Below are 72089 nucleotides of genomic sequence, written 5' to 3'. Positions count from 1 at the left end.
TTGAATTTTATTGAATGCTTTCTCTGCATCAACTGAGAGACTCATGCAATTTTTCTCCTTTAATCTGTTAATATGGTGTTTTACAGAACCAGATATCCTTGCCTTCCTGGGATCACATTGCAGGGTTTTAACTAGGTGATTAACATGATCTGATTTTCATTCTAAAAGTTCACACTGGCTGCTGTGTGGAGAATGCATGGGGGAGCAAGGGTGCAGGAAGGGAGATTAGATTAGCCAGGGGGCTATGACGGTTTAAGGATGACTGATGGGAGAGTGAAAATGGAGATGAGCGGGAGGATTAAGGAGACATATAGAGATAAAACCATCAGAACTCACTGATGGTACAGGGAACCTTTTTTCTCAAGGGCCTTTTGGATATTTTTAACATCATTTGCAGGCCATACAAAATGATCAACTTAAAAATTAGCCTGCTGTAGATTTATTGAATTTTGAGTCCTGCCTGCGTTTGCCTCAGCAGGGCCAAACCAAATGATTTTGTGGGCCTTACACGGCCCACGGGCCAGACATTCCCCAGCGCTGGGCTAGAGAGAAGAGGAAGAACTGAGGGTCACTACTAAGTTTTCAGTGCTAGAAACGAGGGGGTCCCACCTTCCTTGGAGAGCACAGGCAGGATCAGGCCGGGGAGGGCGGGAATGGAGCGTCTGTTTCAGCTGTGTTAGGATTCATACGTCGGTCAGAGAGCCAAGTGGAAAGACTGAATTTGAGGAGCAGCTCCAGGGCGCGTGTGGGTTAATGACACAGGTCGGGGCTGTTGTCAGTGTAGGGGTGGTGTTTAAAGCCACAGCTTTGGATATGGTCGCTAAAGGGGACAGTCAGATAGGGGAGACAATAGGGCCCAGGGCCAAGCTCAGAGCTCCAGCACGGATCAGTGAGCAAAGGGTCAGCGAAGAAGACTGAGAAGAAGGCCACGCAGGGGAGAATGGTGACGGCAGGAATGACCGAAGGCACAGGTGCCCTTGAGAGGAGGGGGGAGAGGCAGTGCCCAGTGGGTGCCAATGGACTTTTTTTTTTTTTTTTTTGACAGGTAGAATTAGACAAAGAGAGAGAGAGACAGAGAGAAAGGTCTTCCTTTTTCCATTGGTTCACCTCTCAAGTGGCCGCTCTGGCCAGTGTGTTGTGGACAGTGCGCTGCGCCAATCTGAAGCCAGGAGCCAGGTGCTTCCTCCTGGTCTCCATGCGGGTGCAGGGCCCAAGGACCTGGGCTGTCCTCCACTGCCCTCCCAGGCCACAGCAGAGAGCTGGCCTGGAAGAGGAGCAACCGGGACAGAATCCGGTGCCCCAAATGGGACTAGAACCTGGGGTGCCGGCGCCACAGGCAGATGATTAGCTTAGTGAGCCACGGCACCAGCGCCAATGGACCTTTAAAAATTTCCAATTCTGGGGACTGGTGCCATGGCTCACTTGGCTAATCCTACGCCTGTGGTGCCAGCATCCCATATGGGTACTGGGTTCTAGTCCTGGTTGCTCCTTGTCCAGTCAGATCAGCGCAGTGCTGGCTGTGGCAGCCATCTGGGGAGTGAACCAATGGAGGGAAGACCTTTTTCTCTGTCTATAACTCTACCTGTAAAAAAAAATCAAATAATTTTCCAATTCTGGTTATTTTGTGTGCTCACTCACGCAAGACCAACCCAAGAGCCACTTGTACATGGTCCCGAATGCGCCAACAACGTCCTCAGCTCTCTGTGCAGTTTTCTGGGGGTAGGAAGAATGATTTTTTTTTTTCCTAAATGCCCTCTTCTTGAAAGAGTATGTCTGGATTTGCCTCTGGTCCCAGGTTCCCCGCGCCTTTGTAGCGGTGACACACCACATTTCGTTTGCTTTTGCTATCTCCTCAGCCTGACTCACGGAGCTATAAATACAGCAGTTTCCACACACAGTGAACTCACGCGGTGGAACGCACCCTACAGGGCTGTGGAGTTCACAGAGGGAAGCGCCGCCTCACCCCTGCCCTGCAGGTCCACTGAGAAAATTAAACCGAATTTCAATTACCTTCACTTAGACAGTTTCGGGCCGCACCCTCCCAGATAACGTTCCTGAGCGCCACCGCCACCGGGAGTCCTGCCTGTGAGGCTCGGAACAATTGCTGGCACGGGTTTAAGGTGTGCTGCAGCTTTCCAGGGGCGGGGAACGCGGCCCTGGGCTCCCTGGGTGGCAGCCAAGCCTGCAGGTTGGTAGAGAAAGTCGTAAGGGCCTCCTCTCAGCCGTGCCCATTGAGTTGTCGCAATTTCAACAAGCTCTCCCTTTCTTAAACAACCAAGATGATGTTCAACAAAGGTAATTTTCTGCTTTTCTGGTCCAATTCTATTTATCTTTTAAAAAGCAATTAGCATCCCTTTAGAGTTCCTTTATGCCCGACTAATTGTGCCTTAGTTCATGAGTTAAGGTTTCTCTCTATGTATTTAAGCAGCTACAAGAATATCTATTTAAAGTCCAAGCCAGACAAAAATGCACATTTTGGGTAATATTGTCTCCTTAGCTTTGTAGGTATTGACATTTCCACCAGTGGGGCAAAGAAAGAGAATCCATTTCTTAGTTTAAGGTATTCTGGAGAAGGGTGTATTTCCAATTAACTGAGAATCAGAGGAATTGGAAACTAGCATGACTAAAGGATTTAAATATTAATTAAGAACAATTCCACTACTCATTTGAAACTAGTTGGAAGGCCCATAAGCAGCAGACACAACCCAGAGCTGGTAGTTTTCCTTTGTAAACCAACCCTCCTTGTTTACTGAAGCCTGGTAAGGGAATCTGGACTCAGCAGCACCCTGACCCGATTAGACAGATCTTTTTACATGGCGGGTAGCTTTAGACAAGAGCCCAGTGCTATGGAAGAACAGCTGGCCCTGGGATGCCCTTTGTTTCCAGACCGGTAGAAAGAGAATCATAGACTTTTAGAGCCCAAATCATCTTCGAAAAGAGCAACCCAGGACTGGTGCTGTGGTGCCATGGCTGAAGCTGCCACTTGCAATGTTGGCACCCCATATGGGAGTGCTGCTTCAAATCCAGGCTGCTCCACTTCCAATCCAGTTTGCTGCTAATGAGCCTGGGAAGGCAGCAGAAGATGGTCCAAATACTTGGGCCCCTGCCACCCATGTGGGAGATCTGGATGGAGTTACTGACTGTTGAGGCCATCTGGGGTATGAACAAGCAGATGGAAGATCTCTTTGTCTCTTCCTCTCTCTGTCACTCTGCCTTTCAAATAAATAAATAAATCCATCCATCCACCCTAAAAGAAAGGAATAGAGTCACCCATGATTTGACAGGCCCACTAACTCTTTAATGGCAAAGGCAGGATTTGAAAAGTTATTTTATTCCCTTCCCTGGTCTTTGCACTAGAGTGTGGATTCTTGACCAGACAGAAGGCCAGAAGGTCAAAGCAAACAAAACCCTCCCCCAGAGACAGAGATCTGACTGGTCTAGTGGGCTGCCTGTGCATTGGGATTTTTAACCTCTATTTTTCCCATTCTGGGTGGTAGAGGGCAAAAGGCAACTGAGCTACAAGACACATAGGACATACAAGGATACTTCCAAAAGTTCATGGAAAATGTAGTTAAAAGATAAGTTTACTTTGGTGCAAAAAAATTGAAATTCATGCATATATGGAATCTTCAAAAAGTTCATGGAAAATGTGCATTATAAGAAAACTATGCATGGGTTTTCAAATTTTTTGGCCCCAAAATAAATACCTTTTGATTTCATTTCCCATGTACTTTATAAAGAGCCTTTGTATTTATGACATTCTTAGCTAATCCATTTGACCTCACCTATCACTGGCATGAATTCCTGAGCCAACAGAGGCTCTTGTTGAGATTCCAACCTTAGGGGCAGACATTGAGCCTAGTGGTTAAGAGTCTTGAAATTAGGATACTTGCTTCCCGGCTCTGGCCCCTGACTCCAGTTTCCTGCTAACGCAGACCCTGGGAAGTATCTGTGGTAGCTCAGATAGTTGGGTTCCTGCCTCCCAGTTGAGAGATGTGGATTTCCAGCTCCTAGCTTTGGCCAAGCCCAGCCCAGCCCTGGAATTTATAGGCATTCGGGAAGTGAATCAGCAGATGGGATCCTTATCTGTCTCTCTCTCCCTCCCTCTCTCCCTCTCAAATAAATTGAAAAAAGTGAAGAAATTCAACTACCTACACTTCCTTTTCGGTTTATAACGTGAAGCATTCTTTCCTTCTTGGGTGAAGAGGGCCTGGAACAGATTTCCTCTTAGCTCCTGGACTGGTGTATTCATTTGGAAAGCAGAGAATTACCTTGCAGACATGGAGAGGCTGTGGGAGCCAGAAGAATCATTTCATTTCCTAGGACCAAATAGAATTTCTGAGTGGCAAAACTCCCATTGCAAAAAATTACAGAGCACTCTGAAGAGCACAGCCTCAGAACTACCGTGGAACTTTCCACTGAGCTGATAAGGGTGGGAGGCTGCGGGACCGCCTGGCAGGAAAGTGGGCAGCCCTTTGACACCTTCAGCAATACAAGCAGACATGACCACCAAAACCCAACACTTGTGAAGCAAACTGCGGCAGGCAGGCAGACGCACAAACAAACGCGATGTATTGATTTTGGCAATGGTTCTGCATTACTTTTTATGTCAGAAGACAGCCGAGTCAAAAAGCCATTGGTGGCTGAAGCCTGGAGTTGAACCGAGACCCGGTTGGCCCAGGGATCCTCTTGCTTAATTCTGCTGCCTTGCATCTGTTTTGGCAGCCTCGCGCCTCGCTGGAAAGACGATAGGACCAGGAAACTAAGTCCCAGCTGGCTAACTTTTCTCCACAATTCCAAGTAAACCGCTTACCTGATGAAGTTGAAAGTTCCCTCTGTTCCACTGAGTGAGGAATGAAACTCCCTCAACCTGTCTGACCAGTTCTGACACTTGAAACTGGCCCAGCACCTTTATATAATATATAACCCAGGACGCAGTCCCAGGCCCTCTCTGTCCACTCCGTTCACAGCAGCATCCCAAAGCCCACAACACACACCGCGCCCCCACCAGCGCTTGCCTCCCTTCCACAAATCCTAAAGATTTTCAGTGTCCTATATTTGCCTTTAGGATGCAGACAAAATCAAATGATTTGAAGAGAAGCGTTTTGTAGTAACAAAGAATAGGCACAAGTGCTTAAGTGAATGACAATCACAGAAACAGCCAATTAACTGGTAAATCCCTGTTGTCTGCGAGCTGAACCAGGAACGAGTGCAGGAGGCAGAAAAGCAGCTGTAGCCCAATTAAGCTCAGTAGCTCAGATACCTCGGGAGGATTCCAGCTCCTGCTCTACCTAAACAGATCTGCTTTCTCAGAGACCTGGGGGACTGCTGTACACAGGCGCAGGTTCTGCTGCTCTTCTTCTTCTTCACTGCTGGCAACTGAGCTAAAATATGCACAGAAGCAAATGGAGAGGATGAAGGGTCACCAGACTCAGAAAACACACTTTTCTGGCATCTGGGTAGAAGAGAGGCGGAGAGTGTTGGCTCCTGCACTTGGCCAGGCAGAAGGAACTGTACACACACCCAGGCCCCTGGAGGAGAGAGGATTCCAGAACTGGCACTCGGTTTGCAAGGCTCTGAGAATCCAATTGATCTTTTAGTTAATGAGCCTGGAGAATGCAGAACACCCTGTTATGAAATGGCTTTGACCGAATGATGACAACAGGCAACCCTAGGCCTTGGGCACGTCATCAGGCCTATGACGTAGCTCTTTGTTTCTGTCATGTTTGTTCTTTCCCATATTTCTTCCATATGGATAGAATTTTCCACCTTCAATTTCTGATCAAAATATGATCATCATCTTCAGTGAAGAAACACCTGTTACGGGCTGGCTTCCTACCTCCATTGGTGCTCAACCAGAGCCAAGTCTCTCATCTGACCTTGAACCAGCTAGGTCAGCATCACCTGGACTGCTTAAGCAAAAACACCCCTCATCCAGAATCAGAATCTCCTGGGCGCCCCAAAACTTACAGCAAGTTTTAAACAGTAAAACATTTTTAAAAATTATAATAAAACATTTGTCATGAACATGTTACACAGTAGAAAGAATCTGATGCTGGATGTCAAGCCCCCATCATTCAGCTTCAATAAAGCTCAATGTTCTACTCAGTCATGCTACTTTTCTGGAAGGGGTCGGACTGAACAGTTTTTAAGTGAATCCCAGCTATTTTACCCATCCAGCCATCAGTTGTTTGGTGTGATTTCCTAGCAGGTAAAAGCTTTTTATTCTTTTAACATGACCACAATGCTGTTATCAAATTCCCAATCCAAGTTCAGTTTTGCAAAATAGTCTCAGAAATGTCTTTTTGCATTTGGTCTGTTCAAATCAAGATCTAAAGAGAGCTACACATTGTGCTTGGTTGGCACAGCTTTTAATTTATAATGGGCCCCCTGTCGTATTTCAGTTCCATTTATTTACATTCCTCCTGTGAGGTTCCCCACTTGCTGGACTTGATTGTCCTGGCAGTGCTGTTTGCTCCCCCAGTTCTCTCATTTGCTGGATGCTGATGGTTAGAAGCTTGATTAGATTCAATATTTTTTGGCAAGAATTTTCCACAGGTGGAAGAGCATTATGTCCAGCTGTTCCACTTTTAGTTAAAATTGGTCAATGGGTTCAAGTGTTACTGCCTGATCCAACCATTATAGTTTTCCATCAACATTGTATTTAATGGTTTTAGCAGACAATTTGATCATTGCCTGGTTGTACTATTTCATAGTGATTTTCTAGTTCAGTTTCTTGTCCTGTGTTTATTAGTTGTGAATCTTCTGTAAGGAAGACATTTCCTTCATAACTCTTTGGTTACCAAGAAACAGTCTGTACAGGAAATACAAGATAGAAATCTTATTCTTTCCTTTTATTTATTTATTATTTTTATATTTATCAGAATGACCACTTCCTTATTATTCCCCAAAAGTGAACAATTAAGTTTTCTTTCTTGTAGGTTAAGAATGTTATGCATACATAGAATTGCATATATTTTTACATATATATTTTATTTATTGCAGTTGGTACTCATGTTTTTAAGAGTTATTTATTTGAAAACCATAGTGACAGAGAGAGAGAGAGAGAGAGAGAGAGAGAGAGAGAGAGAAATCTTGGTTCAGTCCACAAATGCCCACAACAACTGGGGCTGCGACGGCCCCAAGTCAGGCACAAAGAACTCCATCTGGGTCTCCCACGTGGACGGTAGGAACCCGGGTACTTGAATATCTGCTGCCTCTCGAGGTTTGCCTTAGCAGGAAGCTGGATCAGAAATGGAGACGTGACCTGATCCCAGGCACTATGATATGGGATGCGGGCATTGCAAGAGGCAGCTCAACCCACTGTGTCACAATGCCATTTTATTTTAGAGATGCAGAGAGACAAACTGAGGGAGATGTTCCATCTGCTGGTTGACTCCCCAAATTCCTGCAACAGCTGGGGCTGGGCCAGGTTACAGCTGGAAACCAGGAACTCAATCTGGATCTCTGATGTGGGTGGCAGGGACCCAAGTACTTGAGTTATTACTGCTGCTTCCCCAGGTGCACATTAGCAGGAAGCTGGAATTGGATGCTGATCTGAGGCTTGAACCCAAGCACTCTGATATGGGTTGTGGGTGTCCCAAGCAGTATCATACCAGCAGGGTCTTAACCAAGGTAAGTCATTTTATTCCCTGTGGTTTCTTGTGACTTGACCTCTAGCATCAGTAACTTTCCATATCACTCATGTGGGAGTCCCAGATGGAGTTCCTGGCTCTTGGCTTTGACTTTGGCCCAGCCAGGGCTGTTGCAGCCATTTGAGGAGTGAAAACACAGATGGAAGATATCTCTGTCTTTCTCTGTCTATCTCTGTCTGTCGGTCTCTCTCTCTTTCCTCTCTGTGGCCCTCTCAAATAAATATTTGGCCCTCTCAAATAAATAAATAAGCAAATAAATAGAAAGAAATTGTCCTCAGGATACTGTGTTTTATTTTTTATTTTTATTTTATTTTTTAATATTTATTTGAAAGTCAGGGTTACACAGAGAGAGAAGGAGAGGCAGAGAGAGAGAGAGAGAGAGAGAGGTCTTCCATCCACTGGTTCACTCTCCAGCTGGGGGCAACAGCTGGAGCTATACCAACCCAAAGCCAGAAGCCAGAAGCCAGGAGCCAGGAGCTTCTTCTAGGTCTCCCATGCAGGTGCAGGGATCCAAGGACTTGTCTTGGGTCATTTGCCACTGCTTTCCCAGGCCATAGCAAAGAGTTGGATCAGAAGTGGAGCAGCCAACTCTCGAACCGGTGCCCATATGGAATGCTGGCAGTGCAGGCAGTGGCTTTAAATGATACACCACAGTGCCAGCCCCAGGCAACTGTGTTTTAAAGTCACATAAGGGGCAAGTGTTGTGATGCTGTCAGTTAAGCCTCTGCTTTGTATCCTGCATCCCATACTAGAGTGCTGGTTTGAGTCCCAGCTACTCTGCTTCTGATCCAGCTTATTTCTAATATGTCCTGGGAGACAACCAATGATGGCTTAAGTGCTTGGGCCCCAGCCACCCAACTGGGGGATCTGGAAAGAGTTCCAGGCTCCTGGCTTCAGATGGACATTTGGGGAGTAAACCAACAGATGAAAGATTCTCTCTCTTCTCTCTCTCTGCCTTTCAAGTAGAAGAAAATAAATCAATATTTTAAAAAGTTTCTTAAAATAATTGTTTTCATTTATAGAATCAATTCAGTATACAACTAGGCTTGTTGCAGATTTTTGTTTTGTTTTGGATTTTTAAATCAACATTCTATTTTATAACAGTCTAATACAGAAAAATCAGAACACTAGCACAAAGAACATCCATATCTCCTTCAGTCAGCTTACCCTGTTATTAACATCTCACATCGCGGCAGTGCTGTGGTCACAGTTAATGAACCAAGAGTGATACATGACTGAAGTCCGCACTCCACTCAGCTTTCTTTGGTTTTCATCCAATGCTCTTTGCCTGTTCCAGGATCCGGCTGAGGGCAGCACCGCGCACGCGCACATCACGTCCGTGTGTGCTGTGACAGGGCCGCAGACGCCCCTTGTTTACGATGACTCTGGCGGTTCTGAGGGGGCCGCGCGTCGGGTGTTTTGTGGAATGTCCTTCAGCTGGCCTTTCCTTCAGATTTTTTTCATGTCGTGACTGGAATCGCCTGTTTTGGGGAAGGAAGGCCGTGGAAGCAAAGTGCCATTGCCCTTACCCCCTCACCAGAGCTCATCCCACCGTCTGCCTCGCTGCCGCTGAGCAAGCCTTCATCACCTGGCAGAGACGGCGGCGGCTTGGTTGGTTTGTTTTTGCAGATTTCTCCAGTGCAGGGTTATTTTTTCCCCTCCCCGTGGTGTACTTTTTGGAAGGAAGTCACAATGGGAAGCCTACACGTAGGGAATGAAGAGCTATGCTTTATCTTAACCCTTGAGGATGGACAGCTACATAAATTGTTTGAAATTCTTCTACGTGGAGACTTGTCTCTTCCTGTTTACTTATTAGATATTTGTGTGTGTGTGTGTGTGTGTGTGTGTGAACACGGACCCCTAAATATGAGTGGATACTTTGGGTTGGAATCCAGTCCTATGTTACTTATTCTGTTGCTCGCATTGGGCCATGTTTGCATGTTTGGCTGCTGAGAGCTCTTCGGTTGTTTTGAAGTTTTTAAATCAACCTTTCCACTCCTGACATAGCCCCTCCCCCTTTTTTTTTGAGCACTTCCTTACTTACTGGAACTAAGAGATGCTTCAAGATTATCTTGTATGTTTCTTGCCCCAGGCCTAGAGCCAGTCATTTCTGCAAGGAGTCCTGGTGCCTGTTGTTGGGGAAATGGTGTTAGAAACCAGGATCTGGGTGCAAGGGATGTGTCTGTGTTGCTGTTGGGGTGTCATTCCTCTTTGGCCTTCTCAGTGGATAGCCAAGGAAATAGACATGTGACGCTGACCTGTGTCAGTACAGGGATCTATGCTTTACTGTCCGCATCTGTGTTACCCTACACATGAGCTCCTATTAGGATGTCTAACTCCAGCCTGTTACGGCAAGAATCCTTCTGGCCTCCTCCCCATGCTTCTCTGTAACCTTCCACTCCAACAGTGCGAAACCTGGCTCCCATCCATTGACTTACTTGTTCAATTCCATTATGCACATGTAGCTGTTCCTGTTTGTGTTTAAGTTTTCTTCTGGCTTAATTTTGCTTTTGCATTATGTAAAACACTTGGTTCCAAAGTCAGAACCACGACATCCAGGGAGATCTAGATCCTCATCCCAGTTTCCTTCCTGTTGATTTCTTCCATCGGAAATAACAGTTTTTGTTCATTTTCGGGTTGTTCTTCCAATGTTTCCCTTTGAAAATATAAGCAAATATATAGTCACATTCCCTCCTTTCCTGCATAAGTGGCAGCATACCATGCGTATTTTTCTGCACTTTGCTCACTTAATAATAGATCTTGGAGATGATCCAGAATAGTTTGTAGGGATCCTTCCTCATTGCTGCCCAGGATTCTTTCCTATGGAAGTACCGTAATCATCTAACTGGGCCTCTATTGATTGACATGGGATTTTTTCCCCAATCTTTTGCTTTTACAAATAATACTGCAGAGAATAGATTCGAACATACAGCATTTTGGATTTTTGCCAGCGTATCTTCAAGATAGATTCTCAAAAGTGAGATGACTGGGTTAAAAAAATGCATGTAGTATCACACTTGTGGGTTTTTGCTGTCTGACAGGGGATAGATGGTAACTCAGTGAGACATCGCATGTCTCTCATTTTAATGAGGTCCGGCATCTTTTCATACATTCAAACCTCACTTACAGTTCTTATTTTGTGAACTGTCTGCACTAAAGTTTGAGAACCACTGCCCTTGAACACAAGAAGGGCATGGAACACAGGCCACTATCCTTGAAATAGAGGTTCATCCAAGTGATGTGCCCAAAATAACCAGAGAGAACCAGGCAGCACAAGTCCAAGTTTTGAAGTCCTTGACATGGATCCAATGTTTTGGGAGTTCAGAGAAGACAGATGACCATGAAGGAATTAGAAGAGCCTTCACAGAGGAGGAGGAATCTGAACTTGGGTTTTAGATACGCTGAAAGCAGGCAGAGAGCAAGAGTAAATAGAGAGAGAGAGAGAGGAAGTAGGGTGCTTAGCTGGTGAGGGTGTGGACTTGCAAGTCACCCTCCCTCTCCGGGTTCCAATCACAGCCTCTGAACAACAAACACCTGACCAGCCTGTCCTTGCCTTTAAATCCTCCAGGCAGTATATGATGCCCCCGAACTGCTGGTGCCATGCATCCAGCTCCCCAAAGGAGCCCTGCGCCCCCTCTCCTGACCACTGGGAGGACTGGCAGCCACGGCCACATCACACATTGTCCTCCATCTCCATTCCCAACTCCGTCACGTTATAGAAGCAGGGGCTCCTCGGAAGTTTAAGGATCTCTTTGGTCGTTGACTTTGAAATTTTGACATGGTAGTGTTTTAAAGAGGTAGCACCTGTTGTCTTAGCCAAACTGAGATAGAAGAGTCCAATTTTAGTACCGTACTGCATCTATTTTCCTAGCTCATAGCACACTGTCTCCTCTTCAGTGATTAATGACCAGTGGATTAGGAAGATAGATCGAGCTGTTTGTCTGATCAGTTTGAATCTTCCATGGTCTAGAAATAAGGAAAAAAAAAAAAAAAAAAACCTGAGTAACTTCAGGATCTTTTACTCAGAAAAAACTTAAGAGGGCTTATAGTTCTCCGCAACATAGATAAGTAAAAAATACTGTCATGTCAACAAAGAAAGAGAAGACAATTCATCTTGTTGCAAGGGAAGAACTGGGATGAGTTGATAGTGCAGGGACACAGATTTGGACTCAATACCAGCCTTTTTGTAGAATCAGTGGCATTTCAGCCTGTTCTTGTAGTGAGAGGCCCATCACTAGGAGTGTGCAAGAGTAGATCTGGTCCTCTCTACTCACCAACCCATCCTGCCCTAGACTTCCCACCACAGGAAATGACATCACTATCATTTGCCCATTGCTTGAGCTAAAAACTGTGAGTCATTCTTAATTCTTTCTTTTATTCCTTTCTTTTATTTTTTTCTTTCCCTTTATCTCCATATCCAATCCATCAACAAATCCTATCATTTCTACTTCCTAAATGGTTTTTTAATACATTTGTCCACTTGTCTCCATCCATAAGGCCCTTACCCAGTGCAGGCCACCATCGTCTCTCATCTAGACTCCTTACTGGTGTGTCTTATTGGGAGCTGCACAATCCATCCTCCAAGTGTGAAGTAGCTAGAGTGATCTTACACAAACTCAAATCACATCTCATCACTGCCCTGCTTAGAACCCTCTTATGGCTTCTCCTTGACATTGGAATAAAGCTCCAACCCTCCAGCCTGGCCTGAGAAGCCTCAAGTGTCCTGGCCACTGCTGCCTCTTTGAACTCAGTGGTCACAGCTCTCTTAGTTCACCCCACTCAAGCCATATTCACCTACTTTGATTTCCCAGAGTCAGGTTCACGTCACACAAGGGCCTTCACACCAGATGCCTCCTGCCTGGGTTGCCCTGGAGCTCGTAATGATTGTCTGCTATTCACTCGGGCCTGAGCTGAGATGTCACTCTCCTAGAAAGGACCGCTCTGACCACCCGATTCAATGAAGAAGTCCACCCTTCCCCCTCCACTATCACTTTTCACCTCATTACCAAGTGTTGTGCCTACCAGCTAGCACTACCTGAAATGATTTCAGTCAGTCACCTGCGTATTGCTGTCTGTCTGAATAGAATATGCACTTACCGCAAGCTAGGGCTTTGCTGTCTTTGTCCAGCACTGTACAGTGTAGGTTCCTGGTCATTGCTTGTCAGATGAATGAGTGAGTGAATCGTTCTGGCCAAGGCTGTTAGAGAGAGAACTCCAGTCACAGGAGGAAGTGAGGCTAGACGTCCAAGGTCACTTCAAGGTCTGTATCTTGGGTGGAGAATCAGTGGGAATGAAGGACTCCATCTGAGATGTGCTTGGAGGACAAACACTGGGGAAACACGCACAGAGGATGAGAGCGGAGCATGGCCAAGCTCAGCTCCACACAGCTGGGCGTAGGATAGACTCAAGAATGGCTACGCTGGCATAACTGGAACTGAGAGGGGATTTTTCTTGAAAGGGAGAGAGAGAGAGAGACAGAGAGGGATATCTTCCATCCTTTGGTTTACTCCCTAGGTGCCCACAGTAGCTGGGGCTGTGCCAGGCTGAAGCTAGGAGCTGGGAATCCATTCTTGGTCTCCCATGTGGGTGGCAGGGACCCAAGCACTTGAGTCATCATCTCTTGCCTTTCAGGATATGCATTAGCAGGAAGTTGGGATTGGGAAGAGCTGGGCTCTAACCCAAGCACTCCAATGTAGGATATGGGTATCCCCAGTGGCATCTTAACCACTGCCAAATGCCTGTGCAGCCCCTAAGAAAGGATTTTTGCAGGAAAAATATCAAGCTTGTTTTTGGGCATGCTTTGAGTTTGGAAGTAGGATACAGAATCTGGGGAGAGAAGTTTGGGCTAAAAATCTGACTTGGGAATCGTAAGCTGAGAGCTGATTGTTAAGCTGGGAGAGCATATTAATTTGGGAATAGTTGATGGCAAGAAAAGTAGACAAGCTCCTGAAGACTGGGCCAAGTGAGGAGCAGGGGCTAAGTTTCAGTCTGCAGCCATGGTGCAGGAAGAGGAAAGGAGCTGTCTACAGAGTGTGGTGATCAGTGAGGAAATGAACCAGGGAGCTCCGTGTCCAGCAGATTCAGAACAAGTCTCAAAGCAGAGGTGACATTATGGCAAGTATTTTTTTTTTTTTTTTTTTTGGACAGGCAGAATTAGTGAGAGAGAGAGAGAGAGAGAGAAAGGTCTTCCTTTTTCCATTGGTTCACCCCCAATTGGCCACTACGGCCAGTTCACCACGCTGATCCAAAGCCAGGAGCCAGGTGTTTCCTCCTGGTTTCCCATGTGGGTGCAGGGCCCAAGCACTTGGGCCACCCTCCACTGCACTTCCTGGCCACAGCAGAGAGCTGGACTGGAAGAGGAGCAACCAGGACAGAATCCGGTGCCCCAACCAGGACTAGAACCCAGGTGCCAGCGCCGCAGGTGGAGGATTAGCCTAGTGAGCCGTGGCGCTGGCCCATTATGGCAAGTATTAAGGATAAGCACACATACATGCCATGCACACAAGCACACATACACACATACACACAGGAGAGAGAGAGGTGATAAGACTATAGGATAGGACAGAAGTCATGGGTGACCTTTACAGGAAATTTCAATCCATACTGGAACTGAAAGCATATGGCAAGTGATTGCAGAGATAATGGGTGGAAATATGGATGAGCAGATGAAGAAAGTGCCACTCATTTAAAAATATACGGGGGTGGGGCATTTAGCCCAGTGCTGAAGATACCCACACCCCACATCAGCACCTGGGTTTGGTGCCTGGTTCCAGCTCCTGACTCCAGCTTCCTGCTAATGCACACCCTGAGAGGCAGCAATGATGGTTCAAGCAATTGGGTCCTTGTCTCCTATGTGGGAGACATGGATTGAGTACCAGCTCCTAGCTTTGGGGCAGCCCAACCCTGGCTTTTGCAGGCATTTGGGGGAATAAACCAGCAGATGGAATCTCTCTCTCTCTCTCTGTTTCTCAAACAAGTTAATAAAAATTATAAATAAAAGATATATAGGAGAAGAAAAGATAGGCTATGGATGAAACAGCTGCCTCCCAGGACTCCATGGTTTAAAATTGAAGACCTGTGCCCTTTTAGGGACAGCAGAAAGAGGAATGGGGTCCAGAGTGGCAGAACCTTCAGGAAATGGTCAAGAACAGGACCTGCCACTTCCTGAGGAGGCTACTTTGAGACGGTAGAGCAGTCTCCCACCAGCCCGGTCAGCCCTGCGGCCAGCCTCCTTCTCTGTCCCTGTCCCAGGCATGCTCTCTCTCCCCTCCCTCGCAAAGGATGTCCCAAACCTTCTCTCCTCCCCTCGTTCTTAGCCCATGACCTGACTTCTCGCTTTACAGAGGAAATCGAAGGCCGAGGCTCCAGCTCCTTCCTGCTTCCACTCCCGCGACTTCCCCACGGGTCTCGAGGGTAGGGTTCACCAGGCTGTCCAGGCTCGCCCCCTCCTGCCTATTACCTGCTCTTGGCACCAGCATCCATGCCCATCCTGGCCTTCACGCCCAACCCCTTGACAACAGATGAAATATGATTGAGTTAATGCATCCAACAACTAAAAATAAGCCTCACTATCTCAAAAAGATCACCTTTAAACATAGAAATGAGACAGTATAATTTTCCTGCCTGAAACCGTCACACAGCCTCCCTGTAGGCTGGATGGAGCCTCCCTGTCGTGACCTGGAAAGCCCTGCCTGCTCTGGCCCCTGGCCACTCTCCTGGCCCCCTCCCACGCAGCGACAGCCCTCCTGCTGTTCCCACCACCCGCCAAGCGGCAGCAGCCTCAGGGCCTCAGTGCTACGTGTCCCCGTGCTGGCTGTGCCAGCACCCACATCGTCCTTCCACTCAGGTCTCTGCTCAGCGTCCCCTCCCCAGACGGTGCAAGTGCAGGTCAGGTTCCTGGGTTCAAGACGCAGGCACAAGAGCTTTTCCTTTCCCATCTGTCGTGGTCTGTGTGTCCTGACGTGTTTCATTTGCCATTTAATGTCAGGCTCCCTTGGGCACAGGGACTCATGGGCTAAGTGCAGACCCTCAGAGATGCCCCCCCACACCTGCAGGGTGTGTGCACCCCACCCTGAATCTCCCTGTGCCCAAGCCCAGACCCCGCCCCCAGGGTAAGCTGAGCCTCCAAGCCCCGACAGGTGTTCTGTGGTCCCATCGACTTCCTTTACAAATCACAAACTCAATGCTTTCAAGATTTATTTATTTGAAAGTCAAAATTACAGAGAGGCAGAGGTAGAGAAAGAGAGGTCTTCCATGCCCTGGTTCACTCCCTAAATGGTCGCAACGGCTGGAATTGGGCTGATCCGAAGCCAAGAGCCAGGGGCTTCTTCTGGGTCTCCCACGTGGGTGCTGGGCCGTCTTTTACTGCTTTCTCAGGCCACATCAGGGAGCTGGATTGGAAGTGGAGCAGACAGGATTCGAACGACTGCCCATATGGGATGCCGGCACTGCAGGCAGTGGCTTTACCCACTCCGCCACAGCACCGGCCCCAAACTCAGTGTTAAGAAGATGTCTGCAGAGCACTGAAGTGCAAGCCCAGGGCCACACGAAGCTGGCCTTGAAGGGAGTGTCTCTTCACTACTTTGTTGATTTATTATTGTTCATTTGATAGGCAGCAAAAGAGATACAGTGAGAGAGAGAGAGAGAGAGAGAGAGAGAGAGAGAGTACTCTCATCCATTGGTTCACTCCCCACATGGCTGCAACAGCCCGGATTGGGCCAGGCCAAAGCTGGGAGCCACTAATTCCATCTAGGACCCCCATGTGGGTGCAAGAACCCAATTACTTAGATCATCACCGCTGCCTTCCAGAATGTGCATGTGTAAGATGTTGGAGACAGGAGCTTGAGCCCAGTATCAAATCCGGGCACCTGATGTGGGATGCATCTTAACAACCAGGCTTAAACAACCACTCTCCCCACTAGCAGATCTTAGAATGTTCTCAGCCTATCTTTCTCTACTATCTGAATCCACTTTGTTTTCCTATGGCACTTATAACTAAAATCGTAACTGTTTATTATCCATATCTCCTTCTAGAAAGCAAGGTCTCTGAGGACAAGGACCTTGTCTGCCTCGCTTGCGGCTGTGTGCCATGCGTGTAGTGGCTGCTCAGCCAAAGGCTTGATGAACGAACGCAGGAAAGGTTCAGAGAACCAAGGCACACACTTGGCCTATGTTCAGCCACACATTGCATCACTTCGCGAAACTCTTCTGCTCTTTTCATAACATTCACCAGGACATATTTTGCTGCACTTGAGCTAGAGAAGAATTTTCAGTTCTAAAATCTGAAATATGTCTAAGAGCTAAAATATGTTGCTTCTTGGCCAAGTCCTCATTTTCATCTTTCAAAAGAAGAGATTAAAAACCAAAGTCCTCATCCAAGAGAGGAAATAATATCAAAGATGATCATATTATTTTCAGTTTCGTGAGCATCCACAGCCCTTCAGCAGACAGACTAAGAAGAGGAATTCTCTCCCCTGCTCTGGTTCCTGGCATTGCCTTGCTCATTTTTGTTCTCCCTAACTCTGGAGCTAGGGGTTCAAGGTCAAGCTCAGGAGGACGCAACCTGCTGGAACCCTCCCCAAGTCCCACAGCACACTGTACCTACATGCTACGTGGGTTTCTATCTGTAATTCTACCTCTCAAATAAATTTTTTAAAGATTTATTCATTTATTTGAAAGACAGAGTTACACAAAAAGAGGAGAGGCAGAGAAAGAGAGAGAGAGATCGTCCATCCACTGGTTCACTCTCCAATTGGCCGCAATAGCCGGAGCTGCGCTGATCTGAAGCCAGGAGCCAGGAGTTACTTCCAGGTCTCCCACATGGGTGCAGGGGCGCAAGGACTTGGGCCATCTTCTACTGCTTTCCCAGGTCATAGCAGAGAGCTGAATTGGAAGTGGAGCAGCTGGGACTCGAACCAGTGCCCATATCAGATGCTGGTACTGCAGGTGGTGGTTTACTCACTATGCCACAGTGCCGGCCCCAAATAAATTTTTTGGAAAAGTATTCATTCCAGGCCGGTGCCGCGGCTCAATAGGCTAATCCTCAGCCTTGTAGCGCCGGCACACCGGGTTCTAGTCCCGGTTGGGGCGCCGGATTCTGTACCAGTTGCCCCTCTTCCAGGCCAGCTCCCTGCTGTGGCCAGGGAGTGCAGTGGAGGATGGCCCAAGTCCTTGGGCCCTGCACCCCATGGGAGACCAGGAGAACACCTGGCTCCTGCCTTCAGATCAGCGCAAGTGCGCTGACAGCGGCGCGCCGGCTGCGGCGGCCATTGGAGGGTGAACCAACGGCAAAGGAAGACCTTTCTCTCTGTCTTTCTCTCTCTCCCTGTCCACTCTGCCTGTAAAAAAAAAAGAAAAAAAAAGAAAATATTCATTCCCACTTCTGACTCCCAGCTCTATTGGAAGCTTTTGGGGAGTGCCCTCAGCTCCCTCCTCGCCCACACTGCACCCTTCTTCCTCACTAATTCCCAGTTACCTTCCTACCCTCACCTTAAACGTCACTTCCTCAGGGAAGCACTCGTCCAGTGCTCAGACCAGACTCCCCGCATTCACGGACAGCACCTGTCCATCTCCTACAACGTCCACGAGTTACATAGTTGTAGGATTGTTTCATGACTGCCTTGCTTACCAGGTGCGAGGCCTAATTTGAGGGTCTCACCTAGATTCAGGAATATCTAGAAACCTAATTGAAAGTGCCTTCGAGTTCCCAGATGAGCTCAGCCTGTGGGTGGGAAGGGCTGGCTCCATGTGGGCGGCACCCTCGGCAGGCCGGAGTCACTGACTAGGGAGGGTGAACCGGGATGTGGTCCCTGGCCACCCTGGACATCAGTTGCTGGTCTTTGGGCTCCAGGATTTACACCCATGTCCTCCTTGCTGGCACTCGGGCTTTCGGCCTTGATCTGAGAGCTGCGCCCTGAGCTTTGTGGGTCTGAGGCCTGCGACTTGGACCGAGCCACACTGCTGACATCCCAGGGGCTCCAGCCTGCAGACGACCTGTCATAGGACTTCTGAGCTGCCCCAGTGACATGAGCCAATTCTCCTGAGCAATCCCTCTTCGTCTCCGTACTTGCACATCCTACCTCTCTAGCACCCTGAGTTATGGCCGAGGCTGCGGGCTCTGTGGGGGACGGGACTGTCTTGCCCAGCACCCAGCCTGCGAGCTGACAAGGGGCAGGTGCGGGGCAAACATCTGAGACATGAGTGGGTCCCTGGTGCCTGCGGGCGGCGCTCACCAGAAGCTCTACAGGCATTTGTTGAATGATGTGGGAAAAACATTTTTTAGTCTCACCAGTTATGACTTGCTCAGAATGAGTTGTTTTTCCTGGTTATCGAAAGAAAAGGTAGTATCATTATTAGGCCGTTTCCCCAAGAATGGTCTTTCCTAAGTAGAAGGCCAGGCTGTTACACCATGTGGAGGTGATCAATGAGCAACACCTGGGAAATAAAGGTCAAGGCTGACCCAGGTGAGAAGGGTTGGCCTTCTCTCGCTCGTGCCATGGGGGGGCCTCCGTTCTCTGCTTCCTGGCCCGGCTGGTTGGTTGTGTAGTGTGCTCAAGCCCACTGGCCAAGCTTTGCGTCCCTACACATCATTCTCTCCCGGCTTTTGGAGCCACTGGATTCTAAAAGTAAGCATAAGCTGACTTCCAAGACAAAAACCTCCTTCTTTCATGGTTTCTGCTATCAGAATGAAAGACCCTAGAGATGAGGATTGAAATGAGACTGAAGGGCGCAAATTGTATTGTGAGGGAGGCTCCATCAGTCTGTCAAGGCCAGGGACTTCTTCCTCTCGCCCAGGCAGGGGCAGTGATGCCAAATGGCAAGGCTGGGATCCGTGCTCAGCTCTGGTGGCCGGGCGTCCTGGTGAGTCCTGGTGGAAGATTTATCTGGCAGCAGTCACTGCTACTTCTGCAGGTCTTGATGCTTTCATCTATTGGTTCTCTAGGTAGCAGTAATGGGGCGCAGGCCTGATAAATAATGCATGTCAACAACAATATCCAAGACCGAGGTTGACGCTTTTCTCAAGTGTTAGGTGTGTGGGTTTTTTTGAAACAAACAAACAAAAAAATTAGTGAGGCGGGTGTTGTCCACCAGTCCTGATGGCTGAGCATCCTGGCTCCCGGGGGAGCTGCTGCAGAGGTTGCTGTCATTGTCCCTGGGCCATTGGCTGCCGCCCCTCCTTTCCCTGACTCACCTCGGTCCTGCCTCCCTAGTGTGACATTAATCACAGCGCGCCTTGCTTTGTAGAGAAACCACTCTCAATGAAAAGTAATTTATGACCTTAATACTGCTAACTGTGTGGCACCCTTTCTGTTATTACAACTGACTGGGCGGTAGCCATAGCACCGTTTTATACATACCCTGGTGCATAGTGTGAGTGTGTGCGTAATACAACTTATTCTCATGTGAGTTTCCATTTTTTTTTCCAAGGTAAAATGAATCACTGCTCTCATCCAATGCAATTAGGTCCTGCATTATTTTTCCCCCTCTAAGACATATAACCAAGTTCTCTTCCTTCTAAAAGGTTCATTGAACAGTTTTCCTCTGACTCAATACCCAAATAATGGAGGCAGAGCTGAGAGGTTCAAGAGCATGGGGGTGGTGGTTGGTGATGAGAGACCATGAGCTCAGACGATTCTACTACAAGGACTGAGCGTCCTTAGTAAACATCATTCGCCTTGTGTTGGTGGCTTGGTGGAGGTGACGGCAGAGTCTGTTGACATTGAGAATGGAATACAATTTGGGCTGGAAGAGGATCCGAGGTGAGAAGCACTGATGTGAAAGCAGGTGATGTTACATCCTGTTCCAGAATCAAGTTCAGGTCTACAGAACTCTCCTCCCATCTGTAACAGACTTCGGCTTCAGCATGTCCTTGCAGACTTGGCCCAGACACATTTCACTGGTGCACAGAACAATCTGTCCTCCTGCTCTTGTACAATCCTTATTAGCACTTGCAGTCTTCAACTATCCTTACTTATTTGTACAATCTCCCCTGGCTTCTGATTTCTGAAAAGGCACGGTCCTTCTGTGGCTGTAGCTTTAAAGCCCAACATGGGGCCTGGTGCACCAGGCACTCAGGGGGAAGCCGCGTGTACCTCAGCAGGGTTCCCTTGGAGATTCGGCCTTCTTTGTCATTTCTTCCTTATTAAAAAAATTTATTATGGACGTTTTTGAAAATGCACAAAAACAGATTTTATGATGTATGCCAATTTATACATCTACCAATGGTTAACCTAAGCATTACACATCCTACCTTCTTCTACCCCCACTCTGATTGGAACACATACATATACTATATGATTTAATCTCTAAGTATTTTTGTTTGAATCCCTAAAAGACAAGGACACATTTTAAACTTTTAAAAAATTTTTACAAAATTATTTATTATTTAATTTGAAAAGCAGAGCGAGCGAGCAAGCAAGAGAAAAAGAAAGAAAGATCTTTCACTTGCAGGTTCACTCCCAAATGCCTGCAATAACCAGGGCTGAGCCAGGAACTCCATCGAGGTTTCCCTCATGGGAGGCAGGGACCCAAGCACTTAAGACATCATTTGCTGCCTCTCAGGATGTGCCTTAGTGAGAAACCAGAATCTGGGGCAGAGGTGAGACTCGAACCCAGTACTCTAATACGGGACGCAAGCATCTCAAGCAGCAACCTAATTCACTGCAAAATGTCCATTCTAGATCCCATACTTTTTAAAAAAACAACCACAATATCATCATCACATTCTTTTTTTTTTTTTTTTTTTTTTTTAAACTTTTATTTAATGAATATAAATTTCCAAAGTACAGCTTATGGATTACAATGGCTTGCCCCCCATAACGTCCCTCCCACCCGCAACCCTCCCCTTTCCCACTCCCTTTCCCCTTCCATTCACATCAAGATTCATTTTCGATTCTCTTTATATACAGAAGATCAGTTTAGCATCATTAAGTAAAGATTTCAACAGTTTGCTCCCACACAGAAACATAAAGTGAAAAATACTGTTTGAGTACTAGTTATAGCATTAAATCTCAATGTACAGCCCACTAAGGACAAAGATCCTGCATGAGGAGTAAGTACACAGTGACTCCTGTTGTTGACTTAACAAATTGACACTCTTGTTTATGGCATCAGTAATCACCCTAGGCTCTTGTCATGAGTTTCCAAGGCTATGGAAGCCCCCTGAGTTCACTGACTCTGATAATATTTAGACAAGGCCATGGTCAAAGTGGAAGTTCTCTCCTCCCTTCAGAGAAAGGTACCTCCTTCTTTGATGACCCATTCTTTCCACTGGGATCTCACTCGCAGAGATCTTTCATTTAGTTTTTTTTTTCCCCAGAGTGTCTTGGCTTTCCATGCCTGAAATACTCTCATGGGCTTTTCAGCTGGATCCGCATGCCTTAAGGGCTGATTCTGAGGCCAGAGTGCTGTTTAGGACATCTGCCATTCTATGGGTCTGCTGTGTATCTCACTTCCCATGTTGGATCATTCTCTCCCTTTTTGATTCTATCAGCTAGTATTTGCAGACACTATTCTTGTTTATGTGATCCCTTTGGTTCTTAGTCCTATCATTATGATCAATTGTGCACAGAAATTGATCACTGGGACTAGTGAGATGGCATTGGTACATGCCACCTTGATGGGATTGAATTGGAATCCCCTGGTATGTTTCTAACTCTACCGTTTGAGGTAAGTCAGCTTGAGCATGTCCCAAATTGCACATCTCTTCTAATGAAGAACTGGATTAAGGATTCCTCTGGGTTGCCTTTAGAAATCTCTCTTTTTTTTAAATAATAGGTAAAATCCAACAATTTTATGTAGTACAAGCAAGTGGTATTTATCCCACGTAAGCAAGGCTGTCAGCATTTTAAAAAATCAATAAATTGGACATACTACACAAACTGCAAAAATGTTAAATGGTTACATCAACTTTTGTAAAAGATATTTGGCATAAAAAAACTGAGCAAACAAGAAACAGAAGAGAAATTCCTCATCTAGATAAAGAATATCTACCAAAACCAACTTTAATAGTGAAATTGGACAGTTTTCCCTTAAGTTGGGGAAAGGGGGAAGTGTCTTTTTCTCACCACTACTTTTCAATATTATGGTGGAATTACTAGACAGTGCAGTAACACAAAGAAAGGATACAAAATGCATACATATTGGGAAGGAAGACATAAAACTGCTAGCAAATGTCATTATTGCATGTATAGAAAATTCAAAAGTACATCATAAGTACCCCTGGAACAATGTTAGTGTAGCAAAGTGGCGAATTACATGTACAATTTAATTGTTGTTCCATGTATGGGTAAGAGCTAGGATTTGAAATTTAAAAACAAAATTAAGCATCATTTAAAATTGCATCAGGTTAAAAAGCAAATCCCAATCGGTGTCTTTTAACTGGACAGTCCAGGCCATTAACGTTCAATGTGACTAATGAAAAGTGGTAACTTTGCCCTGCCATTTGCCAAAGATAAGTTCTAATATATGCTTTGAATTCCCTGTGATCTTTTGCTGTGAGGTTTCCTTCCTTTATCTTCTTTCATACTGATGACCATGTTTCTGTGTTTCTGTGTGTAACACATCTTTAAGCATCTGTTGCAGGGCTGGACGAGTGGCGACAAATTCTTTCAATTTCTGTTTGTTATGAAACGTCTTTATTTCACCTTCATTCACAAATGATAGCTTTGCAGGATATAATATTCTGGGCTGGCAGTTTTTCTCTCTTAGTACCTGGGCTATATCTCGCCATTCCCTTCTAGCTTGTAGAGTTTCTGATGAGAAGTCAGCAGTGAGTCTGATTGGCGATCCTCTGAAAGTAATCTGACGTTTCTCTCTTGCACATTTTAGGATCTTTTCTTTATGTTTCACTGTGGAGAGTTTAATTACAACGTGTCGTGGTGAGGATCTCTTTTGGTCGTGTTTATTAGGGGTTCTGTGAGCTTCCTGTACTAGGATTTCTCTGTCCTTCTCCAAACCTGGGAAATTTTCTGCTAATATCTCACTAAAAAGGCCTTCTAATCCTTTCTCCCTCTCCATGCCTTCAGGAACTCCTAGAACCCGAATGTTGGTTTTTTTAATAGTATCCTGAAGATTCCTGACAATATGTTTTAGATTTCTAATTTCCTCTTCTTTTCTTTGATCTGACTGTATCCTTTCCTGTTCTCTCTCTTCTAAGTCCGATATTCTCTCTTCTGCTTCACCCATTCTGTTTGTAAGGCTCTCTAATGTGTTTTTCATTTGATCTATTGAATTCTTCACTTCAGTCACTATCACAGTTTCCTGTTGTACTAATTGTTTCGTTTCATTTTGATTCCTCCTTAATATTTCATTTTCACGAGAGAGATTTTCTATCTTGTCCATTAAGGCTTTATGTAGTTCAAGAATTTGTTTTTGAGAACTTCTTAATGTTCTTATCAATTTTTTGAGATCTGCTTCTTGCATTTCTTCTATGTCATCATCTTCATAATCTTGAATTGGGGTGTCTTTTTCATTTGAGGGCGTCATGGTGACTTCCTTGTTTTTATTACCTCGGTTTTTGCATTTGTTATTTGGCATATTGGAGATATTTGGTTTCTTCACTGTGGTGCTTTTTCTTGTTATACTATGACTCTAGATTAAGTGGACTATCTGTTTTTGATGGAGCCTTAGGGTTTGAGATGGGTGTGGCCTGAGAGCTCTGTTTGGTGTCCCAAAGGTGACACTCCCAGGTTAGGAGTGGTAAATCTCTCTTTCTCTCTCTTTCTTTTTTTGATTCAAAAGGGAAGTAATTCCGCACAGCTGAACGAAGTTGGAGGTAGTTAGCAGGCAAATGATATACCCACAGGAGCCAGAGATCGGAAGCTCTTTCCCAAGGACCACACAGGGAATCTGTTTGGCCCTCAGAGTGGGTTCAAATTCTCCTTCAGTCTCCCACTGGGTTGCCAAGGTTACAGAATTGTAGCGTCTCTGGAGAGTACTCAGGTGAATTCCGTGAGTTCTCTCCCCCACCGTCTCTTTTTTCACAGTCTCAGTTCAGTAGCACCACAAATTTACTAGGTCCTAATCTCCTGTTAATTCGCCCCGCCCAGAGTCAGGGTTTTCTGCTAGGCTCAGGGCCGGTGCAGACCTGAGGTCGCTCTGCTTATGACGTATGTCCAAGATGGCGCCTGCTCTTTGTCTTGCTCGCCCTTGAGAGGTGAGCAAAGAGAGAGAAACCCGTGTCCGTACCAGTCACCTTTTTTTTTTTTTTTTCTCTCTCTCTCTCTCTTCCAGTTAGCCTGGTGAACTTTCCCCCCCCCGGGGGTCGTTCCCTCTAGTCTCCTCTCTCTGCTTGCCTGCCGGTGTCTCGGGCTATTGAGGTTCGGCTCACCTTGCGTTCCAGCGCTGGTGTGTTGAGTCTGCCGCTGGTGTCCCGAACTGTGGGCTCCCACGCTCTCCACACAGGTCCGCTGTGAATCACACGTTCTGGAAGAGTTTCTTCTGCTGTTTCCTCCCCTACTCTTCCTTGAACCTGCAGTATCTCCACTTTTATTAAACTATCTCTCCCCGGACTATCAGTGTGCTCCCTTCCTATTCCGCCATCTTGCCTCTCCCATCATCACATTCTTAATGGCATCAACTGTCTAATCAATGTCCAAATTTGCCCTATCACAAATATCATGTGTTTTATAATTTGAATCAGGGTTGAAATAAGAAACCTACATAGTAATTGGTTGACACCTCTCTGAAATCTTGTTTAACTTATAGGTTCTTGCCCATACCCTTTATTTTTAAACTCTATTTTGAGATAATTGTCAATCCCTACACTCTTCAACAGTTTTTCCCAATGTTAATACCATACACAACACAGTAAAACATCATAGCCAGGAGATTAACATTGGGAAAATCTGCAGCCTTTCTCAGATTTCAACAGTGCTACACACACTCATTTGTAGGTATGTATTTTTTTAAAAGATTTTTATTTATTTATTTGAAAGTCAGAGTTACACAAAAAGAGGAGAGGCAGAAAGAGAGAGAGAGAGAGGGGTCTCCCATCTGCTGGTTCACTCCCCAGATGGCTGCACCGGACAGAGCTGTGCTGATCCGAAGCCAGGAGCCAGGAGCTTCTTCCGGGTCTCCCATTGGGTGCAGGGGCCCAAGGACTTGGGTCATCTTCTATTGCTTTCCCAGGCCATAGCAGAGAGCTGGATTGGAAGTGGAGCTGCCAGGTCTTGAACTGGTGCCCATATGGGATGCCGGCACTTCAGGCCAGGTTGTTAACCCACTGAGCCACAGTGCCGGCCCCTGTATATATTTTTTTAAGATCTGTTTATTTGAAAGATAGATTGCCAGAGAGAGGGAGAGACAGAGAGAGCAAGATCTTGCATCCAGTGGTTCACTGCTCAAATGGCCTCAATGGTGGGGGTTGGGTCAGGCCAAAGTCAGGAGCATGGAACTATATCCATGTCTCCCACGTTGGTGGCAGGGACCCAAGCACTTGGGCCATCTTCCTCTGCTTTCCGGGGCCCATTAGTGTGGGTCTGGATTGGAAGCAGAGCAGCTGGGGCTTGAGCTGGTGCTCTGATATGGGATGCTGGTGCTGCAAGTGGTGGCTTAATCTGCTGCATCTCAACGCTGGCCCCACAGATGTGTGTTTAATTTAGTGCATTTTTATCACACATGCAGATTTCTGTGACCACCACTACAGTTAGGTACAGAGCAGTTCTGCCACAAAGACTCCTCCCCTCCATAATCCACTCATCTGTTCCCATCTCGTTAATTTTGTCATTAAATAACACTCAAGAGTGTTACATAAATAAAAGCATTCAGTGGATCATTTTTTGACGTTGACCTTTTTTTAACTCAACAAAATTCCCTTGATCTTTCCAAGTTATTATATGTATTAATAATTTTTCCTCTTTCATTGCTAAGTAGTACTCCATGGAATGGTTGTACCACAGTTTGATTGACTACTCACTCACTGAGGAATATCTGGGTTGTCTCTGGTTTGGTGCTGCTATGAACAGAGCTACTGTGAATATTCATGCATGAGACTTTTTGTGTGTATAAACCGAAGTTATTGTTTCCCCTAGATAAATGCCCAAGAGTACGGTCATAGGGTTGATTGATAAGCACTGGTCTGTTCTTTCCTGAATGGGTGTATCATTTCACATTTCCACAGTTGTGTGTATGAGTGATTCAGTTTCTCTGCATTCTCACCAGCATCTGGTGTGATTGTTTTTATTTTAGCTATTTTGATGGGTATGGAGTGATATCATGGTAATTCTTTCAAAATTTTTAATTTAATATGGAAGTTAATTTTTGTCTTAGTATATAGATGCTTATTATGAAAAACAAGATACACTTATATATGTGGTATATACCCTTACAGTATTTTCCTTCAGCCATATCTGTCTAGCTGTCTCTATTTTACAAAACTGGAAACTTGACATACAATTTTTCATCCTATTCTTCCTTGCAATGTTATATGAGAAATATGCATATATTCTTTATCCTACAAAATATTACTTGAAAACGTATTTGAATGGCTGAATGAGGTCTATCATGGGTTACTTTTTACAGTATTCCTTTATTATTGGACACTTATGTTATTTAAAAATGTTTTGATAAATATAGTTCTTTGTGTACTTATCTACAAATGTTTACTGCATTTCCAGTTGTTGCTTCCTAACAGATTGTCAAGCTAGTATTACTAGGGCAAAGCAAATGGACTCTTTGTGGACATATACACACCCTGAGTGCTTCTGGAAAGATTATGCTTACATGCACCAGAACAGTGATTTCAACAGGACCTCAATAACAGTAAATAGTGTGTCTTTATCTTTGTCAAGTTAATAGAGAAAAATTTTCCATTTTTTTACTATTATTATTTATTCAAAAGAGTTACAGAGAGAGAGATCCTCCATCCTGCTGGTTCACTCCCCAAATGATGGCAACGGCCAGAGCTGAGCTGATCCTAAGTTGGGAGCCAGGATTCTCTTCCAGGTCTCGCATGTGGGTGCAGGGGCCCAAGGATTTGGGGCATCTTCTACTACTTTCTCAGGCCATAGCAGAGAGCTGGATCAGAAGTGGAGCAACCAGGACTAGAACTGGCGCCCATATGGGACGCCGGCACTGCAGGTTGGGGCCCTAACCTGCTACACCACAGCACCAGCCCCTCCCATGGTTTTAATTTGCATTTTTGATAATAAATGAAGTTGAAATATGTTCACACATTTATTAGTTAATTGTATGTCTTCCTTAATTGTCAATATTTTCCTTTTTTCTGTTTTTTGTTGATATGTTAATGATTCACTAATTTGAAAAATATGTTTATATTATGGAGGAAAATCATTCTTTTCTTGTATATATTGAAAACATTTTTATTCATTGGTCAGTTCTCTTTTAATTTTGGCTGTGAATTTTTTATCCACTTCCTCATCCTGTAAACATTTACTGGACATACGTTACATGCCAGAGAGTGTGCTGGTAATGGAATGTCTTTAAAAATTGAATATCAACGTCCATGTCACAAAGGAATGGAGTGTAGTGAGAAACATGCACATGTAAATAAGTGTTTTCACCATGCCAGCTTCACAAAGACTATGCATGAGCTCTGTGGGGCACAGAAAAAGAAAATACAATTGGGAAGTCTTAGAGGAGAAAAGGAGGAGCAGAGAGAGGCTAGGTGCGGAGGTAGAGAAGGGATTCTGGTCAGGAGGTGCGTATGCACAAAGGCACACTGGGGCAGGTGCATGGTGACTGCATAGTAGCATGGGGGCTACAGCGGAGCCGGAGCACAGATGGGATGTGAGACGATGAAAAACCATCTTGTTTCTGAAAACACAAAAACCAAAGAAACTGGGGCAACCCCATAAATGACTCCACATGCAGGATGTAGTCAGGATCCAGTCACCACCTTAGCCCACATGCAGGATGTAGTCAGGATCCAGTGTGACAAGTGCAAGGGAGACTCCTCACCCAAGACAACCCCGCTGCTGCACTCACCCCACAGCCCACCTTAGCCCAGGGGATTACGGGCGGAGGCCCCAAGCAAGCACGGCAAATCACAGCAGTGGGCTCTGCTGCATGGCTTTCTGTTGCCCTTCCTGGTTAAGGGGTACAGGACAGCCTGGAAAATGGATAATGGGAAGGAGAAATGGAATCTGGCCGCGGGTGTCCTCTCCGATGTCTGGGTCTCAGACCCGAGAAGCCCAGAGCTTGCTGGTGTCGGTCCTAGATGCAACGAGTGGCTGGCATGTTCCTCCCCTGGTGACAGATGAGGATGTACGGGGCTATGCTGTCTCCGTCCCTGGCCAAGCATTCTGGGCAAAGGCAGGACATGTGGCGGTGGTGTAGACCCTCCCTGGCTTGCTCATTTTCTCCTTCCCACGTGTGGTCTGTAGTTCAGTTAGTCAGGAATGCTTCCCTAAATCAAGCTGTAGCTGGTTCACAATTGAAAAAAAAAAAAAAAACCCACACTGACCCAAGCTTGTTATTTTTCATGGCCAAATACTAAGGGCATGTTCAAAGTATAAAAATGCAAATAGTGTCTGTCTCTGCTTATTTCATATCTTTGTCTTCTGTACTCAAAGCTGCCAACGCTGACAGCATTTGTGATACTAGTGAGGAGAGCCAGCAGAGAGAAGGGTGACCGACAGTTCTACATTTATTTCTCATGAACAACTCTCAACAATGCAGGTGTTAGAATGCACACACTAAACCCTAATCTGGTGGAAATTGGTTTTTTTTTTAAAGCATGTGGCTAGAAAGGTCCAGCATTGTGACAAATTGGGTAAGGCTACCACCTGCAATGCCGGCATCCCATATGGATGCTGGTTCATGTCCCAGCTGCTCCACCTCCCATCCAGCTCTCTGCTAATGGCCTAGGAAAGCAGCAGAAGATGGATCAAATACTTGGGGTCCAGGCACCCATGTAGGAGACTCGGATGGAGTTCCAGGTTCCTGGCTGTTGCAATCATCTGGGTGGTAAACCAGGGATGGAAGAGAGTCAGTCTCTCTCTCTCTCTCTCTTTCTCTCTCTCTCTCTCTCTCTCTCTCTCTCTCTCTCTCCACCCACCATGTGTGTGTCTGTGTCTGTAACTCTGACTTTCAAATAAATAAATAAATCTTAAAAAAATTTCCACAGTCTTTCCCTGATAACTTTGTCCCAGTTATCCTGTTACAACCTGCAGGATTCACCCAATCTATTGTCTCTGATTTCAAGTTTTCTTCTCTTTTTAAAGTTTCAATGTCTCAACATTCTTTTTCTTGTGCTTTTTAGACATAGAGGAGCCATAAATCCTTAGTGATTTTTTTCCCAGCAGTGGCCCCTCATTGGCAAACTTGTTCATGAATGGGTAGAGAGCTGAGTGCCACCTACCTGCTGGCGAGTGATTCTGATGAGTTTTGTGTGTGCATCTCTTGGGAGCTTGGAACACGGTGTCCCTAGCAGTGAAGTAGGGGGCAGGGGAACAATTTCATAATCTCTAAACTCCCCACCCCAAGCTCTAACCATTCAAGGAATCGGTGAACCTCAGTGAAGACTTCTGGCTGGAGTTTTCTGGAATGTCATGTTATCTCACAGGAGTCTCTAGGCATGCCCATTGAGCTCCTTCCGTCAAAGGGGAGGTCCTTGGTCATTCTGATAACAGACACTCAGAAAAGCACATACCTGTATTCCCACGCCTTTCCACTGTGTAGTGGGCCATATTTTTAGAAGCCACCACTCTCAGGAATTGAAAATCAGGATGTCAGTTGCAAGATGATGGAATAGGAAAGACACATTGAAATCTGGGTCTTAAAAATGGCTCTGGGGGGCCAGCCGCGCAGCTCACTAGGCTAATCCTCTGCCTGCGGCGCCGGCACACTGGGTTCTAGTCCCGTTCGGGGCGCTGGATTCTGTCCCGGTTGCCCCTCTTCCAGGCCAGCTCTCTGCTGTGGCCCGGAAAGGCAGTGGAGGATGGCCCAAGTGCTTGGGCCCTGCACCCGCATGGGAGACCAGGAGGAAGCACCTGGCTCCTGGCTTCGGATCAGCGCAGCGCACCGGCCGTGGCAGCCATTTGGAGGGTGAACCAATGGAAGGAAGACCTTTCTTTCTGTCTCTCTCTCTCTCTCTCTCTCACTGTCTAACTCTGCCTGTCAAAAAAAAAAAAAAAAAAAAAATGGTTCGGGGTTCGTTCTCCTTGTGTTTCCTCCTAAGGCCATCTTGACCAAAAATTGGGCCTCTTTCCTTGGAATGCTGTATTGTGGTAGAAATTAATCCTGTGATTTTCTAGTGAAAAGGTAGAAAATAAACTGGACAGTCCCAACCACTCCAGATAGAAAGTCATAATGCAGTGTATTGGTATTTCAGAGGCTTATAAGAAAGAAAATCTAGGCCAAAGGAAGAAAAGAGATGAAAATCACATTAAGGAGTGGGAGAGAAACTACATGCCAGGCACCAGTTATTTCTATTTGCCCTGTCCATCCTGGGAGGTAGGAGGGTTCACAGCTTACAGAGAAGACCCCAAGGTGACAACAGGAAAAATCACACAGCTAGCAGGTGTAAGGCTCAGGGGAACCAGGTCTCGTTAACAGGGCAGTCTTGTTCACCACACTCCCTTATCTGTTTGACAACACCACACCCAAAACCCTAATCTGATGGGAGTTATATCTGTGCACGTGTGGCTGGAAGGCCCAGGAGCACACTCTGACCTCACTTTCCATCTGTGGCCATATTGTTGTTGGGGGAGAAGGAGATGCTATGAATATTTTAATCTGTTGGTTTTTTAGAACTTTTTCTGGAGATAAACACTTTCCTTCCTGTTCCTCTAAACAACAACAACAACAACAAATCTTAAAAAGACCAACAAGAGGATCCCACCATTTTCCCCACAAGTGAGATGGCTGAGTGATATCCAGCAAAGTCACCTGTCAAAGCTAAGCCACCTTCCTTTGCCCTAAGCTGTTTTGGGGACACTATGATTTGTTAAAATCTCAATCTTAACCTATGTTTCTTAAAAGAGGACCCAACTATAGATCTTTACAATCCACTTTACATCTGAGGAGCACTTTACAGGACTAACTAATTAAGTCTCAGCAACACCTTTGATGAACTCCTTTTTATAGGTGTGGGAAAAGAGGCATGGAAATAGTAGAATATGCCCCTGGCCATGATGGCATCAGCATTCCACAGTAGGGTTAGAACTGGAAACTTCTTGTTTCTGCCTCCCGCAAACCCACAGGCCAGGCTCCTGCCTCCACGCCTGGTGGAAGAACGTCATCTGGCCATCTCATTCTTTACATTCTCTGAATAATACAGCTTTCCCGAAAGTGCCATCTCCTCTTTCCCATTCATTCTACAGGGTGTCATGCCATCCCTTTACCCACTTCTTAAGTGAAAGGAGTTACTGGAAAAAGAGAACAAAAGGCCCTATTCTTATGATTCCGCTGTACTCCTTTGCATCTCCCCTTGGAGGCTGTTGTTAGACAGTCTGTTCAGGAATCCAAGGTAAGCCAGCTTTATCTGGCAACGTCCCCAAAGATTTCTTCCTTCCATATGTCCAGGCAGAAAGCTAAGCAGTAATTCAAAGGCAGAAAAGGGTCAGCAATAGCCATTTTCACACGATTTCCCAATCTTTGTAATGTTGGAGGAATCCCTTCAAATGTGAGATTTATGGGCAGCTGTTCCAGCCGGGTGAGATTCTTGCTGACAGGTATCAGACTGTTATTAGCATCTTGTGTTCTAAATTAAAGGAGAAGATCTGACTCAGTATATGCCAGGGCCTTGCAAGGCTGGCAGGGATGGGTGGGGCAGTGGAGCCCAAGCTGAGCAAGTTACCTTGGCAGAGACTAGGTAACCCTTAAGGACCCCTCCTCTAGCAATTTGCTATTGAGGGCTAAACCTGATAGCCTTGGTATATCCCAGGCAGGATTCTCATTGTGACAACAAAAACACCGCTTCAAAATCTACTCTTGAAATTTGGTGATGCTAGGGGGTAGTATGACTTACACCTTCCTGTCCCAAAATCTAAATCAGATTTACAAGTTCAGCAGGATAGCATGGGTGGTTTGGCACAGAAAAGCTGGATTTCAGTGTTGGTTCTGCCACCCACAAGTTGTGTGATTGATTAACCTGGCTGAGCTATAGTTTCCTCCTCTAAAATGGATGACAGTCCTACGACTTACCTTACGTCATTGTTGGGAAAGTAAAATGGAAAGATTTTCTGTACTCTGAAGAGTTTTCTCAGCCTTCGTTAGTAATGACCATGGCCAGTATTTATTGAGCCCTGGCTGTGGACCGGACTCTGTGTGTGATGGGTGCTTTTTCCTATGTCATCTCGTTTATCCTCCCACCCACCCTGTGAGATGAGCAATAGAATGATGCCTCTCTTAACATTTGCGGAGACTGAGGCCTGGGATCACCTAACAACTGGTGCAACTGCATTCAGACCCAGCCCGGCTAGACCACCATGCAATACTGCCTTCCATCTCCACTTGCCTGTCGGGCATTTCCTTTCAGTGATCCGGCGGTTCTCTCCAAGGTAAATGGTTTCAAACAAAAGTTATCATTTCCCCTCCAGATAGGGTCTTTCCATTAGCTTTTTTATTTGCCGGTTGCCATATTTTGTCTCCCTGGCTTGAAAGCTCTGCATCACCTTTGTCTTTTTCTTTTTAGTCTAGGGAGTCACCTGGGCCATTCAGTTCCATTCCCAAGATAGCTGTCTGCCCTTCCCTTCTAAGTCCTTCTGTCACTACCATGGATGAGAGCTCATCCCTCAAGTGGGGTTGTGCAATAGCTTCCCAACTTGCTTGTCTACCTTTAGTCCATCCTGCCTACCACCTGCTAATTAATCCTAACATATCATTTCAACAGCTACTTCCTTGTTCAAAAGCTTTCAGTTGTACATGGGTCAGAGTCCATGTTCTTGGTCCTCCCCAGCCTGGTCACCCTGCCACCAACCCACCAGCCCTGGGCATGCCGCTTGCTTTCTTGACTTTGCACTTTAGCTCACAATGTTTCTCTTTTCCTTAATGGCCTTCCTCTAGTTCCTCCCTGCCTACTGGGTGACAATTCTCCAAGATCCAAATCAAATCTCTCCTTGACTTCCCTTTCCCAAATCAGTAAGACTACACCATTCACTGGCCTCTGTTTACTACCACATATTGCTAGTTGATTTTTCACAAATAGTGTATGTATCTTCTCTCACCCTTCTGATGGGAGGAGGGTGAATAGGTATGCCAAATGAATGCCTACTGTAATGTCAAGATTCGTGTTGCTTACTGGGAATACTGAGATGAATGAGGTATTAAGCAGTTCATGGGCTAATAGAGTAGATCAACAGTAAGCAAATTATCAAAATTGGATATTAAACAAGTACTAAGGCTGGGTGTTTGGCATAGCAGTTAAGATGCCACTTAGAATGATAGGGGTTGCATCCCATATTGGAGGGTCTGCTTTGAGTCCCAGTTACTCTGCTTCTTACCTAGCTTCCTGCTAATGTGCAGACTCAGAGGCAGCAGATGATGGCTTAGGTAACTGGGTTCCTGGCACTCATGTGGAAGACCCAGATTGAGTTCTGTACTCCTGCCTCCAGCCTGGACCAACTGGCTGTTGTGGGCATCTCAGGAGTGATCCAGCAGATGGAAGATCTCTGTCTTTCTACCTCTTTGCCTTTCACTAAACAAAGAAGAGACAAATAAAAATTAAGGAAACAAGCTAGAAAATATATGATTCAAAGATCTGGGAAGTTACAGAGAACACTAACAACAAACTGGAGAAATCAGGAAAGACGTCACAAAATGCACTTCGAGCTGAATCTTGAAGGATGAGTAGAAAATAGGAAAATGCAATTGAAAGGCAAACTTGGTCTGAAATCCATGCATAGAGAGGTCTTCCAAAATTCATGGAAAATGCAGATTATGAAAAAAAAACTATACATGGATTTCCAAAGCTTCAGCGCAGAAATAAACTTATCTTTTAATTCTGTTTTCCATGAAGTTTTTGAAGAACCCTCAAAGACACTCTCCAGGCAGGGAAGGTAGAGAAGGGCTTTTGAGAAGCAGAGAACACGGGGTTCAAAGGCCCAGCGGCATGCTGCTGTGTGTGAGGCCAGATGAGGTGAAAAAGCAACACACACGGGAAAGAAGCAGGCTGCTGGAAATACAGGCGGCGTCGGGTTCTAGGGACCTTGTCATGCAGAGAAAGCGGGCATTGATCCCACAGGGGCGGCAGGGAGCATGGGAGGTTTGTCAGCAAGGAAGTGACATGGTCAGACATGTAGCTTTGAAAACTGCCTCTGGCAGCACCGTGTAAGTAAATTGCAGCTGGAGACACTTGAGGGAGAGACACTGCGGTTTTGAGGGCCTACCCAAAGCCAGGATAATGGGAACAGAGAGGTCTGTTGACTTGAGGCATGCTAAGGAGAAGAATTGGACCTGCTAGATGATTGGAGACGGTGAGTGAGGGACAGAGGAGAAAGGAAGGCTCACCGAGGGTTTGACCTTGAGTAAGGGTGGCCCCGTTTCCCATGGCAGAGACTGTGGGGGCGAGAGGCTGTTTTGGCCATTGCTGTCGTGGTTGTCAACCATAATGAGCAGAATGGCAGACGGGATACATTAAAGGGAGAGCATTGGTGAGGAGATGCTGGGAAGCAGGGAAGTATTTCTGGTGTCTGTCCCAGAGCCTGGCACGTGGTGGGTACTTCACACATATCTGTGCAGAAATAAAGCGAGGATCATACGGAGAAGGCAGACAGGCAGGCAATACACGACTCCACTACATCCTCTGTGAAACCAGGCTCTGATTTTGTAACAGCGTGTACCAGGGCTTGTAGATGCGAGATCCCACAAAAGGCATACCAAGGTCCTCAAGTAGGTCAGTGCCATGGTTTGATTGGCACAGACACTCTGGCAGACAGCAACCAAGGGTCAGCGTGACTGGGGAGCCGCAGAGGGCAGTTCTCTGACATGACATTGATGGATGACTACCCGGACCTTGCACATGGCCTGTGAGGCTTCTCTCAAAGACACTGCAAACAATGGATCGCAAGGCCAATCGATGTTGACTTCACATGCATATTTTAAATGAGACATGGATATTTAGCACATTTGGTGGGTTTTTTTAACCTAAGAAAACATGAAATGTGTCCTAATAAATCATAACCTATTCCATATGTATAACCCTTTTCTGATCTCTTAGAAATAGCTCTCAGTCAATGCCAGAAGCCATGGAGTGTGGAAGGGGGAAAGGAGGGAGAGAGGGGGAGAAAAGAAGTAAAAGAGAGAAAAACAAAAGCCCAACAGAGAGAGACTTGAGAAATGGCCTGATGCTTCCAGAAGATTCCAGACGTTTCAGCTGAAGTCAGCAGCTAGGAGTGATATCCTGGGACATGGAATTTTAAATATTAGTGGACACATTTCAGTAGTACAGCACAAAGCCATTAATTTCTTTGGCATTTTCAGCACTTCATTGCTGTTGAGCATTCCCAGTATGTTCAAGTTAATAGAAAATTTGCAAGCCAAGGATATTTCATGCCTGCATAACTCTAGCTAACAACACAGTAACAGGCAATATTTATAAAAGGTATAGACTACGTTCACATAAGGACAACAAATGCTATTTTAAAACATGATAATGTGCTTTTCTCATTTTAATTGCTTTTCCTGCTAGTAGACTCTAATAACTATAGCAATATCACGTTCAAGGGCACATTTCTACCCATGATGTAAATGGCATTCAATGTGATTCTATACATTCACCTTCCATGATGGTGAGGAAAGGAGGAGATAACACATGTTGCAAGTCGAGTGGTTCCCAGTAAATGCTATTGAATTGGTTACAAGCATGGGAGGCAATTTATCTGGAAATACTTGTTTTGCTTAAGATTGTAAGGCTCTCCCTCCCTCATTCCTCTCTTAGAATCAGACTTACAGGCTATGGATAGATATTACCTTTTAGCAGAATTCTCTCATTATTAAAGATGGACGATCTGATGAGCGGTGCATAGTTAGTACTCTCTGGATAACAAGTGACAGAAAAACCAGTGCAAATTAACTTAAGTAAAAATGGAAACCTGTTGGTCTAGGTAAATGGAAAGTCTCAGGGGAATGGCTAAGTGTAGTTTCAGATGTGGCTGCATTTAGAGTCCAGTGTTCTACCTTATAGGACCATCTTCCACCTGTTTTGAGGCTGAGAGAGAAGGAGCTTCATCCCAGAACCTAAGAGCACATGGTAGAAAATGGAGGCACCTGCCCTCTGTTTTTTTGTAGAGTGGAAGTATCTGTCTTCTTCCCCAAAGTCTGTGGCATTTCATTGGCTCTAGTGGGGTCACCTGGAGCTTAGCAGGCACCGATGCCTTTACTGTAGGTCATGGCCCACCCCAGGGAGCCAGGCACACAGGCTGTGTAGACAGCAGTGGTGGCCACTCTGCAGGATTGAGGGGAAACAGCCATGGGAAGGAAGAGCAAGTCCTAGAAAACAGCACGTGGCCTTGCTACCTTCTGTAGCATTTGAATTAACTTTTCAAAGCAACCGTTGGGTCCTCTAGTTGAGCAATTCCCATTATATGTGAAAAAAAAAAAATCCACTTGTGATTGTTTGATGAGCACTGTGGAGCTAGACAATGCTTCCCATTTTGCGTCTCTCTTCCTTACTGCCATCAGCATCAGTTCTACTCTTGGCCACGTTTGCTCCAGAACAAAGCACTGAACCAGCATCTCTTTCTCAGTCCTGTGGAAAACATGATTGGAGACTGGGCTTTTCCACTGAGTTCTGAATCATTCCATTTCCATCTCTACCTCCTCCATTTCCACTACCAATCCTGACACATAAACCTAAGAACACAACCTTTCTCCAAGCATTTGTTTGGGAAAATTGAGTATTGATAGCTCCTTGTTTTTGCATCACATGGAAGCCAGAGGCTTTAGTATTTGCTCTCTGCTCTGAATACTCCGTTTCTTTGGCTTTTTATCATTGTTTTGAGTGACTCAGTCTCTCTCCCCATTCCCTTCCTTGTCCTAACTGTTGGTTAGGCAGTGCTATTTCTCACCAGTGTCCCCAGATTTCACTCCACCACTTGGCTGCATCCATTTGCCAGATGGAAATCTATGTTCTTTTAAAACTGCTGAAAATGCCTGTGTAATCATGCATGCTAAGTATCGGGAGGGAGAACTGGTATAGCTGCACAGTGTGATGTCAGGGAGCTATTCCCAGGAGCATGGCTTGCCCTTGCTGCCAGCACATCTCTCCTGCCATCCAGAAATTCTCAGTGTGTTCAGGTGAAGGCTCCGTTGCTATGCTTTTTGAAAACTGCACTGACCTTACTTCTTATTTATCCCCAATCAACTGAAATGGATAAATGAGCTTTCTGAATTTATCAGAAATGAATCCCACCTCCTTACCGTGTGGTAAAATGCCTTTGCTAGAAACACAGAAAGTAGAACAAAATAACTGCCATTGTGTCTCTATGTTTTGATTTAGGTTGTATCAATTATTTCTTGCTCTAACAAACCACCCAGCACTTAGTGACTTAAAAGAGCAACCATTTATTTGTTCCTTATTCTGTAGGTCTCTAACAGAGACTCAACTGGTCTCTCTGGAGCTGCCTTCACTGGAGCCATTCACATAGCTGCAATCATCACATAGTTCAAGATGGCTTCACTCCAATGTATGGGGGTGGTGCTGGCTGTTGGCTAGGTCATTGTCTCCAGCAGGCTGGCTTGGGTGTCTTCCCATGGTGCCAGAAAAATTCTCAACAAGTGGGAGTCAAGTCCAACTCTCAGGCATGCTTCAAACCTCTGCTTCTGTCAAATTTGCTAATGTCCCATGAGCCAGAACAGGTGACGTGGCCAAACCTGGAGTCAAATGTGGTAGAAGACTACCCAAATGCATGGGTGTGGGAAGACAGGATTCACTGACAGTCATTGCCATAAACATCTATCACATAATTAAAGCCCATTTCTTTTCTGGAAAATGAGATTTACCTGGGAAGGTGTCAGGGCAAACCTACTACCAGGAAGAATGCCCATCAGAGATTTAGAGATACAGAACAGAAATAGAAGCCTTTTATAGCTTTATTAGGACTGAAAGAACATGGTCTGTGAATTGAGACATTCCCCCAATGGCAAAACCAAACCCACTTCAAAAATGGAAATCCAGGCCTTTACAGGGACCCTACCTAGATATTTAATACACAACTGCATGTAGGGCCCAAAGGTCTTCAAGTATGGGGGTGGGGTGGGGAGCGAGACATTTACTGGGTGAGAAAAATCAGTTTGGTCATCCCAGTGTTGGTGAATAGGAAGAGAGTAAGTTAACTCTGAGTGTTCATGGTAACTAGCATATCCTGAGCACTTATTCTCAGCCACTGTGCTTCATGTATTTCTTTAAGCCTTGAACAACTCTGTGAGGTGGGTGGTGATCTTATTTCCATTTTACAAATGTGGGAACTGAGGTTTTAGAAAGCTGAACTTACCCAAGCTCACACATCTAAACCAGACAGGTTGAGCCTTGAACTCTATAGGGCCTCTGTTATTGTCTGCTAAGTCGTGGGGCATCACATAGGGCAGATGGAGGGAGTCCATGCAGTGATGTCTCTCCTAGGCCCAGCCCCCAAGATGAATAGTCCTGTTGCATGTTCTCCTTGGAGGAGTTCTCCTTGGAACAATCTCCTTCCAGTAGAACCCCCAGACTTCAGAGCCATATACAGGGAACCCAGGTGCCCTGTGGGAGAGAGCTTGCCATTACCCTTATAGCTTCAGACTGATAATGGGGTTGATGGGTTCCTAATTGAGCTCTGGGACCCTTGCCCAGAAAAATTACTCCTGCAGAGCCCTTTCACATTGCTGTAGCTATCGCACGGGAGAAGCCAAACCTATTTTTCTTTCCCAGCTTTAAGGCAATGTCCCTTATGCTTGTAGGTGAACTAGCTACTGCACCCAGAATATCTGAGTTTGAGGATATGAACAATGCTCTGTTTACACCCTTACTTTTCCACCTAACAGTGTAATTGAAGATCAGCATAAATGACTGCCCTCAACCCATCCTAACAGTGGAGTTTTCTGGGAAAACTAACAGGTACAGGTGATGGTTAGAATGTGAAGAGGAGGCTGGAGCCGCGGCTCAATAGGCTAATCCTCCACCTAGTGGCGCTGGCACACTGGGTTCTAGTCCCAGCTGGGGCGCCGGATTTTGTCCTGGTTGCCCCGCTTCCAGGCCAGCTCTCTGCTGTGGCCCAGGAAGGCAGTGGAGGATGGCCCAAGAGCTTGGGCCCTGCACCCCATGGGAGACCAGGAGAAGCACCTGGCTCCTGCCTTAGGATCAGCGCGGTGCGCCGGCCGCAGCACGCCAACTGTGGCGGCCATTGGAGGGTGAACCAACGGCAAAAAGGAAGACCTTTGTCTCTGTCTCTCTCTCTCACTATCCACTCTGCCTGTCCAAAAAAAAAAAAAGAATATGAAGAGGGATAAGAAACACTATTCTGGAACCAGTCAGTTTCTCATAAATGTTTTGTTTAAGTTATGGCAATATAAGCAGATTTAGTCTCTACACTTTTGAGCTCTGTCCCCAAGTTCCTACCTTCACCTCCAGGAAATTTGGCCCCCAATCTTTTTTTTTTTAAAGATTTATTTATTCATTATTTGAAAGGCAGAGTTACAGAGAGGTAGAGGCAGAGAGAGAGAGAGGTCTTCCATCCACTGGTTCACTCCCAAATGGCTGCACTGCTGGAGCTGCACCGATCCGAAGCCAGGAGCCAGGAGCTTCTTCCAGGTCTCCCACGTGGGTTCAGGGACCCAAGGATTTGGTCCATCTTCTGCTTTCCCAGGCCACAGGAGAGAGCTGGATCGTAAGTGGAGCAGCCAGGACTCAAACTAGTGCCCATGTGGGATGCCGGCACTGCAGGTGGCAGCCTTACCCACTATACCACAGTGCTGGCCCCAGCCTTGGCCTCCAATCTTTAATCTTCACTTCCACACATCTTGAGCATCATCAGATTTTAAATTAGGTTTTTTGGTGAAATAAGTCTCCATAAGGGCCAGTGCTGTGGTGCAGCGGGTTAAAGTCCTGGCCTAAAGCACCAGCATCCAATATGGATGCCAGTTCTAGTTCCGGCTGTTCCTCTTCCAATCTAGCTTTCTGCTATGGCCTGGGATAGCAGTAGAAGATGACCCAAGTCCTTGGGCCCCTGCACCCAGTGGAAGACCCAGAAGAAGTTCCTGGCTCCTGGCTTCAGATTGGTGCAGCTCTGGCCGTTACAGCCATCTGGGGAGTGAACCAGCAGATGGAAGACCTCTCTGTTTCTACTTCTCTCTCTCTCTGTCTCTACCTCTCTCTGTAACTCTGACTTTCAAATAAATAAAATAAACCTTTAAAAAAAAGAAATAAGGCCCCCTAGATTATTCTTTACCATTGTCCTGTCATATACCTTTTGGCAAAGAAGAACTCATAATCACAGCACATGTCAGACAATTGTCTCTACACCTGTTTTTGCAGAGGGATTGAGTTAGCAGAGGACGAGGCAGCGAGGCAGCGTTTAGCTAATTTTGAAGAAGAATAAATGCATTAGATGGTATTCAGTGGACCATGATTTGCATAGCATGTAAATTGTATAGAATTGTAATGTGGAAAACTCAGGGCTTTCCAATGGTGAATGGGCCTAATTTATAGCTATTTCTAGGCACTAAAACATCCTGAAACAATAGCAGGGAGGTTTGATTTCCATTTGACAATTTGTAGAAAATGCAAAATAGCTTAGGGCCTCTCTCTCTTTCTCTCTCTTTTTAACATAAACTTCTTGACTAATAAATTGTGACATAAAAAATAATTCACTATTTTTTTCTAATTCTGTTCTGAAGTTGTTCACTTATCTGCCTCAGTGTCCAACCTCTCAGTTCACATTTATGTATTTATGAAATTTGCTGTTCTCAAAGAGAAAGAAATCCTGGAAAAATTAATTATTTAAGGAGTTTCAATATTCAGATTTGTGGTTGTTCACTTAGAAACAGAATATAAATTTGGAAGCACATTTAAAATTTAACCATAGCTTGATGCAAATTAATATCTGCATGGGCCATGTGCAGTCAGAGGAGAGAGGGATGAAAAGATACCTTCAAGGGCCAGCGCCGTGGCTCACTTGGTTAATCCTCCACCTGCGGCACCAGCATCCCATATGGGCACCGGATTCTAGTCCCGGTTGCTCCATTAAAAAAAAAAAAAAAAAGAAAAGAAAGAAAAAAGAAAAGATACCTTCAAAGAAGACGAGACAGAGAGTCAACCTTACTGTGAATCTTGCTGTTTTGACTCCATGAGAGTGAAGGCATGTGGTAGAAAGAAGGCCTGGACTGGATTCCAAATCAGAAGGAGAAATGGGGAAGGAGGGGTTCTGGACTTCTACTGGGCCAGGATTTGCAAGCCTTCCTAGGAATGTCTACGAGATGCTCTCAGACCCTCAGACGCAGATGTTGGCCTCAAGCAATGGACTGTCCAGTGAGCCAGAGCAAGCTCTAACATGATGGGAAATGTGTGCTGCACTGGAACTTGGTAGAGGTGATGGATCTGCAAAGTTGTGAATATACTCAATGCCCTGGACTGTTGGCTTTAAAATGGTCACTATTGTGTTATGAAAATTTCACCTCCATATTTTAAAAATTATGCTCCAAAAAGGCACAAAAGGAGAGAGAGGAGGGATCCCATTTCCTCAGGAATCTTTGTGCATCATCGCTGAAGAACAGAAGGTGGGTGCTGGGAAAAAGAGGTGCCCTGGGGGCCTGGTTGGCGGTCTCTTTCCGATGTGCTAGTGGGCAGACGTCTGGGATTTTGAAGACTCAGCCATTGTCTGGCAAGTCCGAGTTAGGACAGAGTCCTGTGAAAGAGATATTCACCAGAAAGGCTTTTGCTGACCTGTGAGAGCTGGAGACCTTGGAAGGCTCCTCTGACCAAGATAGTAGAGCGCTGGGACAAAGGTCCTCCGACTTAAAGATAAACTCTGCACCTCCTTGCTGTGCGGCCTTGGGCAAGTCAAGTTCACTTGCATCTCTGAAATCCTGTTGCCTCCCTGCCACACAGGGGGTCAGAAAAACTCCCTGGAATGGTTTTGGAAGAGATTAATACCAAGGCAAAGTGTGCGGTTACTAGTTACTAGCGTAACAATGTTATTCCCTTCCTTTCTAGTGTAACAATGTTTCTCCCTTCCTTTGCCGTCTCCCTCACCCTCTGACCTGAGTTCCCATCGCTGGAGTTGTGTCCTGGGATGCAGTCACAGCACTGGCCTGGTACATCACCCTCATCACCCTTTCCCAGAGGGCTCCTTTCTCCTGACTTCACGTTTTCCTGCGGAGGGGCTGCAGCTCGGCCAGGGATCTGCAGTCAACTCCTGTTTTTGTGCAGCCCACAAGCTAAGAATGAGCTTTTCACCTTTTCTAAATAGCTGAAAATAATCAAAAGAAGAATACTCTGTGGCATGTGAAAATTCAAATTATAGCATCCATAAGTCAAGTTGCATTGGAACACAGCCCCACTCATTCACGTGTATTTGCCTATGTCGGCTTTAGAGCCACAGTGGACAATCTGTATCGTGCGACAGAGACCCGGTGTCCCACAAACGGGAAAATATTTACTCTCTGGCCCTTAAGGAACAGTGTGTGAGCCATGCACTGGTGTCTCATTCCTGGCCTGTCTCTCCACACATCACTCACCCCTACTTGGCAGGTGCACCTTGTGACTGGGTGGAGCCAACCCATAGAGCTATACCCTTTCACTTCCTTTCCTTTCTTCTCTCCCCCAGAGCAGTGGGAAGCAGGGATCCCGAGTGACTGGGTCTACTCTGCAAGGCTGTCCCAAGGCCTAGCCTAGGGGAGGGGGCCAGGAAGGACCCAGAGAGTTTAAGGAAGCTCCTCTGGCAGCAGATTTAAAGCCACATTCTCTGATTTCTCTAACCCTGTGTTTGTCCCAGCTGGTTCTGAAGTCAGGAGGGGAGAAGGTGTGATTTCTCGCCTGCCCTCTCCAGCAATCCTTTCCTCCCCAGCCCTAGTCCTTGAGTCCTGTCGTCTGTTCTTGGGGTCACTGAAACACCCTCCCACCGGCCTCCCTGTTTCTAGCATCGCCTCCCTCCACTCCAGAGTGGCCAGTGTGATCTTCCTAAGACAGAGATCTGACTGAATTTCTTCTCTACTGTGAAGACTGGTTGCATCCATGGTCCAATGTTTCATGCCCCCAGTACCTCTACCCCTGGTGGTGCCTTCCTACAGTTACTCTAGGCTCGGGCATGGGATTTGCTTGAACCAAGGGCTTAATAATAAACTCGACACAAGCAGAGGCTTGAAAAAGCATTGGCAGGTCTCAGCTCTTGGATCCCTGCTAGTGCCACAAGAGCACACCCACACTAGCCTGCTGGAGAGATGTAGGAGACAAATGGAGGAGAACCCAGTTGTCCAGGTCAAGGCCACACTGGATGACCCAGGTCCTAGCCAACCTATTTTCTTCTTGTGTGACCAACACAGAGCATCGGAATTGCCTCGCCAACTAGTAGGCTTGTGAGAAGACCAATCAACGTTGGTTGTTTGATGTCGTTAAGCCTTGGGTAGTTTACTATTCAGCAATAGCTAACTGATTACACCTGCTTCAAACTCTGCAATGCCTCTAATTGCTTCTTTAAAAAGCCAGGACTCCCTAACTTACCAACACATCAGGACTTTCATCATTTTCTTGAGTCCCATATCTTGGAGCGCAACACCCCACACCGATGACATACAACTTTCATCACAGCTTCCCAACACCTGTGTCTGGCTCCTCCACAGGCACCTGCTCATCAGTCTCTGGCTGCCCCTCAGCCTGAGTTGTCCCTGGCTTCTCTCCTTGACTTTAACTTTGCCTCATGCTTTAGGTCAGTGTTTTCTCAACTTCGAGTGGGGAAAGAGGTTCAGAGTCAGAACTAGCTTGCTTGCTTTTTTGATAAAACAGAAAAACAGAAGCAGGATGGGATAGCATTAAAAAGATCAGAGTGAATCATACGGTTTGCTATACAAAACATATCTTTCTCCCTGGGCTCTGGTTAAAAAGCTTGCAGACATGTTGCTTTACAGCATTTCTTCTTGGGGCTACTTTCAGTAAATACTACCTCCCTCCTCCGTCTGTGTGGTCCTCACCCCTTCCTTGGCAGGTGCTCGCAGGCCTCTCCCCCAGGGACCTGCCTCTTCCCACCTCTCCTATATCACTCTCAACCCCACCGCCCCACAGCAGGCCCCGGCCCCCTGAAGCAGCAGCTCTCCTGAACAGTTAGCCTGCTCTCACACCTCTGTGCCTTCAGGATTTGGTTTTTTCCCTTTGCCAATAATAGCTTTTCCTTCCTCATTCAGCTGGAAAATACCTATTTGTTAAGGGTGTTGTAAGTGCGTTCTCCATTATTCAATCTTCCAGACTTAGCTCGAATAGCGCATTCTATAAAGCCTCTCCTGCCCCTCCCCTCGCCCCCGATTCAATTCCCACGAACACCTCAAAGTTTACAACGTGTCAAGGCTTAACAACATTGTTTTTAGAACTTAACTTGGGCTCCAGTGTCTGTTTTCGCTGGAGGTTGTCTGCCTGCCTGGCAGCTCTGCAGCTCGTGAGTGTGGCTGCTGTCAAGGCCTCAGCAAGCACAGAATGGCAGTGGCTGTGTATATCTTCCACACAAGCTTGGGGGCTTCTTGGGCTAAGGACTGAGTCCTGTCCATCTTTGGGCCACTGGTCCCCACAGCAGGACCTGGCATCGATCCAAGTTGGCATTGCACTTCAGTTGAAATTGTCTCCTCGGATATTTGGGAAGCCCAGGAGGCCCACAGGGATAAGACCCAGGACCCTTTGGGCTCAGTGGGAAGACAATGGCCCACGGAATCCTACAGGAGAAAGCAGGGAGCCCCGTGCAGCCGACTCAGCCTCCTTGCTTGGCCTGCCAGCACATTTGGAAACCACGTGAAATAAAAAAAAACAAAACAAACAAAACAAAAGAAGCCCAAACCCACGCAGCATGAAGAAGCAGGAAAATACTCTACAGCTTCTCCTAGAGGGATTTGTGCGCCAAGTTCAGAAGATGAACAAAGGAGTACACAGAGTAATTGGAGATAAGAGAACTCCCAGGAAAGGCGCAAAAGCTCAGGGCTGGGGAAGGAAGGGGCTGTTTACAAACTGTGAAGAGGAAGAGGGAAGATAAGAGCTGAAGCAGAGACTAACATGGAGACGGGCGTAAGGAGCCCCGACAAGTTAAAAGAAAAACATTTCTGGTGGATGATGTAAAGGGACGGAGTGCACGCGGAAGGGAAGCACCAAGTTGCACAGCAAGCACGCACGCTCTGTGCAACGCCCGCAGCAGCTTTGCCCCGCTGCACTTGCTCAGGTACCAGTGTAGGATTTTTCCACCTGCTGCTTGTCCCGGTTCGCAGAAGGTCTCCAATGAACGGCTGTGCTGTGGCCGCTGTCAATTAATTACAGGTGCAGTGAATGGTTGCCAAATGGAGACTGTCGGTAGCAAGGACTGAACATTTCCCCCAAAGATACACAAATCATAAGAGGGCGCTTCATGTAGCCTCGGGTGTTTACAGAGGAGTGCAGGACCTAGTGTAGTACCTGGCACACTCTGCATTTTTAACATTTTTAAACCCTTTCTAAAGCCAACCATTTTGTTACAAAAGAATAGCAGTTCCCTGCCGCCTACCTGTCCTTCGAAGACTGTGCTAACTGGGTGGTGCAGGGCAAAGAGTGGAAAGGGGAGAGGGAAACAGAACAAGTTCATCTTTCAGCCGTGTCAGCCAGTGTCCAGGAGAAAAGGGTCTACGACACATCCGGCTCCATCAGATTCAAAGGAGAATAAAGGAAGCAGGTGGAACTGAAAGCCAGGAAGAATGGAAGTGATTTTGCACTCCAAGTTCATGATGAGATAAGTAAAAAGAAAAAAAAATGAAATCACTGTCAGTTTCTTGTAGCAGAGCCAATTTCCTGCTCTTTTAATGGTTTGTTTCATCAACTTGAGAGATGTTGGGATTTGGACCAGATGACGAATCAATTACCTCAATGGGATAAAATGCCTCAACTCCACCAATGGGTTGGGAAAGAACAACAATAAAAAAGACACTGTCAGGTGCATCCTGCAAAGCAGGTTGAGCAAATTTGGTGTTGCATCTCCTAGACTACGTCCAGGGCTTACCAGCAAGCTTTTCTCCCCCACCCCCAGCTCTGAGCAGTGCACTGCTGCCCTCGGGAGTAATGAGCAAACTGGGAGAAGAGAGGCTGAGGAGACAGGTAGAGAAGCAGAGGGCTCACCCAAGTAAGCCGGGTCAGACCAGGCAACCTCGACAAGGCATGGAACAGTGAGAAAAACTGTGAGTGGAGTGGAGCGGAGACTTCTGCCTAGATGGGCTGTGGAAAGAAAAGCATTCATTTTGTGCGAGTTGTTTGTTGACTGCTGCTTTCAAAGCTGGCCCCTAATATCCCCAGCTGGCCCCTAAGGATAAAAGCCAAGTAATTCAGGTTGCTGGAAAAAAGAGCACAGTTATTACACGACAATTATTTTAGAATAAGAAACCTTTAGATTCTGAGCCCCAATATTTGTATTACATAAAAATAACTCACTACATATGAGTTACATTACTATATTATGCAGGTATTATACACACACACACACACACATCTGTATATCCGTACATATAAAGGCACTTCAAACAGTACATGGAAAGTAGAATTTAAGGTGCAGAGAACTGAAATCCAAGCATGGTTTATTCATAATATGCATTTTCCATGAATTTTGTGAAGACCCACTGGAGTGTGTGTGTGTGTTCGTGTGTGTATGTGTACGGCCCATTTACTAGTGTACACAAGCCTCTCTGAGCCAGGTTCCTAACTCTCTACTGGTCTCTATCCAGGTGGCTAGGGCATTTGGGGCCCTATCTATAAGCTGAGCCTTGCTCTCATTGTTATGACCAGTCTGGAGCTCAGACAGGAGGGATTTCTGGAGCTATAGCCCAATCCTACAGAACAACCCATCAGTTCACCCAACTCTAAGTCCATCCCTGGATTCTGTACCCGTTTGGCTAACTAGTTTTTGGTAGCATTTACAACACCCCATAACCTGCTCAGATTTCAAGACAGTTAATGGGTTTCTACCATGGGGACCCTGTAGCTGAGACCTCTGTTTAGTTTACTTGCCTACTCCTCCAACTTCTTTAGGATAGGGGGCTAATGAATTCCCATCAGCGCCCTGTCCCAACCACAAAGAGGCATGGTCCTCAGCAACCAAGGGTAGAACCGTAAGGGAGACAGCACTATACAGTTGCTATCAGATGCACCCTCATGGGGGCAGGAAGCGACTGGGCCAGAGGGAGCAGGGATGAGTGTATATATAGGGAAGCTGGTGACATGATGGCTGTCTTAAGCCTCACTTTACAAATCACAGAGTATATGGGGGAGGAGGGTAGATATGTAGTGAGGTGGCTGTTGTTGAAAGATTTGCTCATGTGTACCAGTTACCCCAGACAGCAGAGTGGGATCTCAGAGACAAGATCTAGTCCCAGAGCATGGGTCTAGCAAGACTATACAAAGTGTCAGTGGGAATCTTGTCCTAGGAAGAGGTCCTGGCATCCTGGGCAACACCACTGAGCGCCCTGCAGACCTGTAGATCAAGAAACTCCTCACAGAGAGGAGAGATTCCGAACAGGTCTGGAATAATAAGCCTGATACCGCTGTCTCATGGACTTTCCCTTCTTCCAGTCTTGCCCTTTTCCCACCTGCCCTGCCTCTCACATTCACATCAGATTTTTTTCAAAATTCAGCTCTCTTCAGATCACTTCCCATGCAGGCTCTTGGCCAAATGCTTACTTATAACCAGGTATTTGTGTCTTAAATTGTGCAACCTAGCAGCTGTCTGAAGTCCTCCAGGACAGGCTACGCTGCAGAGAGTTTTACAAGGCAAGAACTGAAACTAGATAGCTGTGTTTTGTATCTAGGAGGCTTTTGGAGACTTTTAAATGAAGCGTTATAGTGTAGTTTGGGGAATGAATGACAGATTAGGAGCCATTGATGGGAAGAAGATACAGGAACTGAGTTTTGTTCAGCTGAAGAGAAACAGGCTAGTGCTTAGTGTTTGGTAGAGTGAAGTTATGTTGAGCAACATATTTTTTTCATACTCTAATATGCCTAGTATTTCTTCATTTACTCCCCACATATGTATTAAGTATTCTGTGCCAGGACATGTACAAGGTAGAGAGAATCCAGGAATTAATAAGAAATATATAGGTTGGAGCACTGGGTAGAAGTTGGTCAAATGATACGCAATTACAGTTAGGAGAAATAAGTTCAGGACATTTATTGTACAACATGGTGACTATTGTTAATAACAGCAATATGTTGCATTCTTGAAATATAGGAGGATGGATGAATATTCTCACCACAAAAATGGCAACAACATGAGGTAAGGCATATGTTCATTGGATAGATTTAATCATTCTGCAGGTATATATACTTCAAAACATCTTGTATACAGTGAATACATACAATTTGTGTGTCAGTTTTTAAAAAGTAAATAAGATTATTGTGTAAACTGTTTATGTCATAAAAGGCCTTCTTATCTAGAGGCCTAATGTATGGCATGAGGACTACAATTATAATACTATATACACTGAAAATTTGCTAAGAGAGTAGATTTTAGGTGTTCTTGCCACCAAAAAAAGACTAACTATAAAAGATGATGAGATGCTAATTTACTATAGTAACCATTTCACAATGTGCATCAAAGCAGCAGTCTTACCCCTTAAATATATACAACAAAACTTTTTAAAAAATGACGTCCCTGGTACCGCCTTCAGCAACTGCAGAGGTGTGATAGTATGATGAGAGCGGAAGTGCAGGCTGTTACAGACACAGCAAGGAGCATCTCGCCCTGGCTTCGGGGTCCCCTGGGTCTCAACTGCTAGTGTTGCCTCCAGCCAGATTGGTTTCCTCCGGTTTCCCTACACATTCCTGACTTCGGCTCTTCTCATTAGGGGCCCATTAATTCTTTAAGGCCTTTCCTGGGTCTCAGAATCCTCCTAAAGAGACGTGTACTGCAGATGTCATTTAAATCAACATGGGTAGGTCCACATCCAGGCCCTGGGCTCCAAACACAAGACCATGGTAGATAAAATGATCTTGAAAGAAATCTAAACACAAATGGCCAAGCTCAAAAATAAAATACATCTCGTTATGGACCAGAAATACAGCAAAACATACACTATCGTAAGCCACGCCGAAGCCATGGCTGCTAAGCGTGACGGTGGGCACAGACTGTGGAATGGGGACCTTTGATGTGGTCACAGGGGTCAGGACACTCACATGGCAGGACAGAGAGACCCAGATTCAGTGAGTGAAGCCAGTGTTTCTGGGGACTCTGCAGCCGGGGAGCGGAGGATGAGAAGAGGTTGCAGTGAGCCCCTGCCTGCGGCCGTGGAGAATGGGCAGCTGACTGTCTCTACACGTGGGAAGAATGCATCTCACCTGAAGCGAGAACACAGGTCAAGCAGCCCACTGACTGGTGGCGGGCTCTGTCTGCACTTCAGTGGGACAGGAACTTCTGAACTTCTGTGGGGAACAAAGGCTGAGATCCGCACACTGGGCCAAGATAAAGCAACCACAAACTTGTCAGGTCTGGGGAACAGAGAGAGAGAGAAACCAATAAAACCTCCTACGCACAGTGAGCCTCCCAACCAAAATCCCCAAACACACAGAGAAAACTAAGACGGAAGATATAAATAACTAGGGGATATATTTACTCCAGATAAAATGAAAAGAACAGACCAATATGGAAATGTGTTTAAAATATGTCAAAGATACTCCAAGAGCAAAAGAAAGGACTAGAGCTCATGAAAAAGAGTAAGAAATTCTGAAACAAAACAGATGAAACAAAACCAAGCATATATATTTATATATATAATATATTTATATATGTGTGTATATATAAATAAACTGGTAATCTTGGGAAGAAAAAAATACAGTCATCGAACTAAAAGTCACAACAAATAGGATAAACTCTAGATTGGACATATTTGAACAGATAATTGAAGAATTGGAAAACAGTATTGAGAGCTTGGCCCAGCATAGAATGATAGATTAAAACTACGAAATGGCAGTTAGGAAACAGGAAATAGAGTGAAGTTCTCCAAGGAGGCTGTAATAGGAATTCTACAAAAGAGAAGAGAGGAATGATAAGACATGTATGTCGAGATGATGGCTGCGAACGCTCTGGACTGGAAGACAGATAGTAGTGCGCCCTTGTGCTGAGCAGAAATACATCTGTATGTTCTGCCCTCCATGACCCAGCTCTCCGGCCTCCATGCCCTCGTCTCCTATTGTGTTCCTCCTTACTCACTAAGCTTTAGCCATTGTGGCCTCCTGGCTAATCCCTGAACAAAACACGCTGCTGCCTCTCTGCTGAAATGCTGTTCCACAAGATAATCTGGATGGCTCAGGCTCCCCTTCGCTTTAGACTTCTCTTCACATGTTACTTTATGAATGGGATTTTCCCTCTTATAAGCAAATCAAGGTATGTCTGTGAGCGACTGAGTGGGTGGGGGGGTGCCTGCTATCCTTTCTCTGCCCATTACCTTACCCACCCATACAGACCTGGTACTTAGTTTAGTACCGGATACATGGATACATGTCCAGTTTGGTTTTGCTAAACTCCATGCAAATCCTTGTCTATATCCCCAAAGCTACCATCATTGTGAGTGCATAGGAATTAATATTTAATAACAAGTTGTGCTCAATCTATGTTTCCTAAAAATTTGTCATTCTGCGTGTAGCAGGATAATGAAATTACGGAATTCTGACGTGAAGAGGGAGTCTCGGGCTCACTGACTTCAGCTTCATGTTTTACCTGTGAAACACTGAGGCCAGGAAAGTGCAGCGGATGCAGAGCCGCACAGTCCAGCAGAGCTGGGGCGAGAACTCTTGTTTTCACCGTATGACGTGTCTTCTTTATGCTACTTGCATTCTCAGAGAAATCAAGTCCTCATTGATTCTCCCCCCCCACCCCCAAAATGAGCATCTTCTTTAACCTCTGTGCTCACACACATTGTTTCTGGTCACAACAGATTAGCCCTTCCTAACTCAAAGAAACTGAGGCTTCCTGGTACTGCTTCATTAAAAATGTAATTTTAATGTGTTTTTATTTCTCCAGCTTCTTGTCATTAAGAGCCTATAATTAAAATAATTAGAAGAAGAATCTAGCCTGTTAATCAGTCTACATTTCAATAAAACATTTTAAAATTCACAGTCCAAAGCTGTTACCTTATTATTTAAGCATGAGTTCCATTATATAAATTGTCACCACAGCACTGCCAACCAGTTATTTATAGACAAAATCTGTTAGCTTTTCCTTGGTGAACCAATATCACTGCGTGCTGAAGTTATTGAAGAAATCACAGGGAGGTGGGGGATGGGTGGGTTGGCCTCCCTCCCCCACCCCACAGTGTGACGGCTCTGGAGGACTTGCAGAGCTGCTCTTGGATGCAGTGTGTGCCAAGAGGGTGGAGAAAGAATACAGTTTTGCAGCAGCAGTGAGAATTCGTGGTGCTAAATTTTGGGTGTCATGCATACATATATATATATATACACAGAGACATATGCATGTGGTGATAGTGATAAAAAGATTTTTTAAGCTGCTATAATTAAGGCAGGCTGCATTCCACGGCTACAGTCGAGCTTGAGACACTAAAAAGCAACCAGAGTGATCGTGTCTAGAACCTATTTCCTGCTGTAAGTTTTCTGCTCTCTGTTTCCCACAAGCCTGCACCCCCAGACACTTGTGCTAGGGACTTCCGGCAGGACTGCTCAGTTTGCAGCTCACCCAGAGGTAGCCGTGGTTTGGCCCAAGAGAGTCTCGGCTGGAAGGCCACTGGAGCTCCTTCACGGGGTTTGGAACTGGTGCCATATATTTATTTCATGATCCTGCTGACCTTATTAAACGTACACTTCCCAGGGGTCCTGTATGCAGCGAGCTTGCTTCCAGAAACAAGGTGATAAGCGGCTAAGAAGGCTCAGTCTTAGGATATAATAAATAACATTTTATAATTAGTAGGAGATAACCCAGTTGTGATTTTTTAAATGTTTTTCTAGAGATTTATTTATTTGTTTGAAAGTCAGACAGAGAGACAGGGGTCATGGGAGAGAGAGGTCTTCCATCCCTGGTTTACTACCCAGATGGCCACAATGGCCAGGGCTGAGCCAGGCTGAAGCCAGGAGCTTCTGCTGAATCTCCCACATGGGTGGCAGGTGCCCAAACACTTGGGCCATCTTCTGTTGGATTTTACAGGCCATTAACAGGGAACTGGATCAAGAGTGGAACAGCCGGGACACAAACTGGTGCCCATATTGGATGCCAGTATTGAAGGCTATGCCACAACACCGGCCTCCTTTAAAATAATTATAAATTTCCCTCTGGTCCTGGACAAAGGGCTTTATTTATGCAGTTGTAGGAATATAAAAGAAACATGGAACATTTGACATTCACTCCCTGTGGTAGATAGCTCTAAAGTACACCTCCCAGATCCTTGTTATCCATGCACTATCCAATCCCCTCCCCTTAGGTGTGGCCAGGACCTGTGATTTGCTTACAGAACAGATGGCAGGATGTCACTACCACTATTACGTCCCATGAGACTGTTACCTCCCATCCTGCTAGTCTCCTCTCCCTGTTCAATCTCTCCCTTGATGGCTTTTATGAATAAGCTGCCATATGGAGAGACCCCCATGGCAAAGACCCGAGGGCAGCCTCCGGATGGCAGACAGCAAGGAGCTAAGGCCCTCAACCCAGCATCCACGAGAGCTTGGAAGCAGAGCCTCCCCGCCCAAGTCTCAGCTGAGAGCCCAATTCTGGTCAACGGTTTGGGTAAGACTTTGAAGCTGAGGACCCGGCTAAGTTGTGCTTGGATTCCTTACCCATAACTAATGAAAGAGTATTATCTTACATCACTAAGTTTGTGGCAGTTTGTTATGAAGCAACACAAAGGGTCTTCCAAAAAAAATCACAGAAAATGTGTATAATGAAAAAACTATGCATGAATTTCAAATTTTTTTCAAGAAAATAAACTTATCTTTCAATTCAATTTTCCATGAACTTTTTAAAGATTTTTTTTTTTTTAGCTGAAAGCCAGAGATTGAGAGGGAAAGAAGAAGAGAGGGAGGGAGAGAGAGAATCGAGATTCAAGATCTTCCAGCTGCTGGCTCACTCCCCAGATCACTGCAATAGCCAGGACTGGGCCACGCCAAAACCAGGATCCAGAAGCTTCATCTGGGTCTCCCACATGGGTGCAGGAGCCCAAGCACTTGGGCCATCTTCTGCTGCTTTCCCAGGTGCATTAGCAGGAACTGGACTGGAAATAGAACAGCTGGGACTTGAACAGGGGCACATATCGGAATTTTGGCCCCTCCATATTTCTTATATTGAGAGATTTCCTATTTCATGGTAGTGTTTTCGGGAGTAAATCAGAGTATTTAGTAGCACATCTGGCAGGTAGGGATTATACTGCATCTACAGGAGCAATTACAACCTTCTCTTATTTCTTAAGATTTATTTACTTGTTTGTTTATTTGAGAGGCAGAGAGAGAGAAAGAGAGATCAGAGATCTTCCCTCTGCTGGTTCTCTCCCCACATGGCTGCAACAGCCAGGGCTGGGTCAGGCTGAATTCAGGAGCCAGGAACTCCATCCAGGCCTCCCACTTGGTAGCATGGGCCCAAGGAGTTGGGCCATCATCTGCTGTCATCCCAGGCACATTAGCAGGGAGCTGAGTCGGAAGCAGAGTGGCCAGGACTGGAATCTGCACTCTGCTATGGGATGCGGGTGTTGCAAGCAGCAGGTTAACCCTCGGTGCCACAGCACCAGCCCCTCCCAGGAAGCTTTTGGCATAAAGTAGCCGGGTTGGTTTTGCTACATTTTTCAGTTCCCTCCTATCAGGAAGACTGAGTGACCTTCATTCAGTCCTGAAAGGTTCTAATCTCCTGGGCATTATACATGTTCTCTTCTCGGTGTGTGACATGATTATCTAATTCTTTTTGTCTGCTGCAAAACTGGGGAACTATGGGAGTGATGAGTTATTAAGAATCCCTTTTCAAACGGGGAACAGCTGAAATCCCCTCAGCGCCAGGAGTGTTTGACCCTGGTCTTGGTACACGGAGTGGATTTCGGTGTGCAGGAGAGACTTCATTATCTGGGTGACAGCACTGAGCTGTCAGTCACGAATTCCTAGCCATCTTTTGCTTTCTTCACGGGCGTTCCTACACTAGAGATTGTCAGGTTTTTATCTTGCACACGAATGGCGTGAGCAATAGTAAAACCCTTGCAGTCCATAAAGCACAGGGCTTTAGACTCTCGTCCGACTACACCTTCAAGTTAAAAAGAAACTACCATTTTATTTGAGTGCCCTGCCTTTGTGACTCGGAAAATCAATGAAACGCTATATTTAAAAAGTAGTGCAGGTTGGAAACCCAGGAAAAAAGCAGATCTGTTCTGTGATCATATGATGGCTATCTGCAGGCCAGGAGGTCCAGGCTGGCCGTTTTTTCAAGGAGAACATGTCCTTTATCCTTCATGGAGATTTCTAGAAATCTGGTTTGTTTTTTTTTTTTTTCCTCCCATTCCTGCTCTTCCCCATGCCCAAACTTGCCTTTCTGCTTTTAACAGCAACAAAAAAGCAAAAGCATCACTTGGTGCCTCTGTTGATGCATTGGGAAACCTGGGTTCGAATCTTGGCTCTGCTGCTTAGCTGTCTTGTACTCTTTGGCAAATCATCTCATTTCTCAAGGTCTTGATTTCTTCATCAGCAAAATGAAGAGAATGATAACGGCCTCAAAGGGTAGATATGAAAATGCAATGAGACGAGATACATGAACAGGCCGGACTCACTAGGTTTGTTCTCTACATGTTTATTTTGGATATAGAGTCAGTTTCGGGAGGGGGGAGTTAATGCATCTGGTTGCCTGTCACATGCTAAAGTTTCTTCTCATCTGAGCACAAAGCTGTCTAGCACTCCATTCAGAGATGTCCTTTCTTATCTAAAGTATAAGTCAAAAGATTCGCTTATGATTCCTGTCCATGGAGGTAATATCTAACATTTGACTGAGCACTTGGTATTGGCAAGTGCTTCCCCTGCGCTAGTTCAGTCAGTCCTTGTGGTCATTCCATGAAGGAATCGAAGGCCAGGGAGGCTGAGGAGCTTGCCGAGGGCTCTGCAGGTTGATGGATTAGGAGTGAAACCCAGTTATCCGAATTAATTCCACACACTCTAGCTGCCCTTGAAACATAACCGTGGCCCGCGTGCAAGTGCCCCTCTCTTGGGGATTTAACCTCAGACCCAGGAGTACCAAAGAAACAGCAAAACGTGGTGCAAGTGGGCCCTTAGCTGCAGCTGTGGTTGGTGGCAAGCAGGGTGTCCTCTGGCTTTGGGGGAGAGAGCCTACATATCGTTCCTGTTGGCGCATACGGTGTGACAGCACCAGCAGTCAACACGCCGCACCTGCCTGAAACCGCCAAAGGTGAGTGAGCTGTCAGTGGCAAGTGATAACTCGAAGGCCTATTTGCTATCAGTATATTGTTATGAGAACTGTAGAATCCGTGATAAAATGGCATTGCCTCTGAATGGCTTCACCTCCACTGGCTCCTGACAATTCTATAACCTGCTTGAGCAGCGTTATAAATAAGCAGCTTTATGTAGCTTTATTTTCTGATTTTCCTTTAGGATCACTGTGATCCATGAGCCTTCCGAAGCCTGTCCTATCCAAAGCATCAGTAATAAATCATTAATATTTATGGCATTTAATCATGAGGCAGCCAAAGAACTAAAGAAGTGTTATATTATTCAGCAACTCATTAAGCACCCAGCATGCTTATAATCCAATGGTGAGCCCTGCGAAGGCTTCTTCTGTCACCAGTTGTCTCCCCCTCTTCTGTAGGAACAACAACAACAAGAAAAAATCACTAATGCTCACACAAGCTCAAGTTGTAGCAGGTGTGGGCCAAAGTCAATTAGACAACATCATCCTTGATGTTCTAGAAATGTATAATTTAACAGAACAACAAAACGCGTCCCCCTCGCCACGACATTACAGGGGAGAGATGGGGGGTGGGGGTGGGGGTGGAAGGGAGGGAGACAATTACCAAACCCCCCTGTGAGCCAGGCAATAAAAGTGGGAACATCACATTTACATTATTAATGACTCGATTTCATTTCCATTCCCTGTGTTCTTTGTTTTATTATTTCTGAAGGGGAAATATTATATCTGGTTCTCAGTGTACGGGAAGCGCTAACAACAGGACCCAGGCAAGTGCAGAACTGGGCACCCTCAAGAGATCAAAGTCTGGTCCTTGACATCGCCAAGCACAGGCTGTCAGGGGCTATCAAGAGGGGATCTCCCACCAGAAAAGGTGGCAGATCCCTTCCTCAGCAGACAAAGAGGCACGCCTCCTGTCCCTTTGCCTCTGACAGAGGTTTCAAGGCTGCTGTCCTGCTTCCCCAAGCTTCCTCTGTAGATGGGAGCTGCCATGGGAGCCCGCGGTGCCTGGTGGGATGTTGGCAGAACCCTCAGGGCAACGGTCGGAGAGGAAGCCCTTGGGGAAAAGGCTTTGGAAGAGACTCTGGGCTCATCGGAAGCCTCCTACCCTGCTGGTGGATTGTAAAACAGTGCAGCTGCTCTGGACAACAGCTTGGCAGAGTTCCTCCAAAAGCGAAAACAGAGAATTCCCACGTGACTGAGCAATTCCACTCCTAGGCACGTGCCCAAGAGAACGGAAAGCATATGTCCGTGGAACACAAATATGCACAGCGGCACTGGTCTTCCTAACAGCCAAAGGAGACGCACAGCCCCAAGGCCCATTCCCCGGGGGCTTACAGCCTTCCCCTGGAATACTAGTCGGCCATAACAATGAGTGAAGCACTGATTCTGCTGTGCGGTGGGGGACTCTCGAAAATGTGCTAAGCGAAAGAATTCAGACACAGAAGGCCACGTATGGTGTGATCCCATTTCTACGCGATGTCCAGAATAAGGCAGCCCGTGGAGGCAGGGAGCAGGCAGTGGCTGCCAGGGTTTGGGGGAAATGCAGACTGGCTGCTAACGGGTACACATTTCTTTTGAGGTTGATGCAAATGTTCTGGAATTATAGAGCAATGATGACTGCACTTGTGAATCACTAAAAACCACTGTGGGTAGGAAAAAAAAAAAAAAAAACCACTGGCTCTTACACTTGAAAGGGGTGGATTTTATGGTATGTGAATTATATGTCGGTTTAAAAAGAGAGGACACAGAAGAGAGCTGCCCTGACAGTGAGGCCTCTTGGCAGTTGCCCTTCACCTATGAGCCTCTCTCTTCCTGGAATGTATGTGGAAGGCCTGCGGTGCAGCAGCCACATTATCATCTCGAAGACAAAGGCCGTTTAAGAGCAGGAAGTCAGGACCCAGTAAAGTTCTTCCTTGCTGAAGCCGTGTGTCACATTTTCTGCTGAATGCAGTCCTAACTAAGATGCCTCCTAACCTTATGATTTTATGAAAAGCCAATTACTGTGAAAATGGAAAAGAATGGAGCTATGAAATGCAGTAGCTAGAGAGGTGGAGAGAAATAGTTCTTCGGAAAGCGCAATTTAGACCATTTGCAGAGATGGTTGGTGCTTGTGCTGTGGTTTTGTGCTCAGGTTTATGAGGCTGCATTATGATGCAGAGTAATGAAATATGTATTTAAGGCGTCTTTAAGGCAAACAACGAATATGAGTAATTGTCATTATAGCTATTCCGTCAAGAGATGCTATGCAGTCAAAGCTGAAGAGCCTATTTTTGGATTCTTTCCAAAATGCCTGAAAGAAAAAACTCCTGATGGCAGCCTCTCATTACATCTCTCGATAAGACTGAAGACATTAAAAACTATAATTTGTTAAGTAATAAATGGTCATAATTTGAGTCCAAGGGAAGCCACTGTGATGAAGACAGTGAAATACGCTGACATTTACTGCTTTCTCTGACATATTAGTGGGGGCCAGTGCCATTTGAAATGAAATTTACTGAAATCTATACCCCAAAGTCTCCATCTAGTTTCACATGTTTTCATTTAATGGACCAGATAGCTTCACATCCTTCTGTTACTGATTCCCTGCCCTCTCCCGGTGTTATAAAATTCTGAGGTTCTGAATTTTAAAGTTGTAGAACAATTGAACATACAATGGTTAGATTTATTTAAACTGGCTCTAGAAAATGGAATTAAAATTTGATTCCTATGCATGATAATTCTGAGAATTCAGTCATGTGAAAGGAAGGGTGGTTCCAATCTCTCTCATTCATCAGTCATTTTAAACTGCCAATGGTTTTGTTAAAAGGCTGAAAAATTAAATTAACCACATCGGTGTCTGAGCAAACAGCTACCAATTATATCATGAATTCCAAACAGAGCAGTTGAATTCAACAACAAGAACACATGCAAGCCAAGACACTTTCCCCACTTAACAACAGTCTTGGGAAGAAATAAGGACAGAGTATGATAATCTGGTTAATACAGCCCCAAACTAATACTTCAGTTTCTCCCAAAGACTCTCTGTTGGTGTTTGTTTTTATGACTTAAAATTTGGACAGTTCTTTGCCGGTCCATCTTGAGCAATACACTTCCCAGCTACACTCCTTTGGTTTCAATCAGTGTGTCATCCCTCGTTTCACCAAGGACAGACAAGGAGTGTGTGTGTGTGAGAGAGAGAGAGAAAGAGAGAGCAAGCGAGCGAGCTCTAGGAAAAGTGTAAGGAATTATAGGAATTTAAAGAATTTTATTACACATAATGTATGTGCGTACTTCAAAAAGCTCACAGAAAATGGAATTAGAAGATGAATCGATTTCTATGCCAAAAATTTTGAAATCCATGCGTAGTCTTTTCAAGATATACATTTTCATGAGCTTCTTGAAGACCCCACGTGTTCTCTCTCAGTCTGCTCCTCTTCCATTTTCTTACTCGTGTGTGTGTGTGATTGTGTGTGTGTGTGAATGAATGCCAACAACTCTCTTCTACAACATATTTAGATTAATGCTTGGGAAAGGGACCATATTTGACATAAAACTCTAGAACTATGGTCAGCAATTTTTCAAGGACTAGAAATATTTTTTTAAACCTCCAGTTTCTACAGTTATTATTTCCTTCTCTGGAAATGAGGTGCCAGCTCATTCTATTCAATTAGAGATTCTTGGCCACAGGCAGGCCATATGCAGAGCGACCTGACAGAGACCCTCAGAAGGTCAGGGGAAAAGACCTTACCAGCCCAGGTGCTGACTGTTTCCATGAAGCTCCTCTGGGCTTTCAGGTGCAGATAACAGAGAAGAGAGAAACTGTGTGTTGCAGACACAGAGCAGCGGGAAGTGGGGGTAGTTTACCATTTGTGAAAACACAGGAGAGCACACTTCCTGTGTATAGGTGGAAGACATATGGAATTCCTCCAAAGCTTGAAATATTTTTTAGGGAGAAAAAGGGAAAATAAATCTGGTGCTAAAGGAACCTTTGCTGATGAAAATAATCACCATAATTAGTCACTGCATCAAAAATGCATTGTAGAGAAGCGCCCAGCTGGAACAATTACTGTTCTCCACCCCACTGACCTTTTAAGGAGCTTCATCTTGCAGTCAACGTTCACGTTCATCCCCCACCGCGTAGCATGTTTCTGTGCTGTTTATAAATATACACAGATGTGGTAACAGAAAAGTCATTAGACTCGCATCCAAATGCCGCAGCTACCTTAAAATAGCAGTGCGTTTCTGTTACATACTCCTTAATGAGTGTGATGTGTTTTCCTTTCTTTATTTTTGCAGCATTTGTTTTTAGCTTTCTGAGGAAGCAAAGATGTTGCACAAGCTCCTCCAGGTACTCAGTACCTGTGTGCACCCAACTGCGCCGCCCTGTCTGAGAGCCAGCGGCCTCCGGTGTGTAGGCGGAGGGATCTGCTCCCTGAGGGCCGGAGCACCGGCTTCTCGCACGGCCTCATTGTCCCCAGGCAACTTGAGGGATCCTTCCGAGAAGTAGCAGTCTAGTTCCTCCTAGAGAGAACTTCAAGTTCCTCGCCCTCAAAGGTCACTAAAGTAATACTAACAAAATCAAAGCTGATCGTGGCAACTTTAATGGCAAGTTGAACCTTAATATTTTAATTAATATTTTTAATATTACCTTAAGATTAATAAGGTGGGGGACCAGCTTAAGGGAACAGAACTGTTATAAACTTCTGAAAGGAAAAGAAGCTTTAGAAGAAAAGATTGCCTTTGGCAAATGCCCATGACTTTCATTGGTTATGGGACATTATTATTTTTATGTCTATTATGAAAAAAATTTTCTCAGCCCCTTGTTAAATCCTAAAGCATTAGTCAAACCTTCTCCCATCACAGAGCTATTAGAAAACATCTAAAGCTTACAGTAAGTGTGACTTGGAAAGTGATTTCCTAATATGCGGACTTCAAAGGGACTTTGAAATCTCAGAATGTAAGATCCAGCCTGGTGTCAATCCACCAAAGCACCACTTAGTGGCCTGTTCAGGTTTGTTTTGATAGGCCCTTAATAAGCAGGCAAACACGGAAGGTAGCATTCTAAGAAACATTCCTCTGTGCTATCCCTCTCATCTTTCTGTCTGTGAAGGTGTCATGTTTGACAACACCCAGAGCCTTGCAACCCCACAGTCCCTGCCCGCATGGATCAGCCTTGTTCTCCCGCCCGCTTAGGATCACAGCAAGGGGATCAGATCTCCCTGGCCGCCCATGAAGGACCTTGGCCACAGACCTTGCTGGCTGCAAGAGTTCATGGGAGCACCTTTCTTTCCTACCTGTTATTCTCCCCAACTCCTCAGTAGAAAAAGGAATGGCAGAAGAGGCAGCAAAATGAAACAGGTGCCACAGACCCACTTGCAGTATGTAGGCTACTGGAATGGGAAGAATGGCCATGCGGACTTCCAAGGGAATGCACACCTCCATGACCTCACCGCAGGGCCATGAGAAGTGACATTGGTGCTGTGTTTTCTCCCCTTGAAGGTATGTGTGCATGGATGCGGATGTGTGTGTTGGCATGGATGGGTGAGAGAGAGATAGAAAGGGACAGCGAGGCTGTCTTTCCTATCCAGTATCAAAGACCATTTCTCTAACAGCTCAGCACTTGCACATATGTAACATCTGCTAACTGGAAAATATCACCCATTAAATTGCTCAAGGTCCTTTATACCAAAAAACCTCTGTCACAAGTTACTTGCAGAGCTCAGTATCAGAAAAGATTTTTCTCTCCTGAATAATTGGTCTGCTTCCTTCAACTGGAAAAAACAAATCAGAAGAGGAAGCAATGCCTTCACTAGGTCAAAGGATTCAGAAGGTGACTCTGAAGGACATTCTGAGACCTACCTGATAAAGAGGTACTGGTTTTCTGCCTTCTTTTTCATTGTAATAGAAAACACGCTTGCCTCAGTAAGTTTTCTCACTAATAACCAAGTTACAGATCATTTTTCTGCATTTGAAATTTGAAAATTCAGCATTTGGAGGCTGTCATAAGTATCATGTCTATAAATTCTTAATTATCTAGATGACTGGCTCCTGACTTCATCCCTTGCCCAACCCTGGCTGTTGCAGGCATTTGGGGAGTGAAGCAGGGAATGGAAGCAAGTTCTTGCTCTCGCTCTCGCTCTCGCTCTCGCTCTCGCTCTCTGGCCCTCTCCCTTTCCCTTCCCCTCTCCCTCTGTCTCTAAGTTTCAAATATTGTGATTCTTTCCCATAGAAAAAAGTTACAGAAACCCAGCAATTTGATAACACAAACACATCTCACAATATGTCTCATATGTGGTCAGAGGACAGGAATCACAGGTCAAACTGTATTTCCTCATTGGGAGTTTGAGAAAATGTGGTCACTGGAACTTCAAGTGTTAAAAGGGACCTAATTAGGGGCTGGCGCTGTGGCACAGCAGGTAAAGCTGCTGCCTGCAGTGCTGGCATCCCATATGGTTTGAGTCCCTGCTGCTGCATTTTCAATCCAGCTCTCTGTTATGGACTGGGAAAGCAGTGGAAGATGGCCCAAGTGCCTGGGCCCCTGCACCCACCTGGAAGACCTGGAAGAAGCTCCTGACTTCAGATTGGCTCAGCTCCAGCCATTGCAGCCATCTTGGGAGTAAGCCAGCAGATGGAAGACCTCTCTCTCTCTCTCTCTCTCTCTCTGCCTGTGCCTCTCTGTAACTTTACCTTTCAAATAAATAAATAAAGGCCATAATTAGAGGAGTCTGGAGAATGCAAACTGCTATGAGAAAATGCCTGTGGCCTGCTACAGGATCTCCTGCATTAACAACAGGACCTTGGCCATCATAATTATTAAATCTTACTATGTTCTTATGAAGACATTTCTGGAAAATACCCGCCTTTCTCCTCCAACAAAGCTGTTCCAAGGAAGTTTGGAGTCCAACACAAGGCAAGGTGTTCTACAGTAATAATAATTCTCTCTGTGCTGTTCATTCCTCACCAACCCATTCACCATCATGACCTTAAAGTACTTTGGTCTAGTAGGCCATCTACAGGTATACACAGACTCATTTTGTACGTGGCAGGAAAGCAGAAGGGCAGACCAGTGGCCTGTCCTAGGCTGCTTGGTGAAGGTTTACAACTCCTTCCTCAGTGCTCTGTCCCTCCCTGATCACCACACACACACACTCACACTCACACACACTGACACACACTCACACTCACACTTACACTCACGGTGGCCCTTGCATTCGCACTTGCTCTGCAGTCTGGAATGGTCAGGTGGGTTAATCAGTATTAAGTGATTCACAGGCACTGAGTAAACATGGGTGTGCGTACATAAATGAACACTCACACACCAATTAGCTTTCAGCCCAGATGTGGTTGAAGCAGGGTACTCTAGCAAGAATTTTAAAAGCTAAGTTCCAGAAGTAAAGGTTTTTGTGCAACAATCCTGTTAACATTTCACAAAACCATTTAAAATTGACGTGGTCCCTGTAACACGTCCCTAAAATCCAGAGGAAGCTAATAATTTTGCAGTGGTGGTTATGACCCAAATGATGGGTCCAGACAATGCCAGAGGCGCCTGGTGAGCACCTTTTCAGGATGTCCAAATAGTCATTAGCACATTCATCAAGTCCCCATAGTAGAGAGGGGAGAAATTTCCTGGCTGATAGGATCAGTGTTGATGGTTAGAGATCAAGACCAGCACAAACAAAGGTTTGGGAATTTTTACGTTTGAATTGGCTGAGTAATTATCTCTAAACTACTACCTGGTGTGTAGACAGATGCAGGGGGAAAATGATTTAAAGAATTTCCGTGTGGGGGCCAGGATTGTGGTGCAGGGGGTTAACCTCTTGGGCCTCTGACAGCACGTGGAGACATGGATGGAGCTGCAGACTCCTGGCTTTGGCTGGCCCAGCCCCAGCTAATGTGGCCATTTGGGGAGTGAAGCAGCAGCTGGAAGCTCTCTTTCTCTCTGTCTCTCCTCGTCTGTCTCTTACTCTGCCTTAGAAAGAAATAAATCTTTTTTTTTAAAGGAATTTCCATTTTTAGAAATCCATTCCTCACCATTGGTCCTGATGCTAGCCAGCATTTTTCAAGATCAAAGTCCTGCTGATGAATGACTTTGAACAGCCCTTGTCTCGGCTGTTGAGGAACAGTTTCTTTTTTTTTTTTTTTCATACTATTTGTTGAACTCTTTACATAGTATAGACTTAAGTGTATGTGTATAAAGTTAACTGAAAATAGACCTTAGTAAAAAAATAAGAATGGAATGGGAGAGGGAGGAGGAAGCGGGGTGGGAGGGTGGGTACGGTGGGAAGAATCACTATATTCCTAAAGTTGTATTTATGAAATGCATGAAGGTTTCTGGGGAAAAAAAGCACAAAGTCCCACTGATGTTTTTGTCAGTAGAGGCAGAGGAGAAAGAAAAGCATGCTTGCTGCAAGCCGGCAGCATCAGCACTGGCGTTGGCTCACGGCAGGCGTGAACCATGCCAACTGCCCGCTCTCGCTCCTCTGCTCTCACACATCTTGAACCCATCCTTTACAGTCCCTGTGCAATACACCTTTATCAGGATTTATTAGGATTTCTGTGAAGAATTTCTGCTTTTTTCTCACAATGTTCTAGTCAGCATATGAGAAAATTAAGATTACTCGCATTTCAAATCCCGGGAGTCTTCTTGGAAGAGATGAAGTTCTTGCTGCCTTTTGTTGGATAATTAAGGTTGATTTGCATCTGGTCCAAATGTTCTTATTCACTTACAAAATGTAATTGGCTGTCCAGGTATGGAGTTCTGCAGTTCTCCAAGTAGATGACCTGTTTGTTTCTTCAGAAGAAGCCAGACAACTGGCCTTGCCTCCCTTTGCGTCTTACTTACTTGTTTCCATTGCCCTTGACCTAACTGCCCTTGACCTGTACCTATTACAAGGTACAGGATCTTCATTTTCAGACTTCAAACCCTTGATCCTTAAGTCATCAAGATGACTTTATTAGGCAACTACTAAGCTACTTCCTGGGTCTTGCCAATGACATAGGTGTTTTTTGCTCCTGAGGAATGTTGACAATACACTCAGCACCTTGGAACAAATTTGTTTGTCTTTGCAAAGTGATAATGGCCTCTATATTTGACCTCCTAAAGAAGAATATATTTTAAGGAAATGGAGTGTTTATAATTAGGCAATAAAAAGATATATCTGAGAAGTCAAAAATAGGTTGCACACCCATGATAACTATTTAGGACAAAAACAACATAAAAATATCTAGTGAACAATTACATATGGAATCATAGAAACTCTGGAAGGGAAAAAGGACCTCAGGGGTCCTCTGGATCAAAGAACAGAAACTCTTCTGCACAGGTTCAAACAATAAATAGTTTAGACTTTTCAGGCCACGGGGTTTGTGTTGCAACTGCTCTACTCCACTGTGGCAGTGCAAAAGCAGCCCCAGACAATAATGAGTGTGATTGCATTTCAATAAACCTTGATTTGTAAAACCAGGCAGTGGGCCATAGATAGCCGATCCCTCTTCTAGATCAAACTCCTTCCAATGCAGCAACGTCTTCTGTAGCACCTGACCAATCTGCATTTGGACAACCGTCATACCTGGAGGCTTTCCTTCCACATGGCTACACTGCAACTATGCAACTCTCCTCCACCATTACCACTTCCATCTCTGACCTAGACCATGGCCATGGCCAACAAACTGCTCTCCCTGGCTCTACCTTGCCCTTCCTACAATCCATTCCCTGCATAGCAGGTCCTTGAATAAGTCTCATCAAAGATAAGCCAATCACATCATCCTGCAGCTTAAGGTCCTCTGGTGGTTTGCTGTAACAGTTAGAATAAGTCAACATAGAATAAATCAACATGCTTTACCTTGACCTCTGAGGCTTTAAAGGCCTGGTTCATAACCATCTCTCCAATCGCATTTCCTACTGCTCATTGCTGTCTGGCCACACCAGCTTCTCGGTGTTGCCCCAACATGCTACATGCATTGCCATCTCAGGGCCCTTGTGCTGGTCTTTATTTCTGCTGGATCTTCTTTCCTTAGACAGAGGGGACGTTCTCGCTTGCTTCGTTTGGGTCTCTGCTCAAATGTCACTGCCTCAGAGAGGGCCTTCTCCACCTTATCTGTCACACTCCATTCTTCATTGTACTTTTTATCCTGCTTTATTTTATTTTATATCATCTTACACTATATTATCTTCTAAAAATATGCGTATAATTCTTTTTATCATTTACTCCTCTGGGGCATGCCTGTTTTACTCGGTAGGAATTCGTGTGCCTTGCTCACTGTTATATTCCCAATGCTTAGAGAGTTTATCGGGTGTATGTCACCCATTCACTAAGTCTCTTTGGATACCTGTTGAGTGTGGCTTTGCCCTCTGCATCTTCCAAAAATGCATGCGCTCACTCTTCCATATGACAATCCTTTACATGAAGGCGAGCACCACATTCCCCTCATTCTAGCACCCAGAAATATATAGCTTTTACACCTGTGATGCTTTTGCATTATTCCCTTAGGCCCAGTGACTGGTGATGCACCTTAAGTTTTGACCTTGGCTTCTGCTTCCATGCACCAATTAGATTACACATATGCCCTGGCCACTCTGACTACCCACTTTCCCAGAACCAATTTTGGCTTCGGGGATCTTTTTTCCCCTGATATTTTTCCCAGACACCTGTGAAAAGGAATCAAAAACCCAGTGTGTGTGAATGTTGGTCATTCTTTTTAGCTGCTCAAAATCTTAACTCCTTTTCTTTTTATATATATAAAAAAGTATTTATTTGTTTGAAAGGCAGAGTTACAGAGAGGTAGAGGCAGAGAGAGACAGAGAGGTCTTCCTTCCTCTGGTTCACTCCCCAAATGGCCACAATGGCTGGGGCTGGGCTGATTCAAAGCCAGGAGCTAGGAGCTTTTTCTGGGTCTCCAACGTGGGTGCAGTCTTCCACTGCTTTCCCAGGCCATGGCAGAGAGCTGGATCAGAAGTGGAGCAGCCAGGACTTGCACCAGCATCCATAAGGGATTCCAGCATTGTAGGTGGCAGCTTTACCTGTGCCGGCCCCAACCCTTTCTTTCTTTGAGCAATCGCCACCTTCTGAGAGACTTAGCACCTGAAAATTGCATCCCCTCACCTTCCCAGTCACCCTTTCAGCATCAGTGCAGTCACGTGACCTAGGCTTCACCAGTCAGAAAGCCTAGCCTTAAACTTCGTTGCAGAAATCAGCAGTGTTAGGAAGCCGCAGCTGTCCAAGGTGCATTCTGGTGAAATGGTGACAAAGGCAGCCATGGCTCTCTGCTTCAGGGGCAGCAAAGGCACAAGTTCTAGTGCACCCAGCATACACCTTCTTCTAACTTACTGGATGACTTACTTAGACAGATAGTGTGTTTATTCTGCCAGAACATTAGCCCTCTGGGGGCAGGGATCCTTGTTTTATTTGGTTGTGTGTCCCAAGCATCCTAAGTAGGACTTGGCACACAGAAGCTCAATAAATATTTATGAATGGATGCATAGAGATGACATTTTTTAATCTATCAGTTTGACAAAAACTCTAGGCTTATGCATGAAGGTGTGAGGAAAAAAACATTTACACAGTGTCAGTGAGATAGTGAATTGCTGCAAACACTTTTCTTAGTCTAAAATTGAAAATGATTCCACATCTAGAAACTTATCCTGCACAAATACACTAATTTCTTAATTCTAAGGTGTTTATTGCAACATTATTTGCAATGGAAAAATATTGAAAAATAGATCTAAATGTCAACCAATAGAGAACTGGTTATACAAAATTTTTATATATTTATGAAGTAGAGCTATATGTATTGGCATGGAAAGGTTTCCATGACCCAGAACAGTGTGATAAATAGTACCTGGTACTCATTTGCAAAGGCTTTAGCAAGAAAATAAGACATCTGTACATCAAGTTTTTACAGTGGTTACTCTGAGGAAGGAGGGAGATTTTTGCTTTTCTATTTTATGTATTTTTATACTATTTGACTTTTTCTTGTATACAGGTATTATTTGTGTTTTCAAAAACAAAGAAAATGAAAATGAGTAAATGAGTTGGAACTTTCGGCAATCAAGTTAGCAGAGTGTTTGGGTTTGTTTGGTTGTTTTTAGTGATAACACTCTTGGCATTGTGAAATGGATGGCCCCACATAACTAGGGACATTGTAAACTCTTACAATCCTTTTGGAAAGAAGTTTGATTGTATGTGTCAAAGTCTCTAGATATTCCTATTTTTTGATACTATAATAATTTTCACAAACTCACCTTAAAAGAATCTGTCCCATATATTAAAAATGTTCCGGCAATGGAAACAAATATCAAATAATATATTAATTAAAGTAGATCTGTAGAGATGTAATATTATTCCATTATTCAAGGAGATATTTAAAAAGATGTTGTTATGAAATGAATATGTCAAGGTATTGCATTAAGAGAAAAAAAAAAACAACCCATACTGTAAGACCCAGTGGACAGGATGACCACAACCATGTTCTAAGATATTCTTAGAAAGAGACAATACAAGTGTTATTAGTGAGTAGTAGAACATTTCTCTACTCCAGCTCTCTATATTTTCCAAGTTTTCTATAATAAGCATTTATTATTTTATAAAAAGAACTATTCTATAAAGGAAATGAGACACTTTTAGTATGATTTGTTCATAGTCAATTTGTTCTGATGCTAAATTAATCTACCACTTTAATTTCTAAATTAAATGCTCACCTACCATTTCTAAAAATTGGCTGTAGCATTTTGCCAAAGATAAATCATCAAACTTGTCGATTTTTATTATCTGAACACTAGTTACTCATTACACAGCACTGCTAATTCTGTCTTTTGTTGATCGACATCACCGCCTCCTCTGCATCCCCTCTGTTTGCCCCATGAAGGACTTCGCACCCACCACGCGCTCAGCTTCACCCTTGCTTCCCTCCTTCTATTTTCCACTCAGCCATGATCTACCACTTTATTCATTTGCCTAAACCCCTCCATGGCTCTAATGGCTCCAGAGCCGTGAGTTCAAGTTTCTTGGTGAGCCCACTTGACCTGACCCCTGTCTGCCTCTTTCCTTCTCACTGTCAGTTCTAATGACACAGAAGTGCTTGTGGTTCTCTGTCCTTGACACTTCCTTGGCCTTGTTGGTACCATTGCTTCAACCTGGAACCTTCCTCTTCGGCTAATTCTGTCTTTCTCAAGCCCACGTTTCAATATCAGCTGTCTGCCAGGGAGACTTCCCCAATCTACCAGGCTGCGGAGGCCCCGTCCCCCAATCCCATTATACACACTTTGAGAGAGAGCTTTAAAATTCCTTCCCCAAAGCAAACAAATCAATACCACTAGGTTTTCAAAGTACTTGCATATACAATAACGCATGTGGCATTCATAGCACCCCTGTTAAATAGGCAAGAAAGACATAATCCCCATTATGGGGTGAGAAATGTAAGATTCAAAGTCAATATACTTAGTCGTAGTCATGCAACTCATAGGGTGGAGCTAGGACTGGTGCCCAGGTGTTCTGATCTCTAACACAGTGCTCTTTTCTCAACTGCTAAGATTAGAGAGGTGAACCTGGGGAAGATGGGAAGCTGCAGGGAGAAGGGGAATCTAGCTGATGGAGACTCTTGAGACTGTCTAAAGACATTTTGTCAAGTTTGCCATCATTAGTCAGGCACTCACAGTTTGAGAATTTGTGCCAGGCACTTAATGCAAATTGCCTTGCAGAGTGGTTAAGAGCAGACTCTAGAGCGGATCCTGGTTTGACTCTCAGCTCTACTACTCAATGTGTGCCTTTGGGCAACTCTCCCATGCTTTAGTTTCTTATCCATAAAATGGGACTAATGAAGGCACCTCCCTCATAGAGTTGTGGTTAGGACAAGTGCCATTTGTTAGCTATTTTTATGATCATTACATCGTCCAATCCTCAAAATATTCACATTGTACATGTAAGAAAACTGAGACCCATAGAGGTTAAGTTACCCAAAGCCATGTAACTAGCAAGTGACAATGTTAGCACAACAGTAGCCAGTTTGATACAAAAGCCTGTGCCCTTTCTACTGTGTCCAAAAGCCTAATGGTTCAGAGAAGAGTTTGGGCTCTGAGGTCAAAGTCATTGGTCAGCGCTTTCTGGTGGTGAGACCTTGAGCAAATTAATTAGCCTTCTCACGAATGGTTTCTACATCTCAAAAGGATAGAACCTATTTCCTGTCACTGCTGGGGATGCAACGCAGCCCCTGACACACAGGAAGTGGCCACATACCTTAATTATGCTAATGATGCCACTGAGTTAGAAGGAAGATGTAATGAAAAGGATGTTTGCAGGAACTCTTCTTGGCAGCTGTGTGGAAAGCCTGAGAGAAAGTTAGGGAGGGAGCTGTTGCAACAACCTTGATATGAAAAGGGTGAGAACCTGGCCAAGGCTGCTTGCCTCAACAGGAGAAAGGAAGCAGGAGGCTCACGGGTAAATTGAGAGTATATTTCATCAGGAATTTTAATACTGTACTTCTAAGTGTTGTTCAATTAGTCTCCATATGGCAATGATTTTACTATATTTCATGGTGTAGGCCTTGCATTTTTAATCCATGTTGCTGATGAAATTGATATGAATGATGGACATTTTCTAGCCTGTCTGCAGAAGGGGCATCTTTACTAATTTACTTAAGACTTTAAAAGTTGTCAGATACAGTTGTGATAGCTGTCAACCAGAAATCTATGTTGGTCAGGCAGAATCATAGCGTAACAAAACTCTGTTGGATATAACTTTCTTGGTGTACAAAGTCCAAGAGAGGAGAAAATGATGCTCCATTATCTACTAAGAATTGATGGCTAAAAGCACTGTGTTCCCAATATATCTTCGTCTCTACCTCCTTTCCTTCTGGAAGGGCAGAATCACTCCATGGAAGTTCAGATAAGCAGGCAGTGTAGATATCCCATGGAAAATGGAATACTGTTTTCACTGAAGCAGAACAAAACAAATGTTAAAATCTTGGCTTGAATGAAGTTATTTTCCTCTATTAACATGTAAACTCTCAAAAGGGATGACTAATAAGGCCTCATCAGTAAAACTGTAAGCATTAGTGTATCTGAGATGTTTAGTATGAAAACTGATTGCTATCCAGACTAGCAGAGAAAGAAAAGCTGTTGTATAGGGATCATGTGAAATAGGGAATTTGCCGTATCCAGATCAGCAAAGCCCCATTATTAAGCGGTACCTTGGGAGACACAATATACCAATAGACAATGGCCAGACCATAGGCGTGTGTGAAAATAGAGCTCTGATCCCCCAACTTGCTCAGGAAACCAACCTCTTATCTTCAATAAACATCCCAGGAAAGCGGCTTGCTCTAAGTCAGACTTGCAGGAAGCCAGTCTGCTATCTCCCAGGACCATCTAGGAAGCTAAACAATAACCTCTGTAACAACCATCCCAAAATGTCCAGGACCTGATTTGTAACTGACAGCTTCCCACTTTCAACATAGGACCAAGCACAGAAAGTCAAATATGCGCCCCTAATAAATCACATAGGGCATTCTAGTTCTGGCTAGCCTGCCTATGGCTTCCCCAGAGCCCATAGCTCCAATCAGGCTCACCTAAAGCTGTCCCTGTTTTCCACTATAAAGCCTTCCCACTCCTCTGCCTGCCTTTGAGTCTGCTGAAATGCAAATGGCTGGCTTCCTTGCTACAGCAAGTTCAGAACAAATAGCCTTTGCCTCTCTCATTTGGTTGGACTTTGTTTATTTCCACGCTTGAGAAATAAATGAATAAATGCTTATTATTATGGAAATAAGGCAGGAATCTTGGTTTTAAAAATATCAGCATGAGATACTTTACCTCCGATATCAATAGCGATTGTGGATTATATAAACAGAGCCACAGACTGTTCAAATGCACAAAGCAGGGTAGGTGCAGGGATGGTATAAAAAAGCAATGTAGAGGCTGGCGCCAGCGCCGTGACTCAACAGGCTAATCCTCCACCTAGCAGCGCCGGCACACCAAGTTCTAGTCCTGGTCGGGGCGCTG

The 72089-nt window shown here is 45.2% G+C and overlaps 2 long non-coding RNA genes across 9 annotated transcripts in view; one reads left to right on the top strand and one right to left on the bottom strand.

The window, feature by feature from the left end:
• Positions 1-6519, bottom strand: part of LOC103350093 (uncharacterized) — a 12318-nt gene extending 5799 nt beyond the window's left edge. The window contains exons 1-3 of one of the 8 annotated variants that reach the window (XR_016210737.1): positions 4814-6519; positions 4152-4319; positions 2011-2182 (exon numbers count right to left, since the gene is read on the bottom strand). This is a non-coding gene — a long non-coding RNA (uncharacterized LOC103350093). The remainder of the gene's footprint in view (positions 1-2010; positions 2183-4151; positions 4320-4813) is intronic. The other 7 variants (XR_016210730.1, XR_016210731.1, XR_016210736.1 and 4 more) reach the window with 7 other exon arrangements.
• Positions 6520-19129: 12610 nt separating this feature from the next.
• Positions 19130-51701, top strand: LOC149125581 (uncharacterized). The gene is made up of 3 exons (XR_016211444.1): positions 19130-19279; positions 48965-49009; positions 51375-51701. It is a non-coding gene; the product is annotated as an uncharacterized LOC149125581 (long non-coding RNA).
• Positions 51702-72089: the final 20388 nt, after the last annotated feature.

The sequence above is a fragment of the Oryctolagus cuniculus genome, chromosome 7 (assembly GCF_051225735.1).
Source record: "Oryctolagus cuniculus isolate XC-2025 breed Fujian yellow rabbit chromosome 7, ASM5122573v1, whole genome shotgun sequence".
In the NCBI taxonomy this organism is placed as follows: domain Eukaryota; kingdom Metazoa; phylum Chordata; class Mammalia; order Lagomorpha; family Leporidae; genus Oryctolagus; species Oryctolagus cuniculus.
This window is presented reverse-complemented; position numbering and strand designations above follow the sequence as displayed.